The following is a 54,384-nucleotide window of genomic DNA, read 5'->3' on the forward strand; positions in this document are numbered from 1 at the left end:
GGAACATAACCCAAATCGAAAGAAACTCGAAAAAACACCCAAAAACACGAAGTTCAAAATATATAAGGGAATATATATACATAACATACAATATATACTACAAGAAAATATATAAGGAAATATATATACATAACATACAATATATACTACAACAAATTATATAAGGGAATATATATACATAACATACAATATATACTACAAGAAAATATATAAGGAAATATATATACATAACATACAATATATACTACAACAAATTATATAAGGGAATATATATACATAACATACAATATATAGTATACTATACTAGTATACTATACTAGTATACTATATATATTATATTTACATGAAGAAGTAGTACTATATATACTACAAAACAAGATTTTTCAAAATGAGGGCCCCACCCCCAATGACCACCAACGGTCATATTAATTGCACAAATAGCCGTTTTTTTTTTTCCAATTTACAAAACTAACCTTCTCTAACACTATAAGTACCCCCCCTCCCTCTTCTTCATTTTAATACTCAATACTCATTTCTCAATCTAAATTTCTCTCAATCTCTCAATCTCCAATTTTCAAGACTTCAAGTCTCAATCTCAATTTTCAAGTTAAATCATGCCTCGTTCGGAAAGAGTGCGCTTATTTGTTTCGCAATACTATGAAGTGCTTGAAGAAAATGAAGAAGGCCAAATATTAAAATGCAAGAACTGTGGAAGAGTCTTAAATTTTCGTTCAGGGTGTACCACGGGCATTTTAAGGAGGCATATAAAGTATTGTGTTGAGGGTATTTATCCGCAAATTCGTCTTTAAGATTTTTCAACAATTTGTGTTATTTTAAAATTATTAGACGTATTTATGCTTCATGTTGTACTTTGTTATTAATTTATTATGCAATGCAATTTAGTTTTACTATTGATTTGTTATTTTACATTTTCGTCAAACACTTTAATAATTAGATTTCTATATTATATATACTACATATATTTATATAGACATGCATAAGAGCAATTTATATATATACATACACATATGGTTTACAAGAAATTGCCTTAAATAAAAAAAATTAAAAAAAAAAGCCCGGAAATAAAAAAAAGCCCGTTAGGCCTGCTAAGCCCACGAGCCCGGCCCATTTAGCCCAGGACCATATGGGCTTAGGCCCGTCACGGGCTGGTCCTACCCGTTGAGCCCACGAAGCCCGGGACCGCGAAGCCCGGGACCGCCGCAGAGCCCGGGACCGCTAAGCCCAGGCCCGTTTAGCCGGCCCGTTTAGCCCGTTTAGGCCCGGGCCCGGCCCACCATACAGCCTTAATTTCCATTACCATTCAAACCTAAAATGGACACTATTCCTTTTTTTTTTGGGTCCACGAGGCTTCTTGCTCTGGAGACTAAAAGTGAAAAGTACTACTACGTAACAGTAAACTAAATAATGAAATAAAAAATTAAACGAACTTTCACTAGATTCACATACAGTAAAAATGATTTGTTCTATTAACTTTTATGCAGTACAAAACAGAAAATATTTTAGATTCCTTCCCTCTTTTAGTTGTGCTAGCAGCTCCAAGACACACTATAGCATTCAAAAGAGATAGTGCTATAACGTTCCCCCCAACAAAAGTAAATGTAAGTACTAGCAAGTGGGAACACAATTTTTTGCTTCCTGGAAGAAAATATCAATTAATTCAAAATTTTAATGGGGTGACCAGCTTTCACTTTGCTATTTAAGTTATATCCATTTTTTTCAAAATATTTAACTTGTAGCCAGTAATGGTAAACTTCTGGCAAAAGCGTGCTCCTCCTCCTCTTTCTTCATAGTTGCTATAAAACCAAAGTTGTAAGCAACGATCAACGCATGGATGTCGTTTACCAAGCAGTGCCTATCTTTTGCTTTTTGTAGAAACCAACAAACAAAAATGTTTATAGAAGGTTTGGACGAGTCTGCAATTAACTGAATCATATAGCTAACAAAGTTGCGATCCCTCTGGTGCTTCTTGTTTTCGTCTCATACAATTGAAATAATTCTGCAACTTTGTATATATCCACTCTTTTTACACTTAGGTTTTTGTTAATTCTGTCTCCTGAATGAATCTTGATATTTAAAATTTAGGTCAAAAATTAGACAAGCTGTGCCTCACGTATATCTGAAATTCAGAAGAAAAAAAAGTTTGAAGTTTGCTTGTGTATACAGTATAGCAAACTTTAGATAGAACTTGTAACGTCAGGCTTAGATTTCTACAACTTCAGTCGCGAATGCTTGAAATTGATCCTAAAGTAGCCAAAACTTACAAAAATTTGTAAACTCTGGCTATTGCCTTAAATCTGGATCCCAAAATCGACTAGTTGTGCACTTACCCCTCAATTAACTATGTCTAATCCAATAACTAGTTGATCGACTATATGAACCATCAACATTCATATATCCTAGTTAGATTATTATATATTATTATAATAATATTAAGATTAAGCAAGCAAGAAAACGGATGCGCGAGGCTAACGCTATAGGCTTCAAACTGGATACAACCCAAGGTCATCATTCCCTTTGATTTTCACAACCAAAAAATTATTCTGAAGATTTACAAGAAGATCAAAAAAGATCTATGAATTAGCCCATGCTTGACTAGCCAAGCAGACAAACGACCCTGCATTTTTTTATCTCTCCACCATTTTTATTTATATAAGTATTTCACATTTACGATGAAATTTTTGAAAATTGACCCACCACTTTTTATTCTGGACAAAGAAATCCTGTCTAATTCACTATCCCAATAGTTGCTGCTGCCCAAAGGTGCTTTATGAAAGTCGGTCCACAGCAGTGAAAGTACGATTGATTCCGTCGATCGAACGAAAACAACTTCTTGCTTTTTTTTTCCTCTCTGGCTTTACTACTCTGCTTGCTTAACACAAGTCTTGTTTAACCTTCACGGACCACTTCAGTACCTAGCAAGCTCTGGCTCCCCTCTTCATTCTCTACAGGGTTCCAAACCTTTCTTCAACATAGGTGACAACGAGCCAGGCAGAGATGGAAGAGATCAAACACGGGAATAACCTTTTATGTGGATCATTATTATCACTAGCACTTCTAGTGATTACATTTCGAAAAAAACAGACAACTTTTTTATAAGAGCAATGGTTTTTTAAACGAGTCATTTTTCTTGGGTGAAAATGTTTTACAAAATATTTCTTTTTTTTCTGCTAAAAATTATTACAAGTCCCAGTTGATTCAACAATTGGATTATTGGAGTTATCGGGTTATTAGTTTAGGATTTACTTTTTTAACCATAGGAATCATTTCGGGAGCGGTAGTGACTGGCGACAGATCTTTACTTAAGTTGTTTTTTGTTGCTCTCTTTTGTTTCAACGGATGTCATATCTTGCTTCTCTTTTGCCCTGTCTTTCTATCGCAGCAGTAGATTGATGTTCACTGTAGCACTATCTGACCTTGAAGGTTAAGTTAGTGTACCATGAACTCCATCCCACATATTTTGGATGCTGTGGCATCAGTTATCTAGCTACATTCTATTACCGGTTGACACCATTTTGGAAAACTTTTATTCCGGTTACTGCTTGTTAAATTCCGTTAGGTTCTTTGTCAAATACTAACTGATTTTAATCCATATTCTTTGGGGGTGTAACTTTGGTTGTTCTTTCCTTCGAGCTAAGATAGACCCTATCAAAAACTAGTTCCAGAAGCATCTTCCATTCATCTCGACCTAGACTGATCTTTGTTAGAAGAAAACCAAGGAATTCTAGCCAGTTTGATATTAAGAGAACAAGCTGATCCAACTGACTTTCATGTGAGATAGGATTTATGCTACAAACCCGAAAAGATCTGTTTTTTTAGGCAATTTGGTTAGTATATCTTACTGCATACAATTGCCTCTCACTGGTTGTATAAGGTTTGCAAAGAGGTGCATGATATTCTGAGTCAATCTATCCATTGTCTTTACGGTTTTAGGTTGAATACTCAGATTTTTTCGCATAAGATTATTGCCGAACTTTAATAAGCTTATGTGCACAACCATTTTTTTTAATTATAATACTGTTGGTTTCTTTTCACACACACTGTTCAACCTACCGAGTCACTAATTGATTTAAACATTCCTTAGCTTGTTGAGCCTACTTGAGCGGTTGTCTCTTCCTCAGCTTCACGCCACTCTTCATTCTTGTTCTCTATGAGCCCGTTTGAATTGGCTTATTTTAAGTGTGTTTAAACACTTTTAAGTCATTTTGTAATGTTTGGATAAATTAAAAAAGTGATTTGAAGCACTTGTTTTTAAGCTAAAATAACAAAAACAAGACAAAAGCCAAGAACTAAAATTCCTAACTTATGGCTTAAAATCTACTTTGACTTAAAAGTCACTTAAATAAGCCCATCCAAACGGGCTCTATATCTCAAGTCCATTCTTCAGCCTTCTAAAAAAAAGAGCAAAAAAGAGCAAAAAGGAAAAGAAAAGAAAGTGCCTAAAAAAATTCCACGTGTAAAGCCTACAATCAAGTAACACGTGTGAAAGGGTGTTAGAGCAAACATTCGTCCCTCATCTGTTAGGTAAAATATACCAAAAGGGTTTATAATGTCTTGAGCCACTTGATCCACTGTCTTAAGCTTTTGAGTTAGACACTCTAGATATCTTCACAGTATGATCACCACCAGTCATGCACTAAAAGTATCAAATAAAATGAAATAGTCACCAAGACCACCAGCATCAAATAGGCCGAAGTCCCAAGATTCTTAATAAGTTTCCTCAAGTGTAACGCATTTCTTCTAATACAAGCTGAAGTGATAATTTCCAGTCAAAGGGACATTAGTCCAAGACTACAGACCACAAGCACTTTAGGGGGGAAAAGAAGCTTTAAAAATAGTACCAGACGCGACAGCACACTACAACTCTTTCAGTTCCTGCTCAAATTGAAGCAATTTTTCCCGAAGAGGTTGCAGAAATTGTTTCATATCCTGTTTTATCCGCTGCTTGTCTTGTTGTTCAAGATCCTTGACTTCACTAAGCTTCACTTCAATCTACAAACAAAGAATAAAGGTTGGTCACAACTTGCTTCCTTTTAAATACATTAGAGCATCTTTCTTTCTCTTTCTTTTGCCCTGAAGTGTTGTTTGGGAACTGCATAGAGCCAAACGTTCCGGAATTTCCAGAGTTGCAAGAAAGCACAATAAGATAATATTGTGTTTCTTTAAATGCAGGAAACATGTACAATACTTATCTTTTACCTTTACTGCATTAAGAAGCATATAGCTATTCGCTTTTCTATTTAGAGAAGACTAAAGTTCGTACAATTCCTGACTACAACTATATACGGCAGATAAAATTGGTCTGAAACAATGAAGGGCAGTGACAGCTTTTCGTTTATCAACAAAACCATTCTCATACGACCATGTACATCAGTTTCCAACTTGCTCTTAATTTCTTTTATGAAAGTATGAACACATATCTAGCAAGTACCTGCAGATCATCTAGCTCACCAAATGAGAACTCCAGTATATCTATATGGCCTTTGACCACCTTCTTCTCAGCTCCGACAAGCCATTCCCCTAATTACAGTATAACATCATTTGCTCATTATATGAAAACAGAAGAACACCGGAGCGGATCAGAAAGTTAAAACGGATAGACTTCAAGAAACAGATTTCAAAGAGAAAAATATACCCTTGACTTTGACAGTCAGCTCATATGTGTAGCCAACACGCTTTTTATTTCGTACAGTCACCAAGAATGCCTGTTGTGTCATCCAAACATTATGAGCAAGGAAATAGAAATCACAACGCTCAAGACTGCAGAATATACCACATATGTCATATATAAGAGTGGAAGTGGTTGGTTACAAGTGTATGGCAATATCATATCATCTTGGCTTATGTTCGTATACGAGTTTATTTGTAAATACTCTGATAAATCAAACAGATGCGAAGAGAGGAAACTGTTGAACACAACCAATTCTTGATTCCTAAACACTTTGGGCACATAAACTCTATATAAGATCCCCTCCCCGTACTTTTCACCTTCTCCATATCATTGTCTCTGGAAAATGAAAAAGAGAAAAGAGAAGATGAAAGTAAAAGAGAGGTAATGCTAAAAAAAATTCTTATGTTGTTTTCCAAATATCAACCTCAAATAGCAAATTACTTTAGGCATAAAAGACCAAAGCACTCACATCACCAGAACATCGTGTTACTTCGGCTACTTCTGCTCTACCCCCAGAATACTCCAGTGATCCCACAGATACGAGCAGCTCCTGCCATTCAAAAGAATCAGGCAACATAGATGTATACATACCTACATATCATATACACACGCACACACACATATATGGTTCAAACTTTCGATTTCAGCAGTAAGTTCTTATCATAATAAAAGTTGAAAGTTTTCAGAATATTTTTCAACATCAAAAAAATGAATTGTAAAATTTTCTAACGTAAAACAATCATAAAAGTAACTAATACAAGCAATAATAAGAAAATATGATAAGACATACAAAGAAGGCACACCATAGATTCATAACATGCGACAAAAAAGTTCCCTATATGAATCTAAGTTGCTCCGACACGGCAGTTTAGGTATTGCACCCGCATCGACACGACACTAGTGTGGGTGTCGACGCTAGTGTAGGTGTGGATAAAGGGATCCACACTAGATCTGGTCAAACAATTTTTGGTACTTTGACCACGACGGACGAAAAATTTTGAGACGAGATACAATTTGATTCCCAAAATCAGAACCAAAACTAGGGTACATTTGAAGAAAATAGCATACTTTATCTAGAAAATCAATCATTTACTTATCTACAACTTGAGAATAAAAAAGAAATCAACACTTTACAAGCTATACGTAAATATTCCAAAAAATTTCTCATAATTTAGAGATTTTTTTATTTTTTGAATTATTTTTAGCCAGATCCCGGCACCCGTATCCGTACCAGGATCTGTATCCTCGAATCTTAGAATTTACATCTCGAAGGATCAGACCTTTAGATCTCCCGTGTCGGACACCCGCACCCGTGTCCGAACAGCTTAGATATGAATTAAAAGCATCAGAAGGACTATGAATTATATTAGAATCTTTAAGCATTACGAGCTTATGATACTATGTTGAATTAAATGAAAAGCAATATGATTCATTCATATTTTGATGAAATTGCAAATAATTACCTTTTCAATGTTTCACTTGTTGTATATAGTATTATAGTCTAAGATTTTTTTCTACACTTTTCCACCAAACATCCAAAGACAAGTTTATTTCTACTTTCATAAGAAAGGCTAGAAACTTGTGATAGCTGTAAGGAGAAAGTATTTGAGAACAACCAGTCAGATATCTTTAAAAGTGTTACAGTTCTAATGTTCCACAGAACATCCAAAAGTATCGCAATAGTTTCCTTAGAAAGGTTAGGGGCTTGCATAATTACAAGGAGAGATACACTCTCTCTCCCTTTCCCAATTTATGTATCGTACTTTTCTTTTTAGTCTATTCCAAAAAGAGTGTCAAACTTCCTTGTTTAATAATAGTTTAATTTAAACTTTCTATTTTACCCTAAATGAAATGATTTAGGGCCACACTAATATCTATGGTTTATTTTACAACACAAGTTTCAAAAGTCTTCCTTTCTTTATCAAACTTTGTGCCCAATCAACGCCCACATGAATTGGGACAGAGTGAGTAGTACTTTGCGAACTATTAGATCTCAATTTGTCATGTTAAAAGTAGAAAAATCATTTCAACATAAATATTGGAAACTTCAAATAATTTGTAGAGTGTAAATGAACATGAATATATTAGTATATAGATTTATGACGGGCAATATGGAAGCCATGAAATCAAGCATCATGACATCATACATGACCATTCACCGTGCAATTTCAGTGAACAAGTCAAACAACTGTGAAGAAGCATTAAAAAAATATGCATAAACAGTTTGATGGTGGATGGAACTTATATTCACAGAGCCGATTTTTCTGTTGCAAAGAAAACAAAATAAATTAGGGGGTGCAACCGGAACCAAGACTAAGCGCTACTAACTTGATAACATAAACAGAGCATCCTAAGATTCCCACTGCATAATTACACATTTAAAGGAAAGGAACAGAAGGCCAATGCAAAAGTAATCTAACTTGTAGGACAACAACAACAAACCCAGTAATTTCCGACAAGTGAGGTCTGGGGAAAGTAAGATGTATGCAGCCTTACCCCTACCCTGGAAGGGCAGAGAGGTTGTTTCTGATAGACCCTCAGCCGGAGAAAGGATGAAAAAGAGTAATGGCAACAAGTAGGAACTAACTAGTAGAAAATATACGTAAATATATATATATATATATATATATATATATGGTTTCCCAACCTACAAAATGGTTCGAGTAGGTTAGCATTGTTCCCATCTTTTAGTTCACAACTCCATCACATTCACTAATTACATGATGTCTATAGGTACTAGTCTTTCTTATTTGCGCCGAATAATGTCGTCCATATTATTTGATATTATTAATGGCCTTCAAGAGTAACTCAATCCTAGTGCTACATGGTTTAGCATTGGACTCCATGTCCAGTTTAGACTTTCAGATTTTGGCAACAACAAGGAGGGACTTGGAACATGAAACTTATTTTTGAGCATTCTGGCACAAGGAACCAATCAGATCATCTAAGCCCATTTTTCGCTGCCTATAATAAAGATAATTTACTCAAAATTTATTACTGTTCTACCGAGTTTGGTGGAACATTTATTTAAGAAGCACCAACCAGATATTCCAAAGAGACAATTCCACTAGATCACAGAGCTCATTAGTCGTGAAAGCAGAGTTGTAAGTCATAGGAAGAGGCAATTCAATGAAAAGTTTTTAAAACAGGATCACTCCAAAACATGATGAAGGGAAGAGTACTGAAGCTCATACCTTGATTCTATCATTTGCCCATTTATTTAGATTTTTCTCCTCCCATGTTCCAGCCTGCAAAAGAAAAGTAACAATTATCATGAGAACACACAATACAACTGAATCAATCAGAAGAAACGAACACTGAAAAACCATATGTCATGAATGGTTTCCCTTCAGTATTGTTGGTTTTCCTGGTACTAATTCATCTGTTTACCTTCCTTTTATATGAAAAGATTCTATTTATTTATTTATTTATTTTTCTTTATTATTATTATTATTGTTGTTTTCTTTTTGGGGAGGGGAAAGGGATAAATCGGAATGAAATAGTGGCAGATAACATCTAAAATCCCCAGCTAACAGCTTTCCTCAATGTCTCTGCTATACTTTCTTTTAATCTCAGTTGTTAAAAGTAGCCTAGCCCCTTAGTCTCATCACCTCAGCATGGTAATAAGCCGACAGCCTGCTTTATATTTTGACAAAGAAACAAAAATAAAGCAGGCTGCCAGCCTGCTTCATTTTTCTTGGAGTTAACACAATTAACCACTGGGTGCTTTTTGGGTTGATAGAACCAGCCATTTTTTTCTTTTTGATAACCGAGGAATCCCCGAGAACCAGTGGCACACAGTTTGAACTCGGTGAACAATGGGTCAGTCCTACCACCCTTCTCCACTTAAATACCAGATTATTGTTTGTGTGACGGTTCAAACTCGTGACATGCGCCTAACCCACACATCACTCGCCGCACTCTTACCACTAGACCAAAGCCCTGGGGCAAAAGAACCAGCCAGCTTCTGGTACAATTAGTGCTCAAATACGCTAATTATCCATTGTTGTGACTGGCTGCATCACAGACAGAGTTCAATATAGAAGGTACTGTTCAAAACATTCAGAATGTGCAGAATATACCACATATTGTTATGATTAGGGATGTGGCATGTGCAGGAACTAATGTAGGTTCCTTTCCTGTGAATCCCAATGACATTATTATTCACTGAGCTTGAAACTATTTCGCTACCTCTAGTCAAATACACATTAAGACATTTCTGCAAACTAAAAAATATAGATTCCATTTTGCACTGCCTCTATTCCAAATTAAATTTCATCATTTACTTTTAGGTTCACTTCACAAGCCAAAAAATTCAAACTAAGTCCAATTTGCCATTTTGTGTCATCCTCCATACACACTTGACTACATACAGTAGACAGCATCATTAAATCTTTACACAATTGCATGAACCCCAGGTACCTAAAGAAGTCTTATTAAATTACACGCCAGAATTTACTTTTGTCAACAAAGCTATGAGCTTTTGGTAAGCAACTGTAAAACCACTGAAAAGCACAGACTATATCAGAACTTAGAGCAATACTTTTTACATTTACTTGCTATAACTTAGCAAAGACCAGAAGTATTACATACTTGAGACATTTGCTAATATTGCATATTCACATAGATATAACATCAGATTCCAGCATGATCCTATATGGAGGCTCATCCACGATTTTAAGCAAGTGGATCTGAATGTCTTTTGCGACAACAGGTGCAGAGCAAAAATAAGTGTATCTTTAAAACTATTTCGACCAATATAGAGTTCAAGCATGTAAAAAGAGAGAAATCTTCTTATTGACTTGATAACTAGCAATGTACAAGCAGGGCTCAGAACAAAACAAGTATCTAGGAGAATACAATGCCATACCCTAATGAATATTATGAAATTCTCTAATATTCACTTACTCAAATATAATGAAGCTAAACATGTTTTGAACATTTAACTACATTAACATTCTTGATTTCAAGAGAGCAAAAAGGCCGTGACAAAATTACATCCACCCCTTATCCTAAACTGGTCAAAATCAAATAAGAATATGATCTTCCTACTCGACCATTACCACAATCTACATCCGTCCCTGATCCAACACCACTATAAAACAAAACAAAAAGATAATCTTTCCACAAAAATAAAGAGAGACGACGTGGGTCATACCCGATTCCAGGCGGACCCAAGGTGAGTTTGCGGGTTATTGGCTTGATTGTTGAGGTCCTGAGAAGTGAGCTTCTTAGGAAGAGGTAAAGGTGCAGCATCTTGAGTCGCTTCCCTCACCCAATAAGTATAAGACGCTGTAGCTTCATTCTGTTTCTCTGCTGCTGCACCTCCCTCCATTCCCTTCAACAAAGTTACTCGCCGCCGGTTAAAACAATGAAGGATCTAAAAATTGCAAAAGGGAATGGAATTAGATGCAGTGAAGGGAAAAGTCAGAGAGAGAGACAATGGGTCAAAGGTACTATTTAATGATGTTTTCCGATTTAAATAGTAATGATGTTTTAGGGTATCTGTTTGCTGATTCGGGAAGGTTCCAGGAGGATGAAGAGAGGAGAGGTTAGGGGTATACGGACGATAGCGGCGGCGCTTATGACTTATGAGCCTCCAACGTCCAAAGTTCCAGGAGTTAGGATCGACCTATGCTGTAATTTCTTCAATTAATTTTAGTTTCAGAGTTCAATAAAAATTGTACACCATTTCATTGTGTTAAAACAAACTACTGATACTGCAATTAATTCAATTTATTCATTTACTATAAGGATTTAAACATATATATTATAATTGCACATATTTTTTATATTTATTATAAATTTTAATATATGATAGCAAATTAGTTATTCTCTTTGTTTCAGTTTATGTGGACTTTTCTAGATTAGGATGGTCAAAAGTCCGAGTGAATTATAACATAGATTTTTAAATATTTTGAGATAAAATTTATATTTAGAAACTATATAAAAATTAATATAAGTTACAATAGTTAAAATTTTAAATATTTAAAAAAATATTGACAAAAGTGTGGTAAAAACTTACAATATTTGATTTTTCGAAAAATAATAGGTTCATAAAAATTAAAAGGAAGAGCAACGTATATATATATATATATATATATATATATATATATATATAGCTTTAAATTATATATATTAAATAAACAAGACGTGACAATTAGAACTGACTGCGAAGCTATAGTTACGTTTCACCAAAAGATAAATGCAAAGAATAGTAGTAGAAGAAGATGGTTAAATTTTATTGATACTATATCAATATATAAATTGGTTTTTGAACATATTAAAGGAAAAGATAATAATCTAGCAGATCAGTAAAGTAGGCTTAAAATTACTGTCAATTAATAAAAATATTTCACATGTACAGCATGAGACCAACAGTAACCAAGACTGAAGACAAGGGAAAGGGCATTCAAGCCTCACCCTCAGACAAATACTTGCAGACAGTATTAGGTAATCTTCATTTTAAGCCACAGTCTTTTGTAGAACAAACTAATATGGAAAAGATAAGTTTTGGAAAACATAATTTAATATTCTTTCCACCGTCAAACATATCATTCAGAGTTTTTCTAGAATGTGTCATAGATAGACCTCAAAGATGTTTAATTGATAATTTATGGGTAGCATATAATAAAAAAATACTAAATATTTTATAGCGGCTCTTAATGCTTTAGGATAGTATTTTACAGACAAAAACTAAGAAAAAAGATTTAAATACTATGTAGTTATACATGGTAAGACAAATGGTATTTTTCAGACATGGTTAGAAGTACTAGACTCTATTAAAGATTTAGAAAAACCGCTTTTCAAAGGTTTTAATGACTTCACTGAAGCATTAGACTATGCAAGAGGAATACTAGGACCAAACTACTATATCTCCCCAGCACTCAGACAAAACCCAGAAAAATCCCCCAATATAACATCAAAAAAGACAACGATAAGATAATATTCTGTGATCATTGCTCATCAATGACCGAAGCCTTCAAACGAATAAACCAGAAGAATGAGATCCTGGCACACGAAAAAACAAAACTTATGGAGCAAGTGAAGGTACTAGAACAGAGAGTACATGCATTAAATTTTGAATTGGCACAATCCCAGACTCAAGTTATTTCTCAACAAGACACGGATATGAGTAGTCCAAAACAGAGTTCTCCATATCAAGAAAAAATGGATGAGAAGGGTGTGCATTCCCCAATGAATGCAGCAAAATCTACTGTATCGGATAATGATACAGCTAGTCCGGTTCAAACGGTGACCGGTAAAGACACATCAAATCCGTTTATGGCTGTCACTTTGCCAAATAGTGAAGATGAACGTTCATCAAGACGTAGGCTACCTAGAACATTAACACATGGAGAAGCACTAAAAAGGAAGGGTATAATTTCTAAAAAGAAAAAAAATGAGAAAATAGAAGACATAATTAAACAGACATTAGAAAATTTCTTTCAAGAAAAAGAAAAACAATACAAACATATGATTAAAAATTTCAGTCTTAATCCAAGTTCAGAAAGGTCTCAAAGCTCAGGAGAAGAGGATAATTACGAAGATGAAAACCACCTAAATTATCAAGATGCTCAAGATCCATACGAAGATGATTCAGGAATGAGTTTTGATTCAATAGCTCTACATAACTTAGACACGTAAAAAGAAGCAATGCCTTAGAGAAACAAAGACAAGAAAAACCAAGAGCAATAATGTGGGAGACAATTGAAAAAGAAGAAGTGACATAAAGAAAAGAAGACATGACATAAAGAAAAGAAGATGTGATAAAAAGAAAAGCTACAAGACAAGTTGAATTTTTGAATGGAAGAAATAGTTACAAGCACTAAGGGAATCTCTGCTCAAGCCATGTGAAGATGGGGCCCAATGAAGTACCCAACAAGGCTAGACAAAAAAGATTTGTGGAAATGTTTGAAGTTCATTTTCAAATCCGCTTAAAAAACTTAGCTATAAAAGGGGAAGAAAGAAGAAGAGAAAGATTATATATATATATATATATATATATATATATATATATATATATATATATTATTTATTAAAAAAATATTATAATGAGCTAATAAATGTATGATTGTGTAGATATTCCTTAACGTAAATGGTGGAACCTTACCTTATTGTGAACTTTCTTGGTCGGGAACCTTCTTACTGGAGTAGTTGTTTTGCCTTGGACTTTCAACTGCTCCGTTAGAGTCCGAGTCAAGTGTAATGTCATCCCGAGAGTGGTCATTTTGGACTTTCTAGTTCCCCCCTTCAATGTTTTTACTTTTGCAGTGATGTCCTTTTCACTTTTTAGACCTTCTTTTTAGTAGTATACTAGTATCTGCATCAACGACCAATTGGGAAGGTTTGTAAACATGAAAAATTTTGTTGGACAGTTTAAATTAGGACTACATCCTAAATTAGAACGCATTAATTCTAGTTAAAATATTAGTTTTAGGTTAATATATTTTAAATAAAAATTAAATAGGTCAATTCAAATCCAATTACATTTTAAGGTCAACAACTAAGTTGGACATGATCTCAAATTCTCAATTAGGGATATTCAAATCGGATTAAGATCTCATCCAGTAAATTTTTGTCTAGTTTTTCTCGATAGGATCTTAGATGGTTGCCGCGTTTACAATAGGGACATTAATGGTGGTGATTTATTTTACCTCACTCAAGAACTAACTATACTATAAGACCTGAGTTAATTAAATATATCCCTGTCATTATTATTTAAGCCTAGCCCCAACTTCTTCCATTCATTCCACAAGAAAGAGTATTGCATATTAATCCGCCAAAAAACTATTATATTCTTGCAAGGTTGCGAAAAATAAAATGAGAGATCTAATACCTCTCTTTTCTGAACTTAGGAAACGAACCTATAAACTGTAAATAATATCTTTCTACATATAATATGAATTCACAAGTTCAAGTGGCGAATCAAAATTCTACAACTAATTTCATTAATGATGAGCATCTGTTGTTTATAGTCTACTGTTATCTGTTGTCGGAAAAATTACTCCAGCCCCGACAAGTCATAGTATTCAGACGGAGGCAAAAAGTAGAGGAAACGGTGGGTGATCACGCCCAACTATGCCTCCTAAGAGGTCTAGCAATCGCCGTAAATATTATCCGGTTTACAAGTCCAGAGTCGAATCCCACAGGGAATTAAACTACTAATTACAACCTCTAGTTTCATACGAATTCAAGTAATCAACCTTTAGAAATATTAAATAATAATTTAAATGTTTACTAACTAAGAGCAAAGTAATTAAAATGCAGTAATTTATAACTAACAGAGCAAACGTTGTGGACAAGATTAGGAAAAGTCTAGGGTTATGAATTCCCCTATCGTCGGAATCTTCCCCGCTATATTTTCTTCAAATTCACCTAAGTATTCTCTACCGATCGTGAGTACTTTGGGTGTCGTAACTCTCTCTCGAGCAACTACTACAATTTACTAGACGTATTCTCTCGAACTACGCTAGCTGGCACTAATTCACTACTCACTACGATCGCACCAAGGTTTCATTATCTCTAATCCTGCCTTTAAACTCTCCGTATTGATCACTCAAATACGTTAGGAGTGGTGTTGTTCAACAACTATATAAATGTGTACTCTCTCTCTCTCGAGCAATATACACACTAAATAGGCATAGTTAATTAAGAGCTCTTCAATCAACAACAACAAAAATATAATTGAACAAGTAGAGAAAAATCAAAGGCAAATCTATATGAAATGTAGTAGAAAATCATCCTCCAATAGGTTCCATCAAACCCTAGATTAGAAAGTTTAGCTACTCATTGTCGCGCCCCATTTTTCCTCGCGGAGCCCGGGTTTCGACATTCATGGGGGAACAACTCATTTCCTTTTGGGAATTGGGTATTTGAATTTGAAGAGTTGCCACCTAACGGATCAAGGTGCGTTAGGGCACCTAGAGCAATTAACTCATATAACTAGTTTGCATTACCATAGATTAGGGTAAGGGCTCGAAATAACCTTGAGGGGAAGGTGTTAGGCACTCCTCGCGGTCCACAACGGTGGGTCCCGGCCGAACTCAATTATGTGAATTAGTCATTTAACAGATAGGCAGTCTAAACACCCATTTGCAAGTAAAGGAAGTTTGACATATGTAAATAAAGGAAGTTTAACAGATAGGTAGTCTATACACACATATGTAAATAAGGTGAGGAAAGTCCTAGGTTTGTTGGCCTACAGGATCACATCTGTACAATACCCGGTAAGCCTTCCTCAAATAGAGAGGTTACACGTGGCATTAGCGCACAGGTCATCATATCCTCTACTACCCAGTTACCCTCCCCTTAGCGGTTATATAAGCGGTTTTAATTAACGAACTCTAAGTGTGCTTTACCCGTCCCTTCCTTGTGGCCCTGGAGGTGTTTAGGACCTCTAATCTTAGGCAGTTCTAGACCCTCCTAATGTGTTTAAAAGGGAAAATTTAAGCGACAACAAAGAACATATAGGACTGTCAAATAAGAAAACAATTAAGGGTGCTCATGTTTACCTCCACACATAAACAGATAATTAGCACGTCTCAAACAGCAGATTTCAGAGAATTTAAGAAAGGTCCTAGAACAGGATATCTAGGTGAGCATGACAAACAGAGAATATGCAGCATTATTTTAGAGCGAAGTAGCATAAACCTAATCAGTTTGCCTACTGATTTTAGCACCTGTTGAATCTGGGCAGTTCACGAATAAGCAAAGCACAATTTATACAGTTTTTTATAAAACCTTGATTACCTATAGGCTTGCCTAGGCGTGGAGCTGTAATGCTCTATAACATGCTGTCTAAAAAAATGCAAACAGAATTCTGGAAATTGATTAAAGGAAAGCAAACAGTTTGGGTTTTAATACGTCCTAGAAGCATGCTTGTCTAGGTGCTGGCCATCACGAAACTGATTTCATACATATTTACCCTATAACATGGTGTTTATGTGTTGGGGTTATTTTTAAACATCTTTATAGACGAGATGGTTACTGATTTCGGCGATATAGACGTGATTTAAAGCGAATGCAAATACAGACCTAAAGCGGGATTTCTAATGCACATAAAGAATGGTCATTTTATTAGGCAGAATTATAATAGGATTTCTAGGTGATTATGCAGAAGCAGAATGAAATGATGAGTCCGTAACAGGCTTTCTAGTATGCAAAAAATAGTAAACATGACAATCCTAAGGCATGATTTCTAATGCACGTAACATAACAGACCTAGGGCATGATTTCTAATACCAATAGGCATAACAAACCTAAAGGCATGATTTCTACTCGGTTTCCCTCACAAAAATCATATAGGAATCCCTCCCCTTTTACTAAATCCCCTAATATCTGTTTACAAAGGTTATTATTACAGATCAGAAATGAATGAATTACATAATGAATATAAGTTACGCTATAGGGGGCCTGAAATAGGCCCAAAGTGAACCTGGGAATACCAGGCCTTCAAAACAGTCCAAGATGCCATAGTATCCAATGGGGTATCCTGGTGCGTCAAAGTTCCCTAAGGACCCCAGGGATCCCGGGCAATGCTCACACCAAGACCCTTTCTTAAATAAAGAAACTAGTTATGTGCAGTGTGGAGGGGCCAGCCCCAGTGTGCCAGAGTACGGAGGAATCTCATGGATTCCTAGGCGGCACACACACTGGAAGGACAGAACTTAAATAATCTAAGAATAAAAGTGGGAGTGCTTGACATAGTTTGGAAGAACTTAGTAAAACAGTGTTGAAGTAAAACTTTCAGGAGTGGAAAAGGTTTTCAGGAATAGACACAGTTTTAGGAAAAATGCTAAGAGTGAAAACAGTTTTGGAAGCAATTCTGAGAAAACACACAATCACAAAAAAACTTAGAGTTCCCAGATTCAGAGCCATTTATTACCTGATTCTAAGTGAAGACAAACAGCTTTACAAACAAGGGATCGGGGGGGGGGGGGTAGAGGGGGGGTTGGGGACGAATAGAGAGCTCAAATCAGAAACACATAAACATGGATAAGAGTAGAAACATATAGACCAGCAAGTACAAAGAACAAGTAGGAACTGATTGACATCCAGAACACAAAACTACTACTTCAAAGTGTTAACAAGGGAATCATGCTCGAAAATTAGAATAGTAATAGGTAGTAAGACTTAGAGACAGGGTATGGGAGTAGTCATGCTGAGGACAAGAGTCTGTTACACAGAATTTGTCATGTCGCTTAGTGTTAATCAAGTACATTAGGAGTCTATGATACTAACACGAGCATACTAGTTGAGGGAAATAAACAGGAACTCAAGTAAACATGCTGGCCCAAGTATCAAACAAGACAAGTGAGACCCAAACATGCTTATTACACATTTGAACAAGAGAGGGCAAAACTTAAGCATGCTGAATAAAGCAGTAAACAAGAAGGGCAATTAAATACATAAGCCATTAAATTAGTGCAGAAGGAGACATGGATTAACAGACATGGAGCACATAGAGTTGAGTTTCAGAATTGAACTGGGAACATACCAGTTAAGGAAGCAAAGTGCAGAAAGTAAAGCAGGTAGAGTTCCACAGTCTAGCCTTGGCTTTCAGCCGGCTAGACAAGCAGTTAGCACAAGCAGCAGAGAGAGAAGAGAGAATTTTGTGTGTGTGTGTGTGTTTTTTTGAACTAATTGTTCGTGTGTTGAGAGGTAAAACAAGAGTGTATATATAGCACTTTAGGAGTAGAACAAATAAGGTAAAAGAATCAGAAGCAGTCAATTAGGGACAACACAGAATTACAGAATCAAATCATATAAAGGGGTTCACAATAGACCCCCTTAATTAGGAGTAATTGATTAACGGTAACAACAAGGGTTTAATTTAGGCAAGGAGTCCAAATCATACTAAATAAGGAATCGGTAAGAATCCTAAAATTATACGGGCAATCAATTAAGGCAGAGATGACCAATTAACGTCATAAACAAGGAAATAAATAAAATCTATGCACACGAATCTTAATAGAGTAAAGTAATCAGCAAAACCTTCAAAAGAATATTGATTTCCGGAAAGAATTACTCAAATTCCATAAATAGAGATTAAACTAAGTAAGACCTCACAAAAAATATAGAACTTAGCCGGAAAAGCAGGTTCGAACCCTAACAAAGATTAATTAGGACAAAACCACAAAAATACTGGATTTAACAAGAAAAAATGTTTAAGTCCTAAAGATAGAGTAAACTAACACGACTGTTATCACAAAAAATACCCAAAATCGAAGCAAAGATTGAAGGAACCACATAGAATCAACTAGGGTTTACATATTCTTGCACAAATCAGTCACGAAGATGAAAGAATAATTAATCAAACACTTAGAAGTCAGAAAAACCTTTGAAAAACAACTTGGGATGAACCCTAGTTTAGGAAGAGTGATTAAAAATCGGAATAATCAATTAAATTAAAGATTTTTTGAGGGAAATCACTTAATAACATTCGAATCATCTCAGACCTGTAAAGATCTGAGAAGAATCGACAGTATCGAGCTAGGGTTTTCAGAAAAGTAGTAGAGATGAGAGAATAGGTCAAGAACCCATAGATCCGTAATAAAACAAGAAGAAGTTCTTATTCAGAGACGGAAAATGGCCTGAGACAGGCTGATAAACAAAGTTTCAAACCGGAACCAGTTGGGGTTCCCTTGAGATCTTCTCAAGGACCCAAGAAATCGAAAACCCATGGCGTGTAGAAGACCTGGTCTGGTCGGAGAAGACATAGAAGCGCCATAGGAGCGGTTCACGCCGGTGACGACGTTTTAGCATTAGGGTTAGGTTGAGAGGGAGTTTGAGACGAGGGAGATGATGACGGCGGGTGAGGGAAAGAATGAGAAGGGTTTGGGTAGTTTAAGGGGGTTAATTAAGGTAAGGATAATCGTGGACCGTTGATCAAAATGATCAACGGCCACGATTGAACGGGCTAGTGGGTCGGGGGTAAGCAGATTGGGCCAAAAGGGTATGGGCTAATTTTAAAAAGGGTTTTGGGCTGGTTTTAAAGAGGTCAGGTCTGAAATAAAAGGGGCTATTTGTTAAATGCCCAAACAATTTATAAAAAAATATTTTATAAAATAATTAATTGGTTATAAAAATAATTTTCACGAGTAGAAATGTTTTAAAATGATTACTCAATATTTTAAAAATACAATAAACTATTTTCTGGTAAAATAATGCAATAATGTATACATGGGCTATAATTGCAAAGTTATTGCAATTGTAACCAAAAAGTGTAAATCTGACCATTTGTGAAATAATTTGAACTTAATATGACTATAAATAGCAAAAATTGGATCATGAAATGTTGTAAGATCGCTTGTGATGCAATTTTTGTAATTATTTATATAAATAAAATACTGGAATGAATTAATTTAAAAATGTAGAAATTATGAAAAAATATCAATTGATGTTAATGCATAGTTTTGAAGGTATATATGCATTTAAAAAGTATTATAGGGAAAAATTGGGTATCAACAGCTGTCCCTCTTTACCCGGGAAGGATGAAAGAGTTTTCGTGTAAAGAAATGATGGCCAATTTTGATCGAATGGGATGTTTTTGAAAAATAGAGGTCAGACTCTAGTCTTTGAGCTGCCTACATATCCCTGGTTTTACAGGAATCAGACCATGTGTAGTTCCGGATTCATCGGCGGAATATACCGATGAAGCAAGAACAGAGAATAGGTGAAGAATGGTTGTGGTGAGAGGTCAGGTTTGAGATAGTTTGAAGGGATCGGAGCGGGATTGCTCCTGTTGGGGTAGCGGTTGCTTATCGGTCACCTGCAAATAAAGAGATACTACGAGCATATATTTGTGCGGAAATTTAAACATGATGTAGATTCCCTTCAGACCATGAAAGTTATCTTTGGACGGTTGAGGATGGCGTCCTTAGACCATGATGTCCTGGGCCATGAATTGTTCAATGAGGGATTCGCAGGCCATGAAATGATGTTCTCGGGCCATGAAAATGGTGCCTCCGAACCATGACGCCTTTGAATAATGATATGCAAATTTAAGAGATCCTTAGGCCATGGCATGGTGTCTTCGGGCTATGAGTATGATGCCTTCGGACTATGACGCCTTTGGACAAGTTGGCGATATTTCAGCCCATGAGATGCAATAATATGATGCTAAAATCAACAAGACAAGGCTTAGTCTTGTGAGGTTGAGGGCAGAGCTTAGCCCGAAAGAGGAGCAAATAGATAGTCCCCGAGAGATAGTGCTTAGTCTCGGCAAATAAAGGCGATGATTGGCCTTATGCAAATAGGAGGCAGAGCTTAGCCTTATGCAAGATTCGGGACAAGGCTTAGTCCCATGCAGATGGAAGGCAGAGCTTAGCCTTATGCAAAATGGAGGTAGTGCTTAGCCTCATGCAGATATGGAGGCAGGGCCTAGCCTCATGTAGATGGAGACAGAGCTTAGTCTCATGTATATCCTCCTTACAAAATGACAAGGATCCCCTTTATATATGAGGGGAAATCTCAACATGGTGCAGATGCATTTATTATAAAGAAATATAGCTGGTACAGCTATTTACTAGTTTGGTACAGACTAGGGCTTCTCTTGTAGGTCTTGTCAGCTTTGATCATATGCCTTGGGAACTTCCCGCTTTCTCATGATAATCATCGATTTGCACTGTCTCGAGGTCGAACGTGAGGAACCCTCGGGGTCGAACCTCGAGCCGAACTTCGAGCCTTTTGGGGGCGATCTTTACGAGGTGCCTTAATGATCACAAAATCGGACCTTCTGATTTTTACCGTATATATGATTCGATTAGAATTTATTTGGATTGAATTACTTTTGCCGAATCTAAAATTTAAATTTTGTATAATTTTCATATCCAACCCGAATACTCACGTGTATGTTTAAAAAACAGTTGAATGTTTCTTTTTGAAAAAACCGAAAATCAGAAAAGAAAACAGAGATTAAATTCTTGTTGGTAACAAACGCTAACCACGCCTGCTGAATTTCTCGGGTCGAATCTGGGGTACGGCATCGACCCATCAATTCCGAATAGCGCCCTTTTGGATACAGGAAGGCAAACGAAGCATCTGGAATACTCTTTTCTTGTTGACGAAGATTCGTAAACAGAAATCATAATTCATTCAAATTCCCACCGTCATCTCCAATTTGGTGACAATTTAAAGAAAGTAAAACGGTACAAATTTGGATCAATTCTCTTGTTCCTACAGTTGCAATTCTTTCAACAAATACACAAATTAGCAATGGAAAGAGGAAGGGGTAGGTGGGGTTCAGTATCACGTGGGATGCTACCTCTGTTAGCGCTGCATACAGTAAGCGAATACTGCAGGCTGGAGAGGAAACCGCCGGTTACAGCAGGACTTCTTGCGGCTAATACAATGATATACTTAAGGCCCAGTTTTCTTGATCCTTTACTCCCTACCATCAGTGAAGTCTGGTTTAATCCTCACCTCATCCTTAAGGTATAATCCTATCATCGCCTTCAAATTTTTGTAACGGATTTAGGATTTTAACTTGGATGGGTTCAACCTTAAAAAAATTTAGGACTTAACTTTAATATACTTTTAAAATTATGAGTTGAGAAGCTAATATTTGCTAAAATTTTGTTTTTTTCTGGGTTTGGTTGCATTCGTAGCACTAAGGCTGCATTTGTGTGGTAAAAACTTACCCACATCTAATGATAACGTGGTATGTGTCTTTCGCGTACTCTTTTATCACCTTACTGTGGTTAATTAATGTCCATTTTCACCTTATTTATTACTTAACTATGGTAAAGTATATTGGTTTGGTGAAAACACCGGGTGATAGCACGTAACTATGCTAAGTGATAACACGATGTATAGATTCTGACACCTGCTGGATTTGGTACTCTTCCTTGAGCCGGAAGTCTATCCGAAACAACCTCCCTACCTTGAAGGGTAAGGTGTACGTACACACTACCCTCTCCACACCCTACTCGTGGGATTATACTAGGTTTTTTGTTGTTGTTGTTGTTGTTGTTGTTGCTGGATTTGCTACTCTTAGGTGTCCAGGGTTCAATATTGAAATAATTTCAAGGCCTGAAATCGTGTTAGATGTTATAGCAATATTACTTCGAACAAGGACTATATTTTTGCTTTTCCATATTGTAATTGCCTATTTTGGATGATTTTTTGAATATACTGGACGCTTTACCTTCTCAAAAAAAAAAAAAAAAAATTCTTCGAACGACTTCTTTTTGTAACTGCATATTTACAATACGGCCATTCACCGCAGGATAGATTTCTTGAAGTAAGCTATAAGTTTGGTTAAAGCTGGATGTGTACCAGTAAATGGCTCTTTCAATATAGGCGATTTATTTAGTTTTGGCTTCAATAGTTCATTCTATGATGCTATTGAAGTGAAGATTCTTAGAGCCCCAAGTACACTGATGGAGTAGCTCTGCCAACCATTTGATGATCCATTCGAATTTTGTTGAAATTTCATTGCTATTCACATTTTCCCCGTGTTACATATCCAACAAATATGTGCTGCCAATAAATGCTCACTTTTTTTGTAACTTTTTGTTGACTTCTTGGTTACTCACATTTCCCCATATTACATATCTAACAAATACATGCTGGAGTCAATTCTCAAAACAAATACATGCTGGAGTGGGAAAGGGGAGACAATGGTGTAGACGTGGAACAGGTCATAGGGAATTATATATGGGCCTTGAATTTGAACTTAACACATTAAATCTACCCTTAGAAAGCCATCATCTCTAATCTCTAATGTGGCATGTCAATTTTTTTGTTCAGCTATTGGCTATTCTATCATGTGATGAACTTGGAAATCTTTGTTTAGTATTGAGTTTCTCTTTTATAGCAACAAGATTGCAATATCTTTTTATAACGGGTATCTCTTTTTCCTATCTAACTCAACAAATTCTGCTGAAAGTGTAACTTTATTGTTCCTCTTAAATTTGTTTCTTTATGCTGTGAATATTGTGTGAAAACTTCGTCTTATTAGGAAGAACAAGCTTCTCTGAGTTGTTTGATAGGTGTAGTAAATGATTCCGATATCATATTTCTATCCTCTCTCTGAAAAATAAGCTTATAGGGTCTAGATATTTTCTTCAATTAACGTGTTATATTCCTTCTAAATGCAGATTTCTCTGTCAGGAATGCCAATCCTTTATAACTGATAAGTGTGTCTGAGGTTATAAGTTTTTGCTCGCAAGCTGCACATTTTGTTGATATAGTTTTTAGAAGATACAAATGAGTGTGTTGATCAAAAGTTGTAAAGTTTTCCTCTGCTGTTACAAGAATTTGCATGCTTTCATTGGCTTCTTTATTATGGTATTTTCTGAAATAAAATACGAGTTCTCTGTCAAGTATGGACTTTGTGAATTTTTTTGTGAATTTTTTCATACTATAGTAATTTTAGACATACATGCCCCGTGGACTTGATATGTTCACACTCCTAAATTCCTTTTGCCATTGCTTTTGATGTTGCTTCTCTTCCGTATTGTTAGTGAATCATATGACTGCAACTCTTGTCTTGAGCTGTATGTCAGGGTGTTTGGAAGTCCGGTTGGACAAACTGTTATATTGTCTTCACCTGATAGACATTTTTCTTTTTTATGCAGTACAAGGATCTGAAACGATTCTTCCTGTCAGCGTTCTACCATGTGAACGATTCTCACCTTGTCTACAATATGCTTTCTCTTCTGTGGAAGGGGATACAATTGGAGACATCAATGGGAAGTGCAGAATTTGCATCGACAGTTGCAGCCTTAGTTGCTATGTCCCAGGGCATTACACTATTACTTGCAAAATCACTTCTTTTATTCTTTGACTACGAGAGACCCTACTACAAGGAATATGCTGTGGGTTTTTCTGGTGTCCTCTTTGCTATGAAAGTTATTCTCAATGCACAATCAGATGATTATACATATGTGCATGGGCTGCTGGTGCCTACTCGATACGCTGCCTGGGCAGAACTCATTCTCATACAAATGTTTGTACCCGGTGTCTCATTTCTTGGGCACCTTGGTGGAATACTTGCTGGCCTTCTGTTTTTGCGTTTAAAAGCATCGTATTCAGGTGCAAATCCACTAAGGAACGTCATCAGAGGTTTTACCCATGCACTGAACTGGCCTTTAAGGTTTGTGAAGTGCTTATTCCGAAGCCAACCAAGAATTGCTGGTAGAGGAACCGTTGGTGGCAGGCAGACAAGAGATACATCTCAAACGTGGAGATGCGAAGCATGTACATTTGATAATTCAGGCTGGTTAAGTGTTTGTGAAATGTGTGGCACAAGTCGTACTGATGATGGGTTGTCATCTCTTAGTTCCACAGATGAGATTGAAGACCTATCATTGGAAGAATTACGGCGTCGCAGAATTCAAAGATTTGGTAGATGATGAGAAAGATTGGCTCAAATGATCATAGATGCTATTATAGCTTTCTCTGAAAATAGTCACGTCAAAGCAGGGTAGTAGAGGCCTGGAATTCCATAAAGGGTATCTTGTGGATAATCACTGTGCTTAATAGTATAAAAAAAAACAGTAATTACCTAATACTGTTTGGTACAGGAGGCATGTCTCCGTTAAGGTTGTGGAAGAGATAGTAGACTTGAGAAGCATGCAAGTTGTTCCATGGACAGAACATTTTGGCACATTGTGTTACTTTTATCTTGTCATGAAACCGAAGGGCTCGTTACCGGAAGTAAAACCTTCTGTTATGTCCTTAAGAAGTAAAATTTTCTGCTAGCTTCCCTGTCATGTCTTGTCTTCTTGATCGTGGCATACCGCCAGAATGTCATATGTCCAATTGACGAGTTTGATTAACCTTGCCAATAGGGTTTTTAGGTTTATCTGATGAACATATTGCAATAAGAGATGAATGTGAAAATATTTATGCAACTGAAGCTCCTGTTGCAGTTTGATTTCTTAACTGAATTAGTGTATATGTAGAGTTCACTTCTTCCCCACACCAAGGAGAGCCCATCCTTTTTCTTTTGATTATTATTATTACCAGTATGGACAGAACCTCTATCAAATATGTCTCCCGTATAGGGATGGACAGAACCTCTATCAAATATGTCTCCCTTATAGGGATGGAAATTGAGGCAGGGCGGGACATGGCTAACCTTAATTGGAGCGGGGCAGGGCAAAGTGTTATTTTTCAAAAAGTTTAATGGGGCAGGGTAGGGTAGGGCACATTATGGTTTAATAGTCGGGTAAAAATAAGTTAGACTTGCATACTTTTGTTATTTTCCCCCAAATCTAAAATCTCCAAACGCTCAAACCCTCCCATTCCCAAACGCAGAAACTCTCCTACGATTCTGCTTCCTCAAACCTCAAACCTTCTTCGATTCTTCTTCCTCCGGGCTTGGGGCAAAGTTTTCTCCAGCAAATCTAGGTAATGCTCTCAATTTCTCTTTCTCTAAACTTCTTAGTCTCAACTCTGCCGAATATGAAATACAAGATTGAAGGTGTATTATCAATTGAAATACTGGTTAACCTCACAAATATTCAACTTTCATAACTGGGGGTGGTTATTTTGATCAAGATGGGGGTGGTTATTTTGATCAAGATGTTTCACGTAAATACCTTGCACCTGCCACTATTTTACACGAGTATCCACTCTCTCTAGTTGATCATGTGGGATTTAGGAACTTTGTTGCGAGTCTCCAACCTATGTTTAAGATGGTCTCCAGAAATACAATCAAGAATGACATAATAAAATTTTTTGACAATTTGAAATCGCAAACTTCTAAGTTGTTGGAGAAAGTCACGAGTAGAATTGCAATAACAATCGATATATGGACTTCCAATAGTAACAAAAAAGGGTTCAAGGCTATTACTGGTCATTTCGTTGATGATTCATGAAGGTTTCAAAGTCATATTCTGAGATTTGCTTATGTCCTTGCTCCACATGATAAAGCTGCTTTGTGTGGTACTTTGGTTAATTGTTTGTTTGATTGGAATCTTGAACGAAAAATATCAACTATCACAGTTGATAATTCTAGCACAAACAATGCTATGATTAAAACTTTATTGGATGAGAAACTTGATAAAAAAGATTTGTTGTTGATTGGTCAAGTATTTCATGTGCGTTGTGCTGCACATATTTTAAATTTGATTGTGCAAGAAGGGTTAAAGGTGATAGGAGATAGTATTAGCAAAGTGCATGATAGTGTCTTGTATTAGATTGGATCAGCTGACAGAATTGAGAGGTTTGAAGAAGCCGCACGTTTGGTTCACTGTTCTTGTAATAAGAAGTTAGAGTATGATTGTCCTACTCGGTGGAACTCAATATATTAAATGTTGAGAACAACTATAGAATACAAAGAGGTGTTTAATAAGTTGAGTCTAACTGACACAAATTATTAGTCGTATCCAACTGAAGAGCAATGGAGTAATGCAAAAGATATTTCTGATAAGCTCAAACTTTTTTATCATATCACTGAACAATTTTCAGGAACTCAATATCCAACATCCAGTCAATACTTTACAAAAGTTTGTGAAATTAAGCTAGAGTTAGAAGCTTAGGTAAATGAGTTTAATCCTTTGATTAGCGATATGGCATCTGCAATGTTGTTAAAATTTAAAAATATTAGGATGATGTGCATATTTTGATGGGAGTAGTTGCAATTTTTGATCCACGATACAAGATGAGGTTGGTAGAGTTCTTTCTTCCACTAATTTATCGTGAAGAAGCTTCAACTAAAATTCAAGAAGTTCGATCCAATTGATCTCTTTTAAGATTATAAGAGTAAATTATCTACTCCACATGATTCATTAGCATCTAGTTCTAGTGAAGTCACTAGTTTTACTCAGGGTGATCGGCTTTCGAGCTTTGATAGATTTGTAGCTTCAACTGGAGCTACCATGGATAAAAGATCAGAGTTGGATATGTACTTAGGAGAAGACCTACTACCTCGAACTCCTTCATTTGACAATTTGAGTTGGTGGAAGACAAATGGATTAAAATTTCTTACATTACAAAAATGGTTCGTGATCTCTTAGTCATTCCCGTGTTTACCGTTGTTTCGAAATCAACATTTAGCATTAGTGGGAGGTTGATTATCCCGCATCTGAGTAGACTCCATCCAACTACTTTGTAAGCTTTTATGTGTGCTCGCACATGGTTACGGAATGACTTAAATAGTAAGTAATTTTCTCATTATTGTCTTAATAGGTATTCAATTATTTAATACGATATTGATACATTGAACTATGCATTTTTCCTTTTAGGTTTGGCTTCAACGATTGATTAAGTTTCATGTCCAACATTGTGTGATGAAGAGGACGAGCCAGATTCAAGTGGTTTATTGCAACTATGAGACCCTTGACATGCTTACAACCCTTTTGTTCCTCTCAAATTTGGATTGCCTGCTGTTGCTTTTGTAGTTTTGTTTAATATTTATTGTTTTTGTGGTGTAATTAGTGGTGTCAAGCTTGTATTGTGGTTGAAATTATATGACTGATACAATGGTTAATGCATCAGCAAAAATGAAGATGGGTGCTATGTTTAGTAATATCCTTTCTTAAACAGAAGCAAATGGATTTGTAAGGTTACAAATAGATAGGCTGTTGTTTTCTTTGATTCCTTGCAAAGTTATCCAACTGCTTGTCAATTAACATTTCTCGAAGTCTAATCTAAATTCACGTGTCATTACAGAAGATTCTTTTTACTTGTATATCTTTCAGATTTTCTTTGCAACTTGTATAAATGAATGGTGATGCATGTTCCTCCCACCAAGTAAAAACTATTAAGACAGGACAACCGTGTGTTTTCTAGATTTCTCATATTGATATCTATTAGAAGATATGGTTTTCCTACACTTCCTTGCCAGACCATACACATTTACTGGTATATACTATTTAATAAAGCAGACGCTACTACTAGTCTAGTAAATCTAAACAAAAACTAATGACACCAGCAACCCAAACACAAACCACAATCCTAACACCCTAATTTGCTAGACCCTGACAATTCAACCCGCGCATCACAACAACAGGTCCACACTCCACAGAGAGAGCTCATATCATCACTTCTCCTATTATAATAAGTACTATAGAAAGCGACACGTGTTCTATCGGCTTTGGCTGTGAAGTTCAGATTGGCAGTTTCAGACGAAGAATTGTCATTAGGAGTGTAATGGATGTTTTAAGCTTGATCACCAGCAAAAGCCATGATTGCTTTCCCTGCATGGCCTAATAAAAAATTAAAGAAAAAAAATAAAAAAGAGTCTAAACGGCACAGGGCATGGCGGGGCGGGGAGGGCAAGGCAAATTTGAAAAAAAAAGCTAAATAGGGCAAGGCAGAGTGGGACAAAACATTAGCAGGTCAAGGCTTGCCCCCCGCTGCCCCCATTTACAGCCCTACTCCCGTAGATAACAAAAAGGCTTGATTTCATTGACTTAGATAAACTAATGGACTGCAAAAGCACCATCTGCTTTCAGTAATGGGTGCTTCACATGCCTTTCCGGGTTATGTTACTGAAGTTAGGGGAACTAAATAGCCTTTTGGTTCCCATAAGTTCGTACAAAGAAATCTTTTGAGCTTTATTGTCGTAAAGAAACGCACCCCTAAAGCAATTTTTGATTTCTTCTTTTATTTGCCTTTTCTTTCCTGCATCTTTCTTTCTATCCATAGGTCGGCTTCACACAGATCATTCTAGTTGTCAATATGTTGCATATCGTCCTCTTCCATTATTAGAGGAAATTAGACACCTATATTACTAATGGTATTGTAGCAGAGTTTTCCTCTTTGGATGTTAATGTACCGGACTAGCTATGGGTGAGCTAGTTGGAATTGGGGTATGAGTGAAATTGAAGTTCTACACTTGGGGAGTATCTATTTTGGATATTGGACTATTTGATAAAGGCTTTTGCTTCATTTTTCTTTATTGACAAAGGTTGGCAAAAATTTAAGGGTCGTCTATTATGTCCCATATAATTGTGAAGAAGTAGTACATCACCATAGAGTTCTTTTAAAAGAAGAAACAAAAAAGAAAAAGAAAACAGACAAGAACCGTATGAGGTTACATCAGTCCCTCGTAGTAAAATAACATATGCAAATATCTCCCTATCCGGTCTTGGGGTCCTCTCAATCTCAAATGTTGTGTTCCACAATCAGTTGCAGGTGAAACGGCACTGGTCATAACCTGTCAAAATGTTCAGACAAGGTCAACGATATATCACAGGACTAAGGGTACACTGCCAGTGTATATAAGTTAGATCATGCCGAGGCCACACTGTCAGTGGAGGTACTTCCAACCCTTTTTGCCTATTAATGTGTAACTGTAATTGTTAAGGTAACTGTTGTTTGTAATGTATTCTCATAGAGTAAAGCTTTTAATTAGTTGAGAGTCTTACTTGGATCAACAGTGACGAGCATAGCAGTTCCTCCAAAGTCACAAGTCCCTCCGCCCTGTTTTTTCTTCTGCCAGTAGCTGTTGAAAGCGTAAGAAGCATGAGAAAGCAACGTAGCCGGCTGGTAGCATGCCCCGTTGGGCTGTATGGCATCACAACCAGCCCCAGAACCACAAGCATAGTCCAACGCCTGCTGAATCAAGTCTGCTGGTACAGTTGGCTTAGCCACGCACCAAACTGCATTCTCAGGTTTCTTATTAGGAGCTGGTGGTGGTGGTGTTGGCGATGAATGACTATTCGGTGGTGGCTGCTTAGGTGCATTATGCTGTGGACTTTGTGCATTTGGAGATGGTGGCGGCGGGGAAATGGAAAGTAAAGGTGGTGGCATAGCCCCTGAAGGAGTAGGAGGAGATGGTGGCGGTGAAGAAGTGGAAAGTAATGGCGGTGGAATTGCCCCTGAAGGAGTAGGAGGAGATGGTGGCGGCGTAGAAGTGGAAAGTAAAGGTGGTGGCATAGCTCCTGAAGGAGTAGGAGGAGATGGTGGCGGCGTAGAAGTGGAAAGTAAAGGTGGTGGCATAGCTCCTGAAGGAGTAGGAGGAGAAGGAGTGAATATCCCATATGGATTAGGAGAGTTCCCTGGAGTTGGTGGTGGTACAGCTCCTGAAAGCAGAGGAGGGGAAGTGTATATTCCATATGGAAAAGAGTTCTGTGGACTGGTTGATTCAACCTGCAGCAGTCTTAATTTCCTGTGCAGTCCAAGGCCAGGATTTATCCCGGCTCTATCTGCATTTTTTGGCAAAAACAAAGGCGTAATGTATCATTGACGGATTCAACTATGGGTTATCACAAGTTCAGCAGAACTCGGACCTTATATGTATATGCGTGTGAAAAAGAAATGCAGATGGAATTAAACTCAAGAACTAACAACGTCTAAATTTTGTGAATATAACAACAATGATATCTTGAAAGGGTGGTGAAGTGGACTTCAAATTATATGCATACTTACCACATAGACCAAAGGGGCTTGAGGCTAGCAATTGAAATGTATGTAAGGCAAGAATGTAGAATTTCATAGTGCTACTTCTTGAATCCATCACCATGTTGAATAATGAATATGCTCTTGCTGCAGCTGCTAAGTCTAGCTCCTGGATTTGTCAGGAAAATACAGAGTGCTTTGGCAGCTGCAAGCATTGGAATAAGAAGAGGGAAAGTGGGGTCCCTAAAGTGAGAGCAACAGGTAAAAGTCATAAAACAGTAAACATCTGAAAGAAGCTGAGCTGTTACTTAACTAGCATAGCAAACTCATAAAAATGAGGACTTTCTTCTGTTTCTTCTTCTCTTTTAACTATATAAATATAATACTGCTTTTCAAGCCAGAATATATGTTTTCTTGGGATGTCAGGAAACTAAGCAAAAAGAAGAAAACATTGGTTGCTTTTGGAATCTATCTTTTGCTTGCCAAGTACTTCACATGATCTCTCTCAAATTTTAGTCTCTCTGCTCTCATAAATGATTAAGCTTTCTTGTCTAACCCTTTAATATATACTTGTACAGCATTTGAAATCAACCTCAAAACAATACAATCAGTAACTTTTTAACTTTAGTTGATCATTCATTGTCTAACCTAAACAATAGAAGCATATGTTAAATTTTATGCAAACAGTGCTAATATTGTGACAATTAAGCTTGTAGACGAGTCTGAATATGCTATGGGGTTTTAATAAAGCTACTTATATTCAAGACTGATGTTTACTTACATTATTTTTCAAGTGGTATTGTGTTTACGTAATTTTAAAAAATAGATTTTCAGTACATATATTAAATTTTTCGGTAAAGTGATAGAATTAGATAACAATGTGTCTCCTCCGAATGGCTGAATCCAGCACCATTAAGAAGTAGCATTCTATGTAAATTAATTTTATGTTACTGATACTCTTTCTTTTAGTACGAAAAATTATAAAATCATAGCATCCCATTTTATCATGATTTGTTGAGATCCACTTACTATAAAAATTTATCCCCTAAGGATAGGAAAAATATAAAAGCATATCAAACTCTCCCCATTATTCTTTTACAATGATTTTGTACAACGGGTTGATATCCCTAGAAGCACCAAGCTATAGAAAAGACCGGATAAAGCACTTTAAACAGCAGCAAGAAGACATAAAGAACAAGAACCAACTCAGGAAATCAAATAAATCAACTAGGAATTTAAGATCAATATAGTACTGTAACGACCCGACCGGTCGTTTTGAGCATTTGCATCCCGTTCAGCTATTTGAAGTCTTGATCAGCATCGTATTATGTATTATGACTTGAGTGAATCATCAGTTTTGGTTTTCAAGTCATTCGGAATCGATTTGAAAGAACGAACGTCATGATTAAAGCTTTAACTTGGAAGAGTTGACCAAGTTTGACTTTTTAGCATTTGACCTCGGATTGGAGTTTTGATGGTTCCGTTAGGTCGGAATGGTGATTTTGGACTCAGTCGTATGCCCGAATTTGCATTTGGATGTTTCTAGAAGGTTTCGGCACAAATCGACGAAAGTTGGAAATTGAAGGTTTAGAAAGTTCATAAGTTTGACCGGGAGTTGACTTTGATGATATCGGATTTGGATTGTGGTTCCGGGAATTTGAATAGCTTCGATATGTCATTTGGGACTTGTGTCAAAATTTGGGTTCATTCTGGGTTGATTTGATATGTTTCGGCACGAGTTTTGGAAGTTAAAAGTTCAAAGTTCATTCAAGTTCGAATTGAGGTGCGATTCGTCGTCTCGACGTTTGTTATGCATGATTTGAGGCCTAGAGAAGGTCTTTGTTATGTTATGTAACTTGTTGGTATATTCGGACGGGGTCCCGAGGGGCTTGGTTGAGCTTCGAACGAGGTTCGGATCGTTTGGATCGTTTTTGGCTAAAGTTGCTGGTGGTAGATCTGGTGTGATCCCACCTGCGGATAGTTTGCCCAGGTGCGATGGTCGCAGAAGCGACAAAGGAGTCGCAAGAGCGGAAGTGGAACTGGGAGCAGGGCTCCGCAGATGCGAGAAATGGGCTGCACCTGCGGAAGCAGTATCTTGAGTCGCAGGGGCGAGGTATGGCGCAGGTGCGATGGCAGAGCCGCACCTGCGGGCGCGCAGGTGCGAAGTGGTGTTCTCCAGAAGCGATGGCTGCTGAGTTTGGTTTGGTCGCAGAAGCGAAGATTGGGGCTCATGTGCGGGTCTGCAGAAGCGAAAATGTTGTCACAAATGCGATAACCGCTGGGCAGAACCTATAAATCGAGGTTTTGGTTCTTTTATCATAATTGAGATTTGGGACTCGGATTGAAGCGATTTTTGGAGCAATTTTTACCATGTGGATTGGGGTAAGTGGTCTCTACTCATTTTTTGGTTTTATATCATAAATCTATCTTCATTTTTGGTAACTGGATTGTGAATTTTAAAGAGAAAATTGGGGGTTTTTGTCCAAAATTTCATAAAATGAATTTTTGAGTTTTGAACATTGATTCGGAGTCGGATTTGAGTGTAACTAGTATGGTTGGACTCGTAATTGAATGGATTATCGGATTTTATGAGTTTTGTCGGGTTTCGAGGTGCGGGCCCGGGTTGACTTTTTGGTCGATTTTGGGCCTTTGATTAAGGATTTGACCTTTATCATTTCGAATTATTTCCTTGGGCTTTATTTAATATATTTGAGTTTCTTTTGGCTAGTTTCGAGTCGCTTGGAGATCGGTACGCTCGTGATGATATTTTTGGAGCATCGTTTGGCTTGCTCAGTATTGGATTTGGCTTGTTCGAGGTAAGTAGCACTTCTAAACTTGGAGCTGAGGGTATAAACCTCGAAAATACGTGTTATATGATCTGTTGGAGGTGACGCACATGCTAGGTGACGGGCGTGTGGACGTGCACCGTAGAAATTGTGACTTAATTGTTTCCGTGAAATCGTGTAGCCAAATAATCTTGGCATTATTCATGTACTTTCATGCGTTAAAGAAATGGAGCCGAGAATCATGTTAAAATCATGCTGAGGCTATATGCCGGTGTTTCTTGAGACCTACAGAGGTCATTGCTATTACATTATTTGTTTAAATTGCAAATTTCATACTCAGTCATGTTCATTAATTTCATATCATATCTCAGTCTATGTTGCTATTCATTGATACATCATATCATCATTTTTGGGCTAGTTTCATGGCATTGTGAGCCCGAGAGACTGGAGAGATTGATGGTTGAGTAAGACTAAGGGCCTGATTGTGAGTGATATTATGGGATCGGGCTGCACACCGCAACATGTTATATTGATTTATGCTTGGATCTGGCTTGTTATAGCGCTTGGGCTGAAGGAGCCCCTCCGAAGTCTGTACACCCCAAGTGAATGGATCTTCCCTGGGCTGGATTGTCCATATATAGTACTGAGTGATTGAGCGTGTCGAGTGATTGAGCATGATGAGTGAAAGTGTGAGACAATGAGATTGAGTACTCTGAGAGTGTAAGTACATGAGTTCATCACTAAGATACATTGCATTTGACATGCGTACTTGAGATACATGCATAGAGATGCATTTCTTTCTGCTACTCCGGTTTTGGTGACATTCACGATTTCACCTGCATATTGACATGTAGGCCTAGAGATGTACTTTTCTCATGCTATTTGAAACTGAAACATCTTATTTATTATTGAAACCTTTGGGAAAAATTACAATTTTCAAACTTACTCATATTTTTGGCGATTTCGATAAAGGATTTGGATTTTTACTGATATACTTGAAAAGCAGGCCTATTTTCTAGAATTGTGAACAAGCTGAGCACTTTATCTCTGAGTTACTTCTTTTATTACTTTCATTATGTTTTTATAAACTATTTTTGGCTACTGATGTTGGACTTCGACCTTTGTTCCAACTCGTCACTACTTTCAACCTAAGGTTAGGTTTGTTACTTATTGAGTACATGGGGCCGGTTGTACTAATACTATACTTCTGCACCTTGCGTGCAGATATTGGCTACTGATGTTGCTATGTTCGACGGGAGCTGGATTTGAAGATGTACCCGCGTTTTGGTTACAACTGCCTCTTATCCATGGTAGCTCTAGACTTATGAATGTTCTGTTCATGTATATTTCAAACAGATGATGTACTTTATTTCATACCAGCTTTGTAAATTCTAATCTTAGAAGCTCATGATTTGTACTACCAGTCCTTGGGAAATGTATACGATTCAGATATTTTCTTTTACTTATTTGTCTTGTTAAATTTCATTGAATTGGATAGTTATTAATTGGCTTACCTAGCGGGTTGGGTTAGGTGCCATCACGACTAGTTGGATTTTGGGTCGTGAAAAGTTGGTATCAGAGGTCTAGGTTCATAGGTTCTAGAAGTCATGAGCAAGTACTGAGTGATTTAGGGATGGATCTTCCCCGGGCTGGATTGGACCGTACTGAGTGATTGGATGTGTCGAGTGATTGAACATGATGAGTGGAAGTGTGAGACAATGAGATTGAGTACTCTGAGAGTATGAGTACATGAGTTCATCACTGAGATACATTGCATTTGACATACGTACTTGAGATACATGCATAGAGATGCATTTCTTTCTGCTACTCCGATTTTAGTGACATTCATGATTTCACCTACATATTAACATATAGGCCTACAAATGTACTTTCCTCATGCTATCTCAAACTGAAACATCTTATTTATTGCTGAAAGCTTTGGAAAAAATTATAATCTTTAAACTTACTCATATTTTTGGTGATTTCGGTAAAGAATTTGAATTTTCACTGATATACTTGAAAAGCAGGCCTATTTTCTAGACTTGTGAACGAGCTAAGCACTTTATCTCTGAGTTAATTCTTTTATTACTTTCATTATGTTGTTATGAGCTGTTGTTGGCTATTGGTGTTGGACTCCGACCTTTGTTCCAGCTCGTCACTACTTTCAACTTAAGGTTAGGTTTGTTATATATTGAGTACATGAGGTCGGTTGTAATTATACTACACTTTGTCACCTTGCGTGCATATGTTGGCTACTGATATTGCTGTGTTCGTCGGGAGCTGGATTTGAAGATGTACATGCGTTCCGGTAACAACTACCTCTTGTTCATGGTAGCTCTAGACTTATGAAAGATCTGTTCTTGTATATTTCAAACAGATGATATACTTTATTTTATACCAACTTTGTAAATTTTAATCTTAGAAGCTCATGATTTGTACTACTAGTGCTTGGGAAATATATACGATTCATATATTTTCTTTTACTTATTTGTCTTGTTAAATTTTATTAGAATTGGATAATTGTTAATTGGCTTACCTAGCAGGTTGGGTTAGGTGCCATTACGACTAGTTTGATTTTGGGTCGCGACAAGTAGCAACAAAAGCTCAATAGCATATTAACTCAAAGGAAAAAGTAGACCAGCTATGTAGTTCGTCATGGAATTTTCCTTTATTAATTTCGGTACTTCTTTTTATATATAATATAACTTGTCTCTAGACACGTACGTTGCACGTGTATCCCTATTATTTAAACAAAGATTAGTTATATAAATATGATTGTCATACCGAATATTCAATTTGGTAATTTTCTTGCTTCTTTATATTTGGAAAACATGTTTTTTACATTTAAATATCAACAACTCGGCTATAGTTTCACATACTTCACGTCCAGAAGTTTCTGCTTTGTCTTTAAGAAATTGAAGCCTTCTTACTTTTACAGTCTCATACATATGTAACACCCCGTACATTCGGACAAGGTGTGGATATGTTAAATGGGTATTAATTTGATATTTTAGACATATAAAGTCCTAGAGGGATGATTATTAGTGAAAATAGTTGTTTCGGAATCAAGATGGAGAGTGAGGTGCATAAGATTCGACAAAATCGACTAAGTTTACAAAAGGTCCATCTTCCAGCAGCAGTTAGTGAAAATGTGTAAGGTGTTTAGGAAAACTAAAAAGAAGAAAGTTGTAGGCCTTTGAAATAGCTTTTCAACGATATATTGTGGATCCCAAACCGAGCTCTGTGCAAAAAGTTATGCCCGTTTTACAGAACAGTGCGCAACCATCGGTCGTGAGGCAGTGTTCCTGCTATTTACCGCGGTCGGGACCGCAGTCAGGCCTACAGGGGCGCGGTGGCGGACTTGGGGAGTCATTTTTTAAGCCCTATTTCGTCCCCCACAGCCCCAAAACATAAAAACTTGCTCTAGAAGGGAAAACTCTCAAAAACCTAACTCCTTAAGAGTCCCTCCACCACCCAAGGTAAGTTCTAATGGTGATTCTGAGTTAATTTTAATTTTCCAACATCTTATTAACATGAGTAAACCCTCCATATCATTAGATATTCGATTAGGACATCATTGTTGAGAGAAGGAACCCTAGAACTCGAATTCAAGGGGATTAAACTTCAAAGAGGTAATGTCTTCACCCTCTAATTCATTCTAGCATTGGTTTAATGATTATAAACCCTAGTTCATGAGATATGAGTTGATGGGTTTGATAGAAAAGCATGAGCGATTATAGGTTTGGGGTGTTGATTGTTGATTATTGGTTAATGGTGTTGTTTACCTTATGTGTGATAAAGAATAATGTTGATTATAAACATTTGAGACTTTAGAATTTCTCTGGGAACAAGAGAATGGGTTATTGGGTGTAGAGACACCATTAATAAGGACTATGAAGCTTTATTTTCACCAAGTGTTTGATAAGATGCTTATGTGACCAAAACATGAGAATTATTGCTAATATGGAATCCCTTTGACTTGTATTGATTTAGATTAAAGTTGAAAGGGTTGACAAACATTGTATTATGCTCAAGAGCAGGAAGCGAAGGTATGTGAGGCTAACTCTATGTTTGGGAATGTTAATGATTCTCCCTACACTACGTTTCTTTTACGACGTTACTAATTGCCTCAGAAATATTGTTTAGCCTAGTTCCTTGAATAGTTTTAGAACTTCTATTCTCTAGCTTCATAACTCGTTCACCACTTTCATTCTGAATGTTGTGAGCTCAGTGCGTATTCAATATAGACTTGGGTTTGGTGCCCCCGAGTCTTAGTATAGATTACTCGGTATACCATAAACAATTGAAGTTTCAGTGTTCATAATCAGTTCAAGAGTACATGTCTCAGTCTAGTCCTATTCAGTATTCCAGTATTATGTAACTCAGTGTGATCCAGTATTCTAGTGTCATGTAACTCAGTGTGATTCAGTATTTCACTATCATGTATTGCAGTTTGATTCTCAGTTCCTGAATGTTGAACACCTGTATTTTGGCCTGAGGCTGTAGTTTATATGTTTTATGCATACTTGGGCCTGAGGCCGTAGTTTATGCTTTATGCATGTTTGGGCATGAGGCCGTAGTTTATGCTTTATGCATTTTTGGGCCTGAGGCCGTAGTTATGTATACGTATACTTGGGCTTGAGGCCGTAGCTTGTGCACATATATATTGGGCCCGAGGCTGTAGCTTATTCAGATAAACATGTTGTTCATCATTCAGAAGAGGGGGTATTCATATCCTTACTTCCTTTGTTCAGTTCAGTTATCAGTTATCGTTTCAGTTATCAATTATCATCTCAGTTATCAGTTATCCGTTATCATTTCAGTTATCAATTATCATTTCAGTTATCAGTTATCATTTTAGTTATCAGTTATCAGCTATCGTTTCAGTTTCTATTTCAATAGTTATCATTTCAGTACCAATTATCAATTCTCAGTTATCAGCTTAGTTTCAGTTTCAGCATTTATAATTCTTTCTTTCAGTTGCTTTACATACCAGTGCAATTCAAATGTACTGACATCCCTTTTTCCCGGGGCGTGCATCTTATGATGCAGGTAATGATATATAGGTTGACGATTCAGAGCACTAGGATTCTCGTACCAGCTATTTGGTGATCCCCAGTTCTTTTGGGGCATTATCATTACCTTACAGTCTTCGGTATTTTCAGACAGTCAGTGTTTTCGGTGCTTCATTTGAGGCTTCATAGACTAGAGTAACAACTAGAAAGAGTCGCATGCTTTTCATATTAAGCCATGTGGGCTAAAAATATATTTCAAAATTGTATTAGTATTTCCGCACTTTGATTTATATCATCCAGACTTTCAGTATATCATCATGTGTTATTTTATCTTCCGCATTCAGTATGTTATGATGTCACATGTTGATTCAGCCAGCCAGTTGGTTCGTTCGGTCGCATGTAGTCAGGCACCGGGTGCCGTGTTACGTCCAGGCCCAGGTTCGGGGCGTGACAAAGCTTGGTATCAGAGCACTAGGTTCAAGAGTCTTAGGGAGTCTATGAAGCCGTGTCCAGTGGAGTTTCCTTTATATGTGTGTGCCGGCCACTCATATAAACGGTTAACTACCAAGACATCCAGGATTGTCTCACTTCTTTCTACTCTAGATCGTGCCACGAAGCTTAGAGCAATAGTTAACCTTCTCTTCCTATCGAATTCCAAACGTATTGGATGCCCAAGCGACGCGCAGGAGAAACCTAAGGTCCTAGAGAGGATAATTGCCCATTGGGGTATAATTATGGAGTACAGGTTGGTAAATATGAGACTTGAGAGGATGTTAAAAGTGGGATGCAATGGATAGTAGTACAAATTAGAGCATAACCTTATCAGAAAGTACAAAAGCAATTATCATGTCATATAATTATCAGTTTACCTCAGTTACCGGATATCCAATCTTTCAATTAGCAAGTTATGGTTATTTAGTACTCCAGTATTCAGTTATATGTTTACCAAATATCTAATTTTCAGTGTATCAAAATCCCGATGACTGGTGAGTATACAATGATGCCTATGGGTGCTAAAAGAAAATGTAAGCAACAGTGATCATAGCGAAATCTTCGCATATTTTAGGTCCGGATTAAGACCAGGACTCACCGGAGGGCGCAGGAAGTGATTTATCAGATGATGGTATACTTTGAAAGATAAGTTTGTGCATGGTAGTGTATTCGTATGTGTTTTACCTCCTAGAACAACTTCATTTAATATTTGGAAATGGAGCCACAAGTTGGATGATGATAGTTCAGATGTCAGACCCTAGCATTGGTCACTATAGTTTGGACAGAAAAGAGCCTAAGGGTAAAATACCTAGGAGTCAAAAACGATTGTTATTATTAGAGATGTATTTTTCGTAGAACTCATGCAAATGACTAGAAGATATGATGTATGCAATGAGAACCAAGAGCATCCAATAGTGAATTTCAGGGAACGATTTTAAGTTGTTCATATTTATTCGAATCAGAACTAGAAGTACCACGTTAGTAAGTTACTATAAGAAGCAGCTATTGATGTAAGATAAAAGATATGAGAGTTCCCCTTTAGGTTATGTGACTAAATGATAACCCAGGATGTTTATAGTATGATATGATTTAGTATTGTATAGAAAGTCTGGGGTTAGATATTCCAATTTCATTTAAGGCCGATGAATTCCCTAAGTATGATCCATGCACATAGTTTAGAAGAAAAAAAGGGATAGTATGCAACCGTAGAACAGGGCCGGATGGTGAGGGAAGTTAGAATAACCTTATGCTTCACTTTAGTTATTCAAAGCAGAGCAAGAAAATATGATGCTAGCAGGTGTTATTAAAAGGATAATAAGTAAGTTTTGGGTTGATACAGTAATTAGCACTTTCAGCAGAGCTAGTAGAGGTACAATTTGATTTACTTAGCCAGGTAACTCTAGTGAGTGGATGATAGTTTGAAATACCGAACGTGTATTAGAACCCGAAGAGTTTAAGTTAAACCCGAAGTACAGCTGGCAGTAAAAGAGGGCAAACTATAGAAGAATAGCCTTTAGGAATTACCGAAATGTGGGTTCTCCAGGATTGACAGTGTGAGCAGAGTTAAATTATTAAGATTGTATATGATAGTTGTGAATACATTAGCTTTCCGTTAAGTGAATAATTTAGTTTTTCCTAGTAAGAAAGATTTCTCAGAAGTAAGTTGGAAGATGAGTCGTCATTGACGTAGAGTGCAAAGAATTGCACTAAATAAGGAAAGTTATTTGGATCCCAACAAAAAGAGAAGGATCCACAAGTATAAGACCTTTGGTCTAAGGGGTAATGTGAAAATTTTCAGTAAGTCCAGTTAGAGATTTGAAACCCGAATAGTTAGCATGGGATATGAAAAAAGAAAATCAGTTCAGTAATGAGGGAAATTGTATAATTACCACAGGGATTATGTCTATCATGTGTAAGAAACACAAAGTGAGTAGAATGATCACCGAGCTTAGTTATTGATGATAAAGTGATCACAGAAAAGCTATAAAATCATGCCTATTTATGTGTCACGAGGGTAGTGCCATTGCACGAGACTCTAGTCTTCGGAGTACTGGTCAAAGACTTAGGTCACAACAATGCTATAAGTGTTTTTAGGAAGTGCTTAAGAAGATAAAGTGTGAGAAGTATAACTCATGATTGAGGTAGATAAGAGAACTTTGGTGAAAGAAGTTCACCAGCCAAGATAGGAGTTCGACTTCGGACTCCGAAGATGACGGAGTTGTTGTCTTGAACATGACTTGTTCCTCCTTAGCAGCCGAAGTGAAGGAGAAACAGTTTGATGACCCCTACGTGTTGCAGTGGAAAGAGGAGATTCACAAGTATAAGACGGTGGCTTTTGAATAAGGGGGATATGACGGTACTTTGAGGTACCAAGACAGATTGTGTGTTCCAGACATAGATGGACTTAAAGAGGGAAGATCATGTTAGTAGCCCATAATTCCAGGTATTCTTTCCATCCAGGTTCCCCAAAAATGCATCATGACCAAGGAGATTTATTGGTTGAACGACATGAAAAAGAACGTCGCAGACTTTGTGGCCAATTGTTCGAATTGTCAGCAAGTGAAAGTCGAGCAGCAGAAAGCCTAGTGTTTTACCACAGAATACACATATTTTGAGTGGAGATGGTAAATATAGAATTATAACAGGATTATCTTGCTTATTTTAAAAGCATGATTTGATTGGATGATTGTAAATCGACTTACCAAGTCAGCACATTTCTTGCCAGTAAAGACTACAGATTCAACAGGAGATTATACCAAGTTATACCTTCAGGAAATCGTCCGATTGCATAGGACTCTGTGGTCCATTTCGGGCTGTGGTGTTCAGTTTACAACGAACTTTTACAAGTTCTTTCAGAAATGATTAGGCACAAGTTTTTCATCCTCAAAAGATGGCCAGGCAGAGCGCATTATTCAAATAGTTGAGGATATGTCCTTGATGTTAAAAGTAATTGGGATGATCACATACCTCTCATTGACCTTGCTAATAATAACCTACCACTCTAGTATCAAGATGGCACCGTACAAAGCTCTGTATGGGCAAAGGTGTAGATCACCAATTGGTTGGTTCGAAGTTGGAGAAGTGGAGTTGTTAGGACCCGATTTGGTCTATCAGACTGTAGAGAAAGTTAAGTTGATTCAAGAGCGTTTGAAGAAAACTCAGAGCCGCCAAAAGTCCTATTCGAGCGTGCGGCATAGAGACCTAGAGTTTCAAGTTGATGATTGGGTGTTTCTGAAAGTTTCGCTTATGAAAGCGTTATGAGATTTGGGAAGAAGGGGAAGCATAGTCCCTGCTATATTGGGCCATATAGATTCTTGCGAAGGATCGGTCAATTAGCTTATGAGTTGGAGTTGCCACCATAAGTAGTGGTGGTACAGCCAGTATTTCACGTGTCATGTTATACCATTCAAGTTTCCAGTACTCAGATACTCATGTCAGTTCAGTACTTAGATACTCATGTCAGTTCAGTACTCAGATACTCATATCAACCCAATACTTAGACATTCATGCCAGCTTAGTACTCAGATTACTCAAATATTCGTGCTAGTTCAATATTCATATACCTATGTTAGTTCAGTATTCACGTATCCATGGCAGACCAATATTCAGTCAATGCAGTAGTCATTCAGTTCAATATCTCAACAATTCAGTAATCATGTATTCATTTAGTTTAGTATGCAAGTGTTAATAAAAGTTCATGTTTCCACCAGACCCGTTTAAGGTCCGGAGTTAGCAGAAGTTACAGTCAGGACAATCATTCGAGGACGAATAATCCTAAGGGGGAGATAATGTAACACCCCGTATATTCGGACTAGGTGTGGATATGTTAAATGAGTATTAATTTGATATTTTAGACATATGAAGTCCTAAAGGGATGATTATTGGTGAAAATAGTTGTTTCGGAATCGAGATGGAGAGTGAGGTGCATAAGATTCGACAAAATCGACTAAGTTCAGAAATGGTCCGTCTTCCAGCAGCTGTTTGTGAAAATGTGTACGGAATTTGGGAAAACTCAAAATGTGAAAGTTGTAGGCCTTTGAAATAGATTTCCACCGATATATTGTGGATCCCAAACTGAGCTCTGTGCAAAGAGTTATGCCCGTTTTACTAAACAGTGCGCAACCACCACGCTCGGACTGCGACTGCGGTCGTGAGGCAGTGTTCCTGCTATTTACCGCGGTCGGGACTGCGGTCAGGCCTACAGGGGGGCGGTGGAGGACTTGGGGAGTCATTTTTTAAGCCCTATTTCATCCCCCACTGCCCCAAAGCATAAAAACTTGCTCTAGAAAGGAAAGCTCTCAAAAACCTAACTATTTAAGGGTCCCTCCACCACCCAAGGTAAGTTCTAATGGTGATTCTAAGTTAATTTTAATTTCCCAACATCTTATTAACATGGGTAAACCCTCCATATTATTAGATATTCGATTGGGACATCATTGTTGAGAGAAGGAACCCTAGAACTCGAATTCAAGGGGATTGAACTTCAAAGAGGTAATGTCTTCACCCTCTAATTGATTCTAGCATTGGTTTAATGATTATAAACCCTAGTTCATGAGATATGAGTTGACGGGTTTGATAGAAAAGCATGAATGATTATAGGTTTGGGGTGTTGATTGTTGATTATTGGTTAAGGGTGTTGTTTACATTATGGGTGATAAAGAATAATGTTGATTATAACCATTTGAGACTTTAGAATTTATCTGGGAATAAGAGAATGGGTTATTGGGTGTAGAGACACCATTAATGAGGACTATGAAGCTTTATTTTCACCAAGTGTTTGATAAGATGCTTAAGTGACCAAAACATGAGAATTATTGCTAATATGGAATCCCTTTGACTTGTATTGATTTAGATTAAAGTTGAAAGCGTTGACAAATATTGTATTATGCTCAAGAGCAGAAAGTTAAGGTATGTGAGGCTAACTATCTATGTTTTGAATGTTAAGGATTCTCCCTGCACTACGTTTCTTTTACAACGTTACTAATTGCCTCAAAAATATAGTTTAGCCTAGTTCCTTGAATAGTTGTAGAACTTCTATATTCTAGCTTCATAACTCGTTCACCACTTTCATTCTGAACGTTGTGAGCTCAGTGCGTATTCAATATAGACTTGAGTTTGGTGCCCCCGAGTCTTAGTACAAATTACTTGGTATGCCATAAACAGTTGAAGTTTCAGTGTTCATAATCAGTTCAAGAATACATGTCTCAGCCTAGTCCTATTTAGTATTCCAGTATTATGTAACTCAGTGTGATCCAGTATTCTAGTATCATGTAACTCAGTGTGATTCAGTATTTCACTATCATGTATTGCAGTTTGATTCTCAGTTCCTGAATGTTGAACACCTGTATTTGGGCCTGAGGCCGTAGTTTATGCTTTATACATGTTTGGGCCTGAGGTCGTAGTTTATGCTTTATGCATATTTGGGTCTGAGACCGTAGTTTATGCTTTATGCATTTTTGGGCTTGAGACCGTAGTTATGTATACGTATACTTGGGCTAGAGGCCGTAGCTTGTGCACATATATATTGGGCCCGAGGCCGTAGCTTATTTAGATAAACAGGTTGTTCATCATTCAGAAGAGGGAGTATTCGTATCCTTACTTCCTTTGTTCAGTTCAGTTATCAGTTATCATTTCAGTTATCAGTTATCATCTCAGTTATCAGTTATCAGTTCAGTTATCAGTTATCAGTTATCATTTCAGTTATCAATTCTCATTTCAGTTATCAGTTATCAGTTATCATTTTAGTTATATGTTATCAGCTATCGTTTTAGTTTCTGTTTCAATAGTTATCATTTCAGTACCAATTATCAATTCTCAGTTATCAGCTTAGTTTCAATTTCAGCATTTATAATTCTTTCTTTCAGTTGCTTTACATACCAGTGCAATTCAAATGTACCGACGTCCCTTTTGCCCGGGGCCTGCATCTCACGATGCAAGTAATGATTTACAGGTTAACGATTCAGAGCACTAGGATTCTCGTACCATCTATTTGGTGATCCCCAGTTCTTTCGGGGCATTATCATTACCTTACAGTCTTCAGTATTTTCAGACAGTCATTGTTTACAGTGCTTCATTTGAGGCTTCATAGACTAGAGTAATAGCTAGAAAGAGTCGCAGGCTTTTCATATTAAGCCATGTGGGCTACAAATATATTTCAGAATTGTATTAGTATTTCCGCACTTTGATTTATATTATCCAGACTTCAGTATATCATCATGTGTTAGTTTATCTTCCACATTCAGTATGTTATGATATCACATGTTGATTCAGCCAGCCAGTTGGTTCGCTCGGTCGCATGTAGTCAGGCACCGGGTGTCGTGTTATGTCCAGGCCCAGGTTCGGGGTGTGACAAGCTGTTGTCCGATGAGAATTGTAACTTGTAGAAATTGTATAGAAATTCGATCAACATAGGTCTTCCTTAGGGTGGCTAGTTAATCATAATTCATTTCATGGTGTAAAGCTGCAAAAAAAAAAAATATAGTTATTTGTAATTGAGATATTTAATAATTACTAACATCAAAAAGTTTAATTGATATCAGTGTTGCTCGTATAAGGACCCTTTGCTTGATTCAAGGTTATGACTCCTTTCATCTGTAAATTTGACAAAAGAACTGAATTGTATCATTTATAATTGTATAAATATAACATGATAAACATGTTTCAAATCTAATATTCATTACGCACCCTGTAAGCTAATACATCATTTATTATTAAACTCACATAGTAATGATAGTAGCCTATATTATGCGATGTAGATGCTATTTATGCTCGAAGTTAACCATACTTTATTGTTGTTTTAAGTGCTAAATGATAAAAAAATGCTCTAATTGTAGTTTTTGTGCTTTGAAGGAGGAAGTGTTGATTATGAGGACATTGAACAACTTTTGGAGCTAATTTGGAGCAAGAAAAGCCACTCGGAGGTGAATGCGCGTGAAAGAAGAAGGAGAAAAGTAGAAAACAGCTGAACCTTATGAGCGCGGGCTAAGCACGGGCGCGCTCCAGCCGCGCTAGTCCAGGCAGAATAGAACGCGATATGCGCGGCCGCGCTCGTCAATTCGCTGAACCTTATTTCCAGGGGTGAATTCATATGTTCGGGGGCACTTTCCTTAACATATAAGAAGCCCAAGTCGCCCAAAGAGAGGGTATCAAGGTTTTATTAGTTTTGTTGGAGGCAAGAACAAGTGTGAGAAGATCAAGACACCATTAGAGTTTTTCATTCCTCCTCTTGTTATCATTATTTTGTGAATTATGGATGATTTTATGGTTTTATCTTGTTTTACCATGAGTAGCTAAACATTTAATCTAGGGTTGATGGAACCAATAGTGAGACGAAGTTTTGACTCAGTTTTGTTATAATCGATCCGGGTTTATCATATGATTGTTCAACTATGTTTTGAATGGTAATTAATTGAATGGGCCCTTGATTTATTGTGTCTAATAGCCTTGTGTTTTTTGAGAAAGAATACTAAGGTAGATTGTTATTGAACAACACCACTTTTGGGTAAGTGAAGAGATTCATTACTTGAATTTAAAAGTGGGGTTAGAAATAACGAAACTTTGGTGGGATAATTCAGAGCTGCATAAATTATCAGCTAGAGTAGTTCGAGAGAATGCTCTAGTAAATTATCGTAGTTGATCGAGAGATAATTGCGGTAACCCATAGCTCATAATCCTTATAGAGTATTACGACGAGATTATAGCAAGAGAGTTAAGAATTAATCTAGCAACCGGGGAAATCAATACCCTAGATCCTTTTACCATTGGATTAGCTTTAATTTGGAATATTGTTAGTTTTAATATCATTTTACTGTAGTTAAACAAATCCCAATATTTATTGATAAAAATCTTGCATCCGGAAATTGTTTGAGCTTGTACTAGCATCACTAAGAGTTGTAATAGATAGGTTAGTTCCCTGAGGATTCGACTCCGGACTTGTAAACCGAATTATATTTGCAACGACCGCTTTGTCTTCTATAAGGCATAGTTGGGCGTGATCAAATTTCGGTGCCGTTACCGGGGAACTAACGTTGTTATTTATTACAACTTAGAAGTAGTGGTAGAATTATTAGTTTAGATCAATTTTCTACGGTGTTAAATGATTTTTCATTGAAATTCTCACGTTTGAACTCTTGTGTGATTCAGGTGTATGCCTAGAGATTCTTCGAGGACTGGTAAACTGCTTGAAGGACTCTTAGACCCCGAGAAAACATTCAGGGCATTAAACCGTGCCAACAAGAAGAACAAACAATCACAACAAACACACCAACTCGCAACTAAAATGGACAACAGGGAAAACATCAATGCAAACGAAGTAGTGGTGGCAGCTCTTGTGCTAGAAGGTGAACTTTATGATTAGGCACAACCAACAGCTGACAACTGTGAGCATGTGATTTTTGCCCTAAGCAGTAATTCCCAAATTTCAAGCAAAATAATTTTTTTTCTAATATTTTATAATTTTGTGTGAATTTTGTGGCATTCTTTGGTAATTGGTGCATTCATTTTATGCATTTAATCCATAAAAAATACCAAAAATATGCATTAGCATTTAGGGATTTAATTTCACAATTTTAGTATTAATTAGTCTTAGAATAAAATACAAAGAAATTGCAAGAAAGTAGTCTTTTGCATTACTGGTTTTTGCATAGAGCTACAAGCAAATTTTAGGAATTAAAATAGCTTAATTAGGCATTTTATAAAAAATCAGAAAAATAAACAAATACAAAAATACAAAAAAAAAATGTAAAGCAAAATAAGGAAAAAATACAAATTGCCCGGATTGGGCTGCTTGGAAAACCCTCCCTTGCCCACATACCAAACCCAGGCCCAATACACCACCCGGTCCAGTCCCTCCCATAACAAAACGATGTCGTTTTGACGTCGTTTAATCACAACCGTTCATCTCCCCATATCCGACGGCCATGATTAGTCCCCAAGATCAAATATAACTGTCCGAAATTTTATACAAAAATCAAAACAATATCTCTTCTTCCTCGTACCAACCCACCCCTGTAACGCCGGTCACCGTCTCTGCCATAAGCCACCGTACCCCACCGTCCCACCACCGTCCCGCTGCCGTCCGCCGCCGGCCGGAAATCGCCGCCGGCGGCGGCGAAGCTCCAATGACCACCAAAAATACACCACAGATTCATCTTCCTCTCCTCTTTCCAACTCCCATAATATCATCTTCCAATTCCTAGCCAAACTTCTCGAATATTGAATCAAAAGTTCCGGCCAAAACACAACTTTATCCAAACAGGCCCAAATTCACACCCCATAGTCCCCATGGCTTCCTCATCGTTAACCCCCAACCAAAATCGTTCAAATCTTACTGGAATTCCCCCAATTTTAGATCTTAAAAAAAAACTGGCAAAACCCTAGATAAAACCTTTGAGATTTCTGACCGTAACTTCCTCAATCATGTGGATTCTTATGAAAATACATGGTTGGGGATGTTACGTGTCAAGAATCCTCAAGGATTCAAGCAACAAAGTTGTCCGAGCCCTTAATCCGATTAGGTATGTTTTCTTTCTTCTGATCCTTATTTTTGTGTTCTAGTGATTCTAATAGCATTGTATTAGCAGTAGTTTGATTTGATTGTGTTTTATTTCATTTCAATCTTGGTTTAGCTATTGTTCCAAATCTATTCAAACACTGTCTGGTTAATGGCAGTGGTGATGTTAGTTCCAATTTAAATTGATAATTGTTTCTTAATTCAATATTTAGGATAATTGAATGGTTATAGCTGATTTAGGTTAGATGAAATTAACATAGTCAATATTAAGTTAAATTAAAGGGGCTTGGGTAGTCTAGCAATTTCAGAAGGCTTAAAGGGTAGTTTGGACATGGGAAAAGGGTACTTTCAGCAGGTTTGGTAGTTTTTGAAGAGGTTTAAGGGTAGAATAGGGATTGTGATAGGCATGGAACTTTCTAGGAGGGACTATAGTGTAGATTCTAATAAACTTAGGTTAGTTGCTTGCATAACAAGTTAGAAATAGTGGGGTAAACACTGAAATTAGAATAGGGACTAAGGGGGGTAAAGAAAATCTGAAAATTGGACTTAGTTCACCTATAAATAGGCAGTCATTTTGCCTTGAGGAGAAGGTCTGAAGTTTTAGAAGGGGGAAGAGAGGAAAAAGCATTCTGGAATCTGAGAGGAATTAGAGTTAAAAACCAGAAATAAAGAACACAACAAAAATATAAAAAGTATACGGTTCCATCGAAAATCTTTAAAATTTTCGTGGCACTCTTTCTGTGACAAATTATGAACAATTGGGGTACTCTACTTGAATTGCTAAACTGAGTCTGGGTAGTCAATCTGGTGCTGGACTATATTGGTGTTTGCAATTGTTGGTGTCTTGGTTCATTGTTGAAATTTCGATCCCATTCCTGAACTTGCTGGGCTGCTGTTGCAAACTGTCATTGCTACTGATTTTCTCCTTTTCTTATTTGCAATTACCAGGTACACTGCTGTCCTTAGTAGCATGAAGCTTCACGAAATATATATGGACAATTGTGGATAAGGAAATATCATGTTATCACACAAGTCTACCTCTGTTTTAGTTATTAGCTTAATATATGTAGCTGTAACTTCATGTGTGTGAACATGTATAGATATTAAGTAGGACTGTTTGTATAATTAGGACTGTTTAAATATGAACACTTTGGGACTTATACGAGCTCAAGTTCTATGATTCATGATAAAGCTATATTCAGTGAAATCCTGTTCATTGTTAGTTCGTGTACGATCCCACAGCTTGTTGATAAATCTTGTATTAGTAGTGTATAGGCTCAATAGTTTTGCTTCGTTGTTTTAATGAGATTCAACTCATGCCAGAACATAGGTATTGAATTGATGATTGATTAGTCTTAGTTCTTAAAATGATCCTTATTCTTACAATATGGAATCCAGGCAATACACCTGAAAATTCAAGGACTTTTAGTCACTTTGGGCCCCAAACAAAAATGGCCCAGCAGCTGTATACAAAACTGGCCCAGAGTCCATTCCAAAGAGTCAGCTGCATGGCTGAAACTCTGATATGGGGTAGGGGTTTAATTCAAATTTTATTTTCATTGGGCCTACACCAAGGCCCACGACTGGCGCTGCTTACCAAAACGAACCAGGGTGTCGGGCTAATTCCGAAGCCCAACATGATGGAAGCTAAAAACCTATTAAAATTACATTAGGAGTATGGGCGATTAAGTTGCAACATAAATTTAAGTTCCCGAGTTAGGTAGCGGGTTCAAATTAAGAGGGTCCTCCCTTTTGTTTGAACTCGGACTTGAACTCGAGGCCTGAATTTATAAGAGCAAATTAATTAAGCCCATTTAGATACAAAAGAAATAGAAAATCGTATATGCTTTTAGGTTTTCCCCTTAAATAATNGGCCCAGGTTTAAAGTAGTGTCTTTGTGCCCAAGTTTGGGCCAAACCAACAGCCCAACTATGACAAGGATACTAAGTCGGGCTTGTCTCCAGGCTAGGCTGATTTTGCAATTAGTAATATCTCCTTATTGGGCTTACTACAAGGCCCATGCCTGGACAGCAACTATTTATTGAACATTTAAGGTTTGTTCAAGGCCTGATTTCTCGTAAGGGCCTGCTTTAAGGCCCACAAACTCAAACGTTTCCTTGGGTACTTTGTTCAACATCTATGTGAGTATCTTGGCAATAATACACGGACATACTAATTGATTGGGGCCTTCTCTTATTAGTAGAATACTTAATAGTGTTTCTCAAATTTCTCAAGGTCACTAAGCAAATAGATCGCGGGTCCCTTGACAAATGCTTAAGTTAAATGTTTAGACTCCGGGATAGGTCGTTTAGCGAATTTCACGACCTTCCCCAAAAACAATAAAACGTGTAGTGGCTTTAGGTGCGTACTTTAATAATATCACTTTCCTGAATTCGGGTGCACATCTATGTGACCCAAATCCAAATCTCAACGTAGTCAAAGTGTGTTAACAATCACGGGTGCACTGGTGCGACGTGGTTCGGATGCATTTTCACAGCGTTGCAATTCTTAAAAATAAAAATGAACGCGGTTTACTAGTAAAAGCACATGGGACATAACATGTTTTGAAATCAGATAAAATCAAATACAACAGTTGAGCGACCGTGCTAGAACCACGGAACCCGGGAATGCCTAACACCTTCTCCCGGGTTAACAGAATTCCTTACCTGGATTTCTGGCCCGTGGACTGATAACAGAGTCATAATCTCCTCGGGTCGGGATCTAACCGGTGACTTGGGACACCACTAATTTCCTAAGTGGCGACTCTGAAAATTTAATAATAAATCCCGTTCCGATTGTCACTTCAAGTTGGAAATAACTCCCTTTATTATATTGTACTATAAAAGGAGGTGTGACAGCTCTGGCGACTCTGCTGGGGACAAGAACCCAGAACTTTGGTTCAGGGTTCAGAATTCGAGCTTAGATATATTGTTGTATTTGGCTTTATCTGATTTTCCTACATGTTTCATGCTAAATGTGCAGAATGTTGCTTTTTACCGCTTTGATATTATCTGAACTGTATATATAAACTGTGCCGAAACCCTTCTCTTCTCACCTCCGGGGATGTGCTTACTGGTTGAGACTCCCTATTCTGTTAGTGTCATACTTTGAGATAAGAAAGAGGCCGGACAAGTTACTAAGCCGGACGATCCCGCGGGTCCCCGGTACGTAGCCCCCTCCTCAACTCGAGTTGTCCGCTCGGGTGCACAGTCTAGAACACATACCCAGGGTTTGAACCTAGAAGAATTTGACTTCATGCCGGATCCCCAGTAGGAACGCTTATCTGCATCACGTGCATTTTGACTTAGGGGACTCAACACAGGGGTTGGGTCCGTCTAGGACAGGTGTACCCAGAATAATGGACCATCCTGATGCATCCTACGTGTGCATTTATCTGTTTTGGACTTACATGCTGACCGGCTTTGATTATCTGGGCAATATTGAAAAAAGGAAAAATAAGAGAAAAAAAAAAACGCGAAGTAGCAGGGGGGAGAATTAATTACCTATACCAAAGAAAAATCAATGGCCAAGTAGTGCCGAAATGTTGCCGGATTTTTGAGAAAAGAAGAAGAGTAGTTTGTTTTGTTTGCCAATGGAAAAGGAAAACAAAAAGAGTTTTATTTTCAAATTAGTTCGTTTTATTTGCCATCAAAAAGAAAATATAAAAAGAATCTTGCTTTCAGAAAAGAGAGTTTGCCAACAAAACCAAAAAGAGGGGGGTTATTTTTCAAATTAGGGGTGTTTTCCAAAATAGCTAGATTTATTGGACCGAACTAAGTAGGTTTGATTCTCACCGGATGTGAGATACGTAGGCAACCCTCATCGGGTCCAACCACCCTTTTTGCAAAAATAGCCGAAAAATACCAATTTTTATTTTGTCATAAATAAATCAGGGGGTGCCGTTTTGTCAAAAATAGCCGAATGTCCCCAAACGGGCGCCGGAAGGCTGTTTGTGCAAAAATGGCCATCTTGAGTCATTTCCCAATGGTCAACGGGTACAGCCTTAAAATCTTCTCCCCGAAGTGCTGAAAGGCCGTAACTGTAAAACCGGCCGTTTGTTTTAAATTGGAAATTTGAACAAAAATAGTGTTATTTGCTTTCCTTTTTAGGTCAAATGAGTTATTAAATCACCTTCATAAATGTGCAGGATGAGCACGACTCAAAATGAACCCTTTTCAATCATGCATAAAATCCCTTTGGAGTTGCGTCTGTGGTGGAACGATTTGGGCAAAGAAGGGCAAGATGCGGTCAAGAAACATTTGAAAGGGCTCACCGGTCTGCTTGATATTGTGCCTCGGGGAGATATTATTAGAGCACTGGTCACATGTTGGGACCCAGCACATAATGTGTTCCATTTTTCGGATTTCGAGCTTACCCCGACATTGGAGGAAATAGCGGGCTACATTGGAAAGGATGAGGTTCCGGTGAGGAACAAATACTTGGTTGCACCCCGAGTTGTAGCTGTACACAAATTTCTAGACTCCTTGAAGATAGTCAGGGCCGTCCATAACACAGACTTGGCAAATGGTTTTTGTACCCTAAGCTTCATATATCATCGCTATGGTCATATTGGGGGGTTCAACAACCCAGAAAGTAAGATATGTAGCAAAGGAAACCGCCAGAAGTGGGAGGAGCATCGATGTTTCGCTTTTATGGTGGCTTTCTTGGGGCTTTTAGTATTTCCGAGGAAGGATGGGAACATCGATATAAAAATAGCCGGAGTCGTCAGCACGTTAATTACCCAGGCCAAAAGTACACTTGCGCCTATGATATTGGCCGACATCTTTCGTGCTCTTACAGCTTGCAAAGCCGGGGAAACTTGCTTCGAGGGGTGCAACTTGTTATTACAAATGTGGATGATCGAGCATCTGTGTCATCGCCCGCAGTTTTTGAGCTACGGGTCTCCAGAAAAAACATGCATAGAAGAATTTTACACGAGGACTGAAGGAGCCAAATTTCCGGAAGGAGTCACGGGATGGACAACATATTTCCGGTCCCTCACGGCTAGCCGAATAGAGTGGACACTGGGATGGTTACCCGTTGATGAAATCGTATATATGCCGGCAGCCCGACCACATTTCCTTCTAATGGGGCTTAGAAGCATTCAGCCTTACACCCCGTATCGAGTGTTGAGGCAGCTGGGGAGATGCCAGATAGTGCCCAAGGATGAAGATCTTAGTTTGCAAGTGATTGAGATTGGCCCTGATGGCCAGTTCCCTGAAACAATAGTTCGCCAGATTTGGAACGAATGCCAATACTTAAAAAGGGATACTTGCGTACGGGATCGGGCCAAAGGTGAAGTGTCGCCAGGATATCTTGCTTGGTATAGAAGGGAATGTGAGCACGAAAGGCCAGCTAAAAGACCACACATCCAGGACTTTGCTGAATCATCGCAAGAACAGTGGGCTTGGTTAGCTAAAGAAAATTAGTACAGGGCCCGCATAGGAGCATTGGAAAAACAGGTCCAAGACCTCCGGTTTGAAAATAGCTTGCAGGCCGCCGCTGACGAAGGTGAGAGAAAAAGATTGGCCAAAGAGAATGAAGTCTTACGATCCCAAATCCAAAAGATGAAGCTAGAGGCCGACAACCCCG

At 37.5% G+C, this 54,384-nt stretch overlaps 2 protein-coding genes across 2 annotated transcripts; one reads left to right on the forward strand and one right to left on the reverse strand.

The window, feature by feature from the left end:
• Positions 4,651–11,322, reverse strand: LOC109225566. Its single transcript, XM_019390275.1, has 6 exons — positions 10,848–11,322; positions 8,884–8,937; positions 6,159–6,239; positions 5,654–5,723; positions 5,450–5,538; positions 4,651–5,010 (listed from the first exon to the last, which is right to left on the reverse strand). Exons 1-6 carry the CDS (start codon positions 11,022–11,024, stop codon positions 4,876–4,878), a joined length of 606 nt encoding a protein of 201 aa, XP_019245820.1. The 5' UTR covers positions 11,025–11,322; the 3' UTR covers positions 4,651–4,875.
• Positions 21,596–25,582, forward strand: LOC109225567 (rhomboid-like protein 14, mitochondrial). Its single transcript, XM_019390276.1, has 2 exons — positions 21,596–22,126; positions 24,274–25,582. Exons 1-2 carry the CDS (start codon positions 21,908–21,910, stop codon positions 25,048–25,050), a joined length of 996 nt encoding a protein of 331 aa, XP_019245821.1. The 5' UTR covers positions 21,596–21,907; the 3' UTR covers positions 25,051–25,582.

This window comes from Nicotiana attenuata, chromosome 5 (assembly GCF_001879085.1).
Source record: "Nicotiana attenuata strain UT chromosome 5, NIATTr2, whole genome shotgun sequence".
Taxonomy (NCBI): domain Eukaryota; kingdom Viridiplantae; phylum Streptophyta; class Magnoliopsida; order Solanales; family Solanaceae; genus Nicotiana; species Nicotiana attenuata.

What these genes read in the sequence shown, in the direction of transcription:
- LOC109225566 (XM_019390275.1), bottom strand. Translation starts at nt 11,024, where the DNA reads ATGGAGGGAGGTGCAGCAGCAGAGAAACAGAATGAAGCTACAGCGTCT. An exon ending in GGGCAAATGATAGAATCAAG is followed by an intron (nt 6,240 to 8,883) that starts GTATGAGCTTCA and finishes TTTGAATGGCAG; the next exon opens with GAGCTGCTCGTATCTGTGGG. An exon ending in GTGAGCTAGATGATCTGCAG is followed by an intron (nt 5,011 to 5,449) that starts GTACTTGCTAGA and finishes CTTTGTTTGTAG; the next exon opens with ATTGAAGTGAAGCTTAGTGA.
- LOC109225567 (XM_019390276.1), top strand. Translation starts at nt 21,908, where the DNA reads ATGGAAAGAGGAAGGGGTAGGTGGGGTTCAGTATCACGTGGGATGCTA. An exon ending in ATCCTCACCTCATCCTTAAG is followed by an intron (nt 22,127 to 24,273) that starts GTATAATCCTAT and finishes TTTTTTATGCAG; the next exon opens with TACAAGGATCTGAAACGATT.